This window comes from Triticum aestivum, chromosome 1D (assembly GCF_018294505.1).
Source record: "Triticum aestivum cultivar Chinese Spring chromosome 1D, IWGSC CS RefSeq v2.1, whole genome shotgun sequence".
NCBI lineage: Eukaryota > Viridiplantae > Streptophyta > Magnoliopsida > Poales > Poaceae > Triticum > Triticum aestivum.
The window spans coordinates 7874591-7945990 of record NC_057796.1 but is presented as its reverse complement, the minus strand read 5'-3'; the positions used below and the strand labels follow the sequence as shown (position 1 = coordinate 7945990).

The 71400-nt window shown below is 43.9% G+C and overlaps 3 protein-coding genes and 2 pseudogenes across 7 annotated transcripts; 3 read left to right on the top strand and 2 right to left on the bottom strand.

The window, feature by feature from the left end:
* Window positions 1-10751: 10751 nt before the first annotated feature.
* On the bottom strand, window positions 10752-12107 carry LOC123179858 (acetylserotonin O-methyltransferase 1). The gene is made up of 2 exons (XM_044591754.1): window positions 11298-12107; window positions 10752-11219 (listed from the first exon to the last, which is right to left on the bottom strand). The coding sequence occupies exons 1-2, from the start codon at window positions 12105-12107 to the stop codon at window positions 10914-10916; spliced, it is 1116 nt and encodes a 371-aa protein (XP_044447689.1). The 3' UTR covers window positions 10752-10913.
* Window positions 12108-16183: 4076 nt separating this feature from the next.
* On the bottom strand, window positions 16184-20099 carry LOC123179857 (serine/arginine-rich splicing factor SR45). Of its 3 annotated transcripts, XM_044591753.1 has the most exons (11): window positions 19812-20099; window positions 19513-19733; window positions 19086-19132; window positions 18912-18992; window positions 18651-18819; window positions 18310-18529; window positions 18166-18231; window positions 17120-17236; window positions 16871-16943; window positions 16751-16788; window positions 16184-16567 (listed from the first exon to the last, which is right to left on the bottom strand). In XM_044591753.1, the coding sequence occupies exons 1-11, from the start codon at window positions 19934-19936 to the stop codon at window positions 16492-16494; spliced, it is 1233 nt and encodes a 410-aa protein (XP_044447688.1). In that variant the 5' UTR covers window positions 19937-20099; the 3' UTR covers window positions 16184-16491. The 3 variants fall into 3 exon arrangements, with proteins under 3 accessions (XP_044447688.1, XP_044447687.1, XP_044447686.1); XM_044591752.1 differs by having other exon boundaries at window positions 16726-16788; window positions 19513-20048; XM_044591751.1 differs by having other exon boundaries at window positions 19513-20048.
* A 23112-nt stretch (window positions 20100-43211) lies between these two features.
* LOC123179856 (phosphatidate cytidylyltransferase 1) lies at window positions 43212-49776 on the top strand. Of its 3 annotated transcripts, none has more exons than XM_044591750.1 (12): window positions 43212-43363; window positions 44090-44184; window positions 45176-45429; window positions 45563-45714; window positions 46212-46353; window positions 47034-47190; window positions 47356-47403; window positions 47503-47589; window positions 48826-48954; window positions 49049-49105; window positions 49250-49333; window positions 49438-49776. In XM_044591750.1, exons 2-12 carry the CDS (start codon window positions 44104-44106, stop codon window positions 49540-49542), a joined length of 1296 nt encoding a protein of 431 aa, XP_044447685.1. In that variant the 5' UTR covers window positions 43212-43363; window positions 44090-44103; the 3' UTR covers window positions 49543-49776. The 3 variants fall into 3 exon arrangements, with proteins under 3 accessions (XP_044447685.1, XP_044447683.1, XP_044447684.1); XM_044591748.1 differs by lacking the exon at window positions 43212-43363 and adding an exon at window positions 43753-43993; XM_044591749.1 differs by lacking the exon at window positions 43212-43363 and adding an exon at window positions 43799-43990.
* Window positions 49777-50907: 1131 nt separating this feature from the next.
* LOC123156786 (probable glutathione S-transferase GSTU6) lies at window positions 50908-51702 on the top strand (annotated as a pseudogene).
* A 2045-nt stretch (window positions 51703-53747) lies between these two features.
* Window positions 53748-55997, top strand: LOC123156777 (disease resistance protein RPM1-like; annotated as a pseudogene).
* Window positions 55998-71400: the final 15403 nt, after the last annotated feature.

Below are 71400 nucleotides of genomic sequence, written 5' to 3'. Positions count from 1 at the left end.
CTGGTGCGGATGTGCTTGCTCAGCTGAAAGCTCTTAAGCCTGCCGGTGAAGGGAAAGGCAAAGGCAAAGCCACAGGCGAAGACGAGGGCGGGGCAAAGGAAAAGGTAAAGGGAAAAAATGTTTTGAAGGATATGGTGAGACGCACAACTGGACTCACATTACCCCTTCGCACAGCTTCCCTATTTTAAGGATCTCAAACTTCCATACAACATCGACGTGATGCACACTGAAAAGAATGTTGCGGAGTCCCTTTTTCGCATGATCCTCAACATTCCTGATAAGACAAAGGATAATGTTAATGCTAGAGTCGATCAACAGAATATTTGTGATAGACCACGTCTACACATGCAGCCTCCCACAGGCAGTCGAAAATCTTGGTTCAAGCCAGATGTTGACTTCGTACTTAAAAAGGATCATAAGATGGAGGCATTCAAGTGGCTGAAACACGTCGTGAAGTTCATTGATGGTTATTCGTCGAATGTAAGTCAGGGGGTCAATCTTTCAACGGGCAGAGTGACCAGGCTCAAGAGTCATGACTATCATGTATGGATTGAGCGGATTATGCCGGTGATGGTTCGGGGCTATGTTCCCGAGCGTGTTTGGCGTGTGCTTGTGGAGTTAAGCCATTTCTTCCGCACACTTTGTGCTAAAGAAGTATGTCCAGAGAAGATAAAAGAAATGCATAAGAAGGCGCCGGAGTTGATATGCAAGCTAGAGAAGATCTTCCCGCCAGGCTTCTTTACTCCGATGACACATCTCATTTTGCACCTCGCGAACGAGGTATTGTTGGGGGGCCCTGTGCAGAATCGTTGGCAGTACGGCCCTGAGAGACAGAACAAGCATCTGAGACAGAAATGTGGAAACAAAGCTAAGATTGACACTTCCATAGCTGAGGCAGTTATCCTAGAGGAGGTGGCAGACCTCAGGACAGCCTACTATCTGGACCATGTTCCCACGTTGCACAATAAGGTGTCTCGATACAATACAGAAGAACCCAAGTATAAACCCAAGTTGCCTCTATTCATCGGGCAAGGTGGCAGGGCTGGATGCTCGACACCTTATCTCATGCCACGAGATGAGTGGGAGGATGTCATGTTCTATATCTTGCACAACATCAAGGAAGCTGAGGATGAGTGGATGAGGTGATACCTTTGCACCATTCTTTTAGTCAATTCGTTATGTTCACTTTGCCTAGTTCTTATACCGCTTTTCTTATTGTAGTCGATTCGTTGAAGAAGAGTGGACGGGATGCTGCCTCCTACTGAAGCGGAGGCACTTGCTCTTCTCCGAAAGGGTGCTGATGGAAGGAAAAATTTCGTTGCGTGGTTCATGGAGAAAGTAATTTTTCACACTTCCCTATTACCTATTTCAATTAAACTCATGCACCCTATAATTTCAATTAAACTTGTAGGGAAATGATCCGAACGATTCAATGGATGAAGAATTGAGATGGGTTTCCATGGGTTTTGACCCTGCCGTCATGACATGCCAAAAGTATGATGTGAATGGGTATCGCTTCCATACAGAGGAGCACCAGAACAGTCGGCCTGATCCCAAAACCATAAATACCGGAGTCTTCACTGAAGGAGATAATAAAGTAGATTACTACGGAAGGGTAGGAAAAATATACAAGCTTACATTCAAACATGGTCGCGAACCCCTAAGTCTCACTATGTTCAAATGCCGATGGTTCGACCCCAAAAAGGGTCTGAGGCATATGCCTTCTGTTGGTTTAGTTGAAGTTAAACCATCAACCATCTATGCCGGAGCTGATCTCTTTATCGCCGCTACCCAGGCCACACAAGTATATTATCTGCCTTACCCATGCCAGAAAGGGTACCTAAAGGGTTGGGAAGTTGTGTTCAAGGTGTCGCCACATGGTAAGCTACCGGACCCGAACGATGATGATTAATACAACATAAACCCCATGACATACGAGGGAGTGTTCTTTCAAGAGGAACATGATGACGTGGTCCGAAACAACGAGGATGATGACTTGGGTTATGTTGACCTGGACCCAAACAACGACGACGCACGGATTGATGGTGAGGCAGTTGTGAATCAAAGAGACATAATTATGCTTGAAAAGTTAAATGAAGACGCTGACGATGAGGAAGAGCCTCCACCTCCGTCAGACAAAGAAGATATGCGTGATAGTGATGATGAGACCAGTCGACAAATAGATTACAATAGTGATGATTCATATGGGTTCTAGAAAATGTAAGTTCTTTTAATGATCATTACAATAGTATGCTTAATGTGCTTCTGTTATTAATGTTTTTCCTGTATGCTTGTTTATTTGATATCCTTACTAATTGTTTATTCTCTTCTCAATGCAGGTTTGCTAATCATGGGCAAGTCCAGCGGCGCCAGTTTCCTCAGTAAATTCAAAGGACTTACTTGGAGTGGATGAGCCCACAAGGTTCCCTCCCGACTACGCGAGGATGACACCTCACAGGGAGGTGGAGGGGTCGGGGGAGGAGACCCTAGAGGAGGAGGGGGTGGGGGAGAGCCCCTAGAGGAGGAGGTGGTGGGGGAGAGGCAGCCGGGGCAAAAAACTCCGGGTCGTGTCCGAAATAGGAGGGTCTTCTTCGATGCCCTCCTATACAGAGGCACCTTCTGAGTCTGAGGAGGAGGAGTATGTTCCTGATGGCGAGGAGGAGGAGGGCGAGGAGGAGGAGGCCGAGGAGGAGGAGGCCGAGGAGGAGGGTGAGGAGGAGGGCGAGAAGGGTGGTGGAGGGGAGGTTGACCCCGAGTTGTGGGGTGACTTGCCACCGGGTGCTCCGCAGGGGTGGCTGCGTGGTAATGCCGGACTACCTACACCACCTTCTATCGAGGCGCACAAGTGGCTCATTGAACCTGCGGGGACAGAGTAAGTGCCTCTCAATCATATTTTCAACACATGACAACATTTTCTTATTGTACACATGGCAATCCTTTGATTCCTTTGCAATAACTGGATCCTTCGCGGAAAGGGCCGTAAACCGAACGGCCTTATCACTGTCTTGTTGAAGGAGTTTTGGCCTGGCCTATTCTGCCCGCGGCCAGACAGGGACCCGCAGCTGCGGGTTTTGGCCACGAGCTGGGCCCACTACGAGGCTTGCAGCAACGCGGAGTACGGGACGGCCGCTAAGGCCGTGATCACCAAATTTTGGGTAAGTTCTCTTCTGAATCACTTGTCTTCAGTTTTGTTCATAGTTTATCATTGAATCATTCAACTCATGCCTTGTTTGCTTCTGGTTTATGCATGATTGCAGGAACTCTATAGAGTTCTTGACGAGCACAAGGCCAGAGCCGACGTGGTCTTGCTTGCTTCTGCGAAGAAGAAAGCTCGTCAGTTGCAGTACGAGGTGCGCTGGGTTGCCGTCTCGCAGTACTACCACTACTACCTGCACCAAAAGATGACCAAAACTCAAGCGCAGAAGCAACGACTTACCTTGAACAGGGAGCAGTTCATGATGGTAACTATTACTAACTTTTCATTGTTTCAAGCAGTCAACTATATGTTTCGTGCTCACATGTCATGCTTCCAAAATTTGCATAGGTTGTTCCTCGTTGGTGCTATAGAAGGCATGACGGATGGGCGAGTTTGGTGGATAGGTGGCTCGGCGACGATGCAGAGTTTGCTGCCAAGAGCATCAAGGCCCGGGCTAACCGTGGAAAAGACGGGACACACGGCCAAGGAAACAGGAACCACTGGGGCTTCAAGGCCATGAAGGTATATCTATATGCATGATGCATTTTTGTTCTTCTTTACCGTCATGTTCTTATGTATGGCTAACTTCTCTTTGACGTTGCAGGAGGACAAGTTGAAGAGGCCGCTCTCAGACATTGAGTCGTGGAAGCTGGCCCGCGAGCGGAGTGATCCCAAGGACGGCGAGTGCCAGTACTACGGCAAGACCGAGGAGCACCTGGAGTCTTACACTCAGAACTATCAGAAGTTGCATCCGGATGTTCCTGTTCCTGAGGTCGCCCGGTCTCAGATCGACGACACGGCGGTGGTGGCCATCCAGGGGAAGTCACATGGCCGGTATCCGTGTTTCGATGGCTTGATCACTCCTTCGATCTCGTACACACGGCTTCGGGCTACCAACCCGAGCCAGTTAGAGAGTACGGGGCGTTCACAGACTCCCTTAGCCCGCCAGCATTCTATAAGTACTTCCCCTTTATCTTTTTCTCTCTAGCATTCTCAGTTTATTTTCAGCATTGCTCACTTAGAAACAACCTAAATTATGTAGGCATATAAGGCCTTTGTCGAGCATAGGAATCTCGAGGTGCGAGAGTACTTGCAACGAGTGAAGGCAAACGATGATTACAACCGTCAGATGATGACGGTTAGTTTTGCCCTCTTAAAAACAAGCTAAATTTTTGCACTTTCATTCCTTCTGACCTTCTAGTTTACTTGTTTAACTAACATCCAGGCTATGTTGGCGTCTTGGACTAACCGCACGGATCCACCACAAATGGGACCCCCACCACCACCTGCGAGAGAACCCCCACACGTGCCCACGTTCAATGAATGGGTGGCACTAGGTAGTGATAGTCCGGTTAGTACATTTGCCTAACTTCTGACAAACTAGTTCTCGTTCATTCAACACTACCATATCATATTTATCGTTAGAATCTTCTCTCAAACATGTAGGGGACCGGTGGCTCGACTCCTGCTCCGTCGACCCTAGTCACTCCGATCTGGCAGAGTGATGGTGGTCGCGGTGGCGGTTTTGGCGGAGGTGGTCTTGGCGGTGGTGGTTTTGGCGGATGTGGTCTTGGTGGTGGTGGTTTTGGCGGAGGTGGTCTTGCTTGATGTCGATGATGATACCCGTGCATGTGGCCGTCGTGCCATACCTTTCATGTTCCTACTTTTATGATGTTCCATGTCTTGCACTACTTTTATATTCATGAACTTTCGCCGGTGATGATCTTTAGATGATGAACTTGACTATGTTTAAATGATGATGATGAACTTGAGTATGTTTAGATGATGAACTGTCATATTTCTGCATAATCCCATATTATTCTGCTTTGAAATGTTGTCAAATGAATTGAAAAAAGAGAAAACAGGGAAAAAAAAACTATGCCTACGGCAAAGCCGTCGGCATAGATAAGCTCAGGACTTCCCAGGGCGCCACGTGGCAGGGCTATGCCTACGGCAAAGCCGTCGGCATAGATTTCCATCTATGCCGACGGCTTTGCCGTAGGCATAGCCCTGCCGCCAGGAGGCACCAGGGGACGACACGTGGCACGGCTATGCCTACGGCAAAGCCGTCGGCATAGATTCCATCTATGCTACGGCTTTGCCGTAGGCATAGCCCTGCCACCAGGAGGCACCACGGAATGCCACGTGGCAGAGGTATGCCGACGGCCAAGCTTCCCGTGAATCGTCAGCGCTTTTGACGGCTCCGTTGCTGTCAGGCGAAAAACACTGCCGACGACTAAACTATGCCGACGGCTGACGGCTATACTACGCTGACGGTCTAACAAGACTACGCTGACGTGATCTACGCCGACGGGCCTATGCCGACGGCAGCCGTAGGCATAGATCTATGTCGACGGCAAAGGACCTATGCCGACGGCCCTGGGCCGTAGGCATAGGCCGCGAGTCCAGTAGTGTTTGGGGTGGCTGAAGTGTCTTGTTATGGCACTAGCGTTGAACTGTGTGCCATCGCACATGCCAGAAAAACAAAGCCGTGATGTGTGCCTGAAAGTGAAACATGTGCGCTGGCCATGCTTAGGGATAAGTCCACTAGTATGCTATGTTGAGCTCATGTCAATATAAAATGAAAAAGAAAAGATGAATCCACAAAAACTGTTGGCAGCAATTCATCCCATACTTCACTGCAATTTTTAGTCCAACGAACATCAATTAGAGAGAATAAGAAAGAAACTAAACTTGTTTTTCCTAAGAAAACAGCTTAGCAGCTAATGGTACAAAGTGCACAGTTGGTAGTTAGATGATAATTGCCTGCATTTGCTGAGATCTAACTATATAACTGAAACAATGTCAAGATGTGCACCTTTGGTTCAAGCGCAATGTTGGACCACTGGGACTGAACCTTTTTCTCCACAAATGTGTTTGAGAAACCAGGTGGGGCAAGTGGCCTCACTGTGGGAGCTGGTAGAATTGAAGATGTTTAACTGGTACCTTCTTGATAAATCGATGAGACTAAGGCCAGGGCTCCAATGACACTGCCTTGCTTCAGGATGACACTGCACTCACGTAAATAATAAGAAATTAAGAAAATGAACTCATTAGTCATTAGAGATGAGTAAAAACTGTGAGCAAAAATCCATTAGTTACTTCATTAGACTTTAAAATTCTAAAACCAGAACTATACTTATCAGTCCAAGGTTTAAATAAACAAATAAAAAGGTCAACTAACTACCTATAGACAAAAAAAATTATATAACATCATAATATGAGATGGTACAGAGTTTTATGGTGAACAGAGTTTGTGACAGACAGCCGGTGTACATCTATGTAATACAGCTATTTTCTTTAAATAATACATTTTTTTAATTAATTTTCATAAATATTACGCTGGATAAAAAAATTCAAAAATAATACACCGTCGGCCCGCTGCAGGCCGACTGGGCCTAGTCGGCCCACAGCAGGCCGATTGGACTCCAGTCGGCTTACAGCTGGCCGACTAGCCCCTGTCGGCCCACTGTGGGCTGATTGGGTCCTGTCGGCCAGCTGTAGGCCGACTGGAGCTAATTGGCTCGCTGTGGGCTAATTGTTTTTTGCAAAAAAAGTAGGCATAAAAAATATATGTTTAAAAAAATATTAATTATGTACTTAAAAAATGTTAAACGTGTATAAAAAAATTTTCCTGATGTATACAAAAAATGTACAATATATATGCAAAAAAGTTGACATGAAAAATATGTTTTAAAAAGTGTTAAGCATGTATTTAAAAATTGTTAAATGTGTGTATAAAAAATGTTCCTTATTTATACAAAAAATATAGAATGTGTTAGAAAAAAAGTTGGCACCAAAAAAATATGTTTGAAAAAAAAAGTTAATCATGTATTTGAAAAAAATGTTCCTTATCTATACAAAAAATATAGAATGTGTATGAAAAAAAGTTGACACCAAAAAAATCTGTTTGAAAAAAATGTTAATCATGTACTTGAAAAAATGTTCAACGAGTACACAAAAATGTTTCATATATTGGAATGAAAGGTTAAACGTGTATAAAAAAGTTCCAGCTCCGGATCCGGTATGGGAGCATCATGGACCTAAGTATGATTGGTTGCTCTTTTTGTATGGAACTGGAACATTTTTTTCAAACATATTTTTTTGGTGTCAACTTTTTTTCATACACATTCTATATTTTTTGAATAGATAAGAAACATTTTTTATACACACATTTAACAATTTTTAATCATGTGTGAAAAAATGTCAATTTTCAAACATATTTTTTTGGTGTCAACTTTTTTTCATACACATTCTATATTTTTTGTATAAATAAGGAACATTTTTTCTACACACATTTAACAACTTTAAATACATGCTTAACACTTTTTAAAACATATTTTTTATGTCAACTTTTTTGCATATATATTGTACATTTTTAGTATACATCAGGAACATTTTTTTATACACGTTTAACATTTTTTAATTACATAATTAACATTTTTTAAACATATTTTTTTATGCCTACTTTTTTTGCAAAAACAATTAGCCCACAGCGAGCTAATTAGGACCCAATCAGCCCACAGTGGGCCGACAGGGGCCAGTCAATCGGCCTGCTGTGGGCCGACTAGGCCTAGTCGGCCTGCAGCGGGCCGACGGTGTATTATTTTTGAAAAAAAAATTACCCAGCGTAATATTTATGAAAATTAATTTAAAAAATGTATTATTTAAAAAATTTAGCTGTAATACATATTCAAATGTGATACTGTATACAAAAAAACTAGAGTTTCAATAAATGGCAGTGGGTTTTGGTCCAACTCATACTTCAACAAACACTCAAAAGGCAATTAATTCTGCTTCCAATGAGACAAAATAAGATCAAAAAATTATCAGCAAATTGAATAGTCTTTGTAATTTACAGAAACTTCATTTTCAGACTGAGTTTCCAGCAGCGTATTAGCATGCCAAAGGAAGTAGGCAAGCAACAGAAACTCATGTCAAATAAGGACACTGTCTTGTTTCAGGATGACACTGCACTCATGTCAGTTAAGGGATTAAGAAAAACGCATCCAGAACTAGAATTCATTCCATACCTCTTTACACCGTGAAATTCTATAACCAGAATAAGGTTGACGGGTTAGGCATTTCTAGGCACCTAACCGCCTGCAGAACAAATTTTTATATGTAATATGAGATGGTAATCTTAGAACGTAACCGTAATTAATTTGCTCAGTGATACACTGCTATGGTGAATAGAGTTTGTGAGAGACAGCGTGCCCATCTGATATGTATTCAAATAGTGCGATACTGTATACAAAACTAGATTTCAATCAATGACATAGTGTTCTGTTCCAACTCGTGCTATCAATAACAGTCAAAAGGCAATTAATTCCGCCTCCGGTGGGACGAATACAACAAGTTTAACAGGAGCACAAATCAGCTACACAATTTCGTCACGGAATCACTGAATACAGTTTTAATTTACAGCAACATCATTCCAGATTGAGTTTCTAGCAGCATATGGTCATGCTCTCAATCTCTCATGAACAAAGTTCACCATGCAAAAGAAAGTAGCTAGGCAACAGAAACTACCACTAACTGGTTGGCAGACATACTCATTGCACACAGCATAATGTGGAATAAGACGACATGTGTTTTCCCCTTAAGGATTGTGCGCTGGCAAGCACGCCGACTCATAGTTCCTTTTCTTCTTTGGAGCTAGGAAATCATCATGTCACAGAAATCAAGAACCTGACCCACAGCTGATCTTCTTGTCTTCGATGCAAATCAGGAAACAGGTCATGTAGAGAAGTAGTAACAAGAAAGAACAGCCCAGATTTTCACTGAGAAACTGATGTAACAACTGCAACACCTCTAATGTACTTGCCTCCTCCCTAGAGAGCAAAATGTGTCTGATAAAAATTGCAAAAGATTCAGTTAGTCAGCCAGTCAGGGGAGAATCTTTGCAGACGCTACTTAATAGCACAATCGACTCAGCTTATTAATTTAGGATAATTGGTATGAAAGACATACATAAGGTAATAAGTATGGAAAAAACGAAAGCTAACCTTGTGAATAGCGATGATCGCCTAGTCCTCTCCCAAAGTCCTTCATCAGTCGGACTGTAACATTCCTTATGTGGTTAATCTTCATTACATCTTCATTGCATTCATCTGAATCTTTATCAGGGGAGAATTTTTGTAACTCTTATCACCAAGTTCTTAGGAATTGCTAATTATTAAAGATAATGGACTTAAGATAACATTGTCTTATCAACAACTGCACATGCCCTAAAATTACATTTAAGGGGAGCTTTTTTAGGGACTTGTTCGAGATTCTCTAAAAATGTCTTATTATACATCCATTGAAATTTTACAAAATTTAAAATGTATGATGTGAACATCACATCTGAAACCCATAAATACTAACTCAAAATAAAAACAACATAGTCTAGAAATTTAAATGTGAATTCTATTTTCAGTATAATGTTGTTGTGATCGGGACAATATGAGATTTACAGGGTGCAGATGGTGTAATATCGCAGTAGTGTCATCATCCTCAAAAGAAATTATTCATCAAAAAGAATCATATTGGTTGTTTCGGGGCAGCACAATTTACTCAATTGAAGGTCCAAATCCTCTCCATTGTAAAAATAATAACAACAAGTTATGATTTAAATAATCTCTATGAGTATGGTCATCTTATTTTACCTTGTTGATCAAAATCGTCCCAGGTTTCTCCATATATTCCTTTTTTACTGGGACAGAAAAAACTGTTGCCGCCCTCGCCAATGTGGTTAGTGATTTGATCGTGAAAGCAATAATTGGATAGAAAAATAGTAGAATGATGAGTGTTTGTGCCGACCTCACCAATCATCTTGTCGTGATAGATACCTTTCTCTATTTTTGTGATCTACAGTGTTCATCAGATTTCTTTAACTGCGGGCAATAGATGTTTTTGTTAATAATAATGATTATAATAAAAAGATAAATTCGTGTCCATGAGGATTTGTACCCGCTGGCGGGATTGTACATCCACTTTTCTTACGTGCTAACTTCTTTGTAAATTGATGAAATACACATCTAATAATGGTGTAGTTACTCTAAAAATTCCTCTAAACTAGCCATCTAGTATTTTCTCTCTTTTATTCATACTTGGTTCCTACTTATAACATGGAAAAGATTACAATATGCACTATGTCATGCTTGCAGCTGGAATTCAGCCAGTAGATTTCTCAATTAAGCAATTCTTGTAAAGTAATATATTTTGTCTAAGGGTGATATCAATAGTGTTGTGTCCATTATTTTCCTCGCAGAAAAGTACTCTATCCATTTTGAACCGGAAGTATGTGCTTTTTATTTGACAACTATACAGTGCGGTGATTTTTTTATGAGAAGTTAAGTACCCGGTGAAAATCAATTACACTTAAAAAGGTTTTTATTTTTTCTCAAAAGAAAAAGGTATGATAGAGATGTTATAACATGTGAAAATTGAATTTAAAATTAATTTTGATTTTGGGACTAAGAAAGGAAGTTACGCATGAATATCGACATGTAAATATGTTAGTGGCATACGCGTCTATCATTTAAAAGGATGGTGATTTTGCAACGTACTGTTTGACTGCAAATCATGCACTTTATTTCTTTTTTGCGAGACAGAGGAAGAGTTGGTCAAGCTAGCACTCATTTTACTTAATTGATAATGATAAGATTATAAAGGTACCACTTACATACAACAATGCATCCAAATCCATAACATGAAGTATGAAGATTTATATTTAAGGGTAGACTTCAATAATTGAGCGAATTCCCGTCACGGGTGTAATCTTGTAGTCGCTGAACCCAGCTTCAAAGAAAATCTTCCTCCACTCATGCTCCTCTCGCTGGATCCCGTCGATATGCATTATGAAGACATCGAACAAAACCTCCGCCTCATTGGACACGGTTTCCTGCTGCAGCCCTTGAGATCCGACCACCATATCCATGATTATCACCTTCCCTCCAGCGTCCCTTGTCGGGATTGCTTTCTTGCACTGGCGCAGTATCTTGATGCAATCTTCGTCTGGCCAATCATGCAAAACCCACTGAAACAAAAATATATATATATATTTAAACCCATAATGTTGTTATAGTGAAATGGACTATGCAGGTTGTATGTTTACCTTGAGTAGAACGGTGTCCGCCGGCGGGATGTACTCAAACATGTCGCCGGGGACGAAGGTTAAATTAGCATGGGCAGGAGCCCCAGCGACGACGCGAGGGAGGTCCAGCACGGTACACTTGACGTGTGGGAATGCCTTGGCAACGACCGCAGCAGCAGTGCCATGGGCGCCACCGACATCGACCAGTGAGCTGCCTAGGGATCCGAAGACGCTGCTGCACTCTTTTAGGAGGATCTCCATACTGAGGCAGCTGTCTGCGGCCATGCCGGCATTGAACACGCGACCCTCGCCGGCGTCCTTTGCTATCATCTCCCACCGTGTACAACCATGCGCCATCTCGAAGAGAGACGATGAGGCGGCGCTGTTTTCGTCGGTGAACCACTCGCGTATGCTAAAGAGAGCAGCGATGGCGACCGGGTTGACAAACACGCCAACCATTGGAGACAGGTCACGGCGGCGCGAGCTCTCGCCACCAGCACCAACAAGGAGGCGAGAGACCCGGGTGAGCTTGTACACGGTGTCGCCTCTAGCCTTGACGTCGGCGGAGAAGATGCCCGAGGTGGTGAGCACGCGCATGAGCCTCCGGAGGTGGGAGAACTTCGTCGGGTGGATCCCTGTATGGGCGGCAAGATCAGACAAGGTGGCAGCACCTCCCCTAAGGTGGATGGCGTCGGCGATGCGCAGATCGGTGGCGGCACCGAGCGCCATGGACTTGACATAGACGAAGGAGTGGTGGTAGAGCTCGAGCTGAGCTTGGAGCAACTCATCGCTGCTCATGGCGAGCTCATCTTCCTGGACGTGGGACGACATGGTGTGTTGAATGCTAGGCTTTGTTGGGTTCCGTTCTCATATAGAGGTGAACGGTTGAGCTGTTACTCTCCGACGGCTAGCCGTGACGTAACATAATGCACGGAAAGTCATTGGATGTGATATGATGTGACTTGCAATCAGGCGTTGAAAAGCAAGATGATGATTGCTCTCCCGCAATTTAATATAACAGATTTCCTAAATCACCCACGTGTAAATAAAGAAATATCCTTCAACTCCAGTGATAGTGTAGAATGTTAGGATAATCAAGACTTGACCGTGCATGCACATGGTTGTGTGGATAAGCTAGCTGTGTGTTACATGGATAAGCTAGCTATGTGCAGCGCCGGCCCATAGATATACGGGCCCAGGGGCAAGACAGCAATAAGGGGCCCTTGTTTACTCAAAAGCTCAAAATATTTTCTATTTCAAACGCAAAGTAATATCCAGTACATAGCATAGCCTGATGATCTTAATTTGGACTCTCAAACTGACACTACAATTTCTTTATCGATCAAGTGAACTACACCATGATAGTAATGAAATGATATAGTTCGACAAAAGTTTGCTTTCCACAAAAGCCTGCATTTCCTAAATTTGAATGTAGGCTTCATTTGGTTTTGCAAAACAAAAATTCGTGTCAAAATTGGTTGCTACTTAGATCTTTTGTGTAATCAGGGGATCTTTAGAAGAACTACTAGTTGTGATTTGTGAAAATTTTGTCAAGTGATCCTTTTAGGGATTTTACCTCTTCATCTATTTGTTTTTTTCTCTTCCTTTTGTTCCTACCGGATAAATACTTTCTAGAGGAGATGTCACTAAACCAGAACAAGCAGCATAAAATGATTAAAACAGGAACAAAAGCACCTGAATGTGGATGTAGGTGGCCAGATCAGCAGATCCGCAGCAGGTTGCAGTCAACAGTTCTCCTAATCTCCTGAATCCCGAGTACTCACAGTTAGATCCACTGAAGTCTGAAGAGAAGAAGATAAGAAGAAGAGATGTGGAGTCGTCGGAGGGCACAGCTGTTTATGGGGAGGAACGGGATTATGGGGAAGATGAAAAGAAGAACAGACCGTCTTCAAATCTCCAACATCTAGCTAATGGGGAACAAGCAGAACGTTGAGGAAGGAAGGAGAGCTGATTGGGAAGTCGACTTGCGCCTTTAGTCTCCATTAATGGCCGGCGGCGATCTTGGAACTGGAGACGCACAGAAACGGCGGCGCTGTCGTGGGAGTCTGGAATTTGGGGAAGAGGAGTCGAGGAGCACCGGAACGATCGACGGGCCCTCGTTACTCTCGCTGTTTTTCTGGCCTTCCTACCACATAGGAAATAATACCTGGGCTGGGGCCCTTGCCTTCCGGGGTCCCAGGGCGGGCGCCCCGTTTGCCCGGCCTATGGGCCGAGCCTGCCGTGGTCGTCATGCTAGGGAACCCCTACTCGTGCACTTGTGTCTGTGGCGCAGTTTTTGCCAGCACGAGTAGGGGTTCCCTAGCATGACGACCACGGACCAGTGGTATATCAATCCTTTTTCTGTATCCTCTCAGCTCTGTCTCCTTTAGGGATTAAGGAATGTCAAATTCGCTGTGACCACTGCTTTTTGTTGGATTCATGCGCCTTTCCTCTTTAATTGATTGTATCTCAGTCCTTCCGTTGGCTTGTTGATGATTCTTCCAATTTGGAACTTATATAAGTTGCTAGGATTTGATTTGATGTAAAGTGGCGGGTGGGACTATTAATTCGAATCTGAAATTTTAGCACAAACTATGTTTGCTGCAGCGGGAAGGGAGAGGAGGGCAGGTCGTGAGTCCCAACGTTTTTAGCGGCCATAATAACGCAGTTGCAAACAACGTATGGAACCGGACGAGCGAGGCGAAGCTGTGGGGGGCGATGCGAGCGCAGGCGTGCGACCCCTTTTTCCCCAACGACGAACCGTTATACTTATGGACGTGACTGCGGGTTAATTACCAAAAAATAAAGGGACTTTTATGTAAAAATATTGACGGCGTACGACAAGAGACATTAGCTGCTTTATTATTCTTATTATTAGGGAAAGAAAGATAGTCTTCTAGTAAAAAAATTGAACTAAGGGGGAATCCTCAAGGACCCAAACATCCATTAGATAAACACTAGAGTACATCTTAAATAAGGGCCCTAAAGAACAAAAAAATTATAGACCAATTCGGTCATTTTACAAAAATACCTCGTATCACACAGCAAGAGTGCACCGTCTGTCCTTGTAACATGTTTTTGCCCTGCTTTATATTAATAAAGCCACATAGACAAACGATACAATAGTATTGAGAAAAATCCTCATAAGCTGATCAAACATGCATAAAGAGACGACAGAACTAGTGAAGAATGCTAAAAAACGCAAAACCATACACAACTAAACGCCTCAAGCGTGGCACCGAGGTGTAGGGGGCGGACGACGCCGGCGGCGGCCACCGCCGCGCCTGACCGGCCTTCCATGGACGAGCTGGGGCTGCACGGGAGAGACGAAGGAGCTTTGTGTAAAAAAGATAGAGCGGAGTGGCACTGGCAGGCGTCTTTTTGTAAAAGTGCCACGGCCGGCCTCGCGCATGCGTTCGATGCCGATCGGACGGCCGAAATTGATAGATGATCAAATTTATTATTTACACGATATTATGTGCAAAACCTTTCATTGAAATTTTAAAATATCGAAAATGTGTTGAATAATGTGAACATTACATTTGAATATCATAAATACTAATTCAAAACAAAAAATATAAACTTAGACATTTGAATGTGAAATCTAATTTTTAATATATACTATTGTTGCCATCCGGACAACAAGGCAAGATTTGCGGGGTGTAGATGGTCGCGGCAGTTTCACGATCCTCCAAAGAAATTATTTATCGAATAATGTGAATATCGCATCCGAATTCATAAATACTAATTCAAGGCCAAAAGGCGATATTGTAAAGTTAGGAATTTAAACGTGCAATTTATGTTCAATACAGTGTTGTTGTGATCGAGACAATACGAGATTTGCAGTGCGCAGATGGTGCAATATGGTAGCATCGTGTTCCTCCAAAGAAATTATTCATGACAAAATTATTTTATTGCTTGGTTCGGGACTGATATTTTACATTACCATAGTCTGCTGCGCCAATTATTATTTACAAAATATGATATCTTATTATTCATCCATTAAACTTTTAAACAATTAAATATTTGATAGAATGGATTAATATGGAAAATTCTTGTACAAGAATTAGCATGCCAGAACTTATAAGTGTTAATTAGTAATACAAACAAAAAAATATCGCAACTTAGATATTAAATGTGTAATTTATTTTTTATATAATAATTTTGTCCACATCAGGACAACACCGGAAGTCCTATTCTACTCCCGAGCTCAAATGCTCCTGCATGAACAGTAAAATCAAAAAAATAGTAAAAAATCAAAAAATTCTAAATTTTTTTATAAACTTCGACAAATGTTTTGTATGCATGCAAAATTTCAGTACGAATCGACATTCGTGCAAGGCGTGGCAAAAAAATTATCAGCACTCCAAAATGTTTCCAAAACTAGCATTTTTGGAACATCAATTTTGTTTGTTTTTTTTGCCCGCCTTCCACGAATGTCGTTTCGTGCTGAATTTTTTAATGCATACCAAACATTTGTCAAAGTTTATCACCAAAAAAATTAGAATTTTTGAATTTTTTTACTATTTTTTTCAATTTTACTGTTCATGCATGAGCATTTGAGCTCAGGAGTAGATACTCCATGTCCAGACAACACGATATACTCAGTGGAACAACCATCATCTCGAGGTCTGAATCATCTCCACTGTAAAAAATAGTACTTTACCAACAAATTATGATCTAAATAATCTCCATGCATATGGTCGATTCAATTTACCTTGTTGATTGAAATCGTCACATGTTTCTCTACTTTTTTTCGTTTTATACTGGGACACAGAAAAAAAAATATTGTTTATCTCATGTAGAATGGAACGGCCGATACCTTTTATTTGGCGGGGGGCTGGCCGATACGAATGTCGAAAATAACAGACGTTTAACTTGACAAACATAGAGAACATAAGCACAAATGAATCCACAAACAACGTTCTTTTGGTGGGCACGGCAATTTCATAAAATTAAATTGACCAACATAAATATCGAGGTCTCATGGATCGAAAATTCACAACGAGAAAACCGATTAATGTGCTCTAATCCACTACAGAACGAAAGCCAACTCTTCGAAGATCTCAGACAGAGACTCGCATGCTCGTTCCAACGATATCTGACCCGATCTGAAGCTTGATGACAGCAGCAGAGGCAAACCAGATCATCAGAGATAAAAGGACGACGAGACAAAGAAGATTTTACCTACCAGGGGTTCAACATGTCGGGAGTTCTAACGGCGGATAGGGGAGGACGAACCACTACTATTGCTGAAGCTAGAGGCACTTCTCCGTCTCCCTCTAAAGGACCTGTGCCAAATGAAAGAAAAGAAAAAATAACTCCTTTCTGTTAGATATAAATAACTTGGTTTCGAACAGGAAAAAATAACGTCTAGTTTCCTTTTGTTGTATTTGAGACAGATTCTTAAGCAGGTTGCTAAAATAAAAGAAAAATTGGCACCACTTACGACTTGGAAAGGCAAAGGTGACTACCTTTGAGGGCTGCGACTTCTCAGTACCCTTCCGGCTCCCTGTACAAGAGAAATAATCACCCCTCTTTCCCTTTTTTCCTCTAAAGAAAAAAAAACAAGACAGCAATAGTTACGAGTTTACCCTTCTTGGCGGCGTTGGTGATTCAGAAAATGACGAGGATGACCGCCCACGCCTCACAGGAGCGGCTCGACCCCTGGTTCCATAGAGTGGTTTGTTAACACAAGGGCATATTTCTTTACACTGCTCAGGAGATAGCGCTGAAGTGACAGGCTGACTGTAAGTTTCCTTTTGTCTCGTAAGAGATGCACAAACCACTGATCCAAAATGATACAAAAATAAGATATGAACCTAGGTCAACAACACCATTACCTGACAGGAGAAATTGATCTGGAAAGGGAGCGAATTGGTCGACGAATGGGAGATCTACTACGACGATAAGGAGGTGGCAGCCTTCTGGGAGGACTTCTCATCCGCATTGGAGGTGTCCTGCAGAATGAAAGAATGGTTAACAGAGATAAAATGCAAGCAATACTTTGCATAAATAGCTTTTTCTTATATAACTACTCAAAAAGATAACCACTCAGATTTACTACATAGGACCCAGTTTATCGTCCCAATGGTTCACGCAAGTTAAGACAGAGTAACTATCCAAGAATAATTAGCAGGCTCCGTCTTCTAATTTGGAACTAGAGCTGCATGGTATTAGCTACTTCTTATATAATGAGATAAGCTACAGACTAAGATTCATGAAAATAAGGCTCAAATAACAGCTAGTTGTTCAGATGAATACAGAATATGTTAAAAGCTTATACTATGCCTCTTAAGGGCATTTTGGCTGGTATGTTGATACTGAGTGTTCAGAAATAATTGTAGTGCACTATGTTTTGGGCACTAAGCATATCCATTACTGGTTTTTCCTTTTTATGGCTAAATAATCACAGATGAAATGAGTTTGGGGAAAACTGTCGAGATATTGGCTTTGCATTTTTGCCATCGTAGCGCATTTTCCCTAGACTGTCAACTGTTCTGTCTCTTGAAAGTTTAAACAGATTAGAAATAGATCGGATAAGTAAGCAGACCAGGGATAGGATGGAGCACATTTATGAGGTTACAAGTGAAAGTTCTACACACAAGGGATTATGGATCCAATGTGACATTTGTGATGTTTGGCAACACGCTGAATGTATTGGTTAACTTTGATGCTGCCCAAGCAAGACATAACCTTGATGATGATGATGTGTTGTCAAACAGTGAAAAAGGCACCCATGAAGTCAAAATGTAGAAGGCAGAAGAGAGCCAAATATTGTATTTTTGTAGGGACAGAAGAAAACGACATGTGTGTGGTGTGCAGCTTAAACTACTATCTTTCATGGCCGTCACCGATATTAGCACAGTGGCACTCTGAAATGACTTACATCCTTCTAGGAGCGAACGGAGAACGTCTTCGGACTGGACTAACATAACCTCTTCTGGGTGAAAAGCTGCAATCAAAAGAAACATTTCAGCACTTCCCAATCACCATGGCAATGACAAAGAGAATGCATCTAGGCATTACTCACCGCCTTGGTGATCTGAACCTTCGAGGGGGTGGAGAGGGAGACCGTCTTCGAACTGGATATCCTGGTCTCAGGCTAGGAGGTGTTCTGCCACGCCTGAATGGAGGAGGATCTTTCCAGGGGTGAATTGGTGGTGAATCAGGGCGCCGCCTAGGTGAGTCAACCCTTCCGCCTGGAGCAGGTCGCCTTTGTGGAGACTGAGCTGGTTTCCTTTGAGTAGATGCTGCTCACAGGTAAGTATTTAAGGTTCAAACAGCAACTATATTATGCTCAATGTAAACATGAAGCCTGGTTTAGGGGACGAACAAAAAGCAGCTTGTGGTATTGGAGGACAGGGAGCTTACATTCCCTGGGTCGCTGCTGAGTGGCCTTCTCAGCATTAGGAACAAGTGTATCAGTCTCAGGCACATCTCTTTTGGGGGGATGGGGAAGAGCCTTCGGCAAAGAAACAGCAGCTTTTTGGCCCGGTGCAGGTGCGAATTTCACTTTAACAACATTCCCATCAATTTGAGCCTGTGCAAATTAACAAGTTTGAATATTCAAACCATCTCTTTTCCTGAACTATAGATGAAATATGGTTGAGCAGGGCAGAGTTTGATTCATACACCATCCATGTAAAGAAGCGCCTTCTCGGCATCAGCTCTCATCTTGAACTCAACGTATCCGTACCCACGAGGCAGATTGACCTGAATCAAAGCCAACAGATACAGTGATGACATAATTAACAACGATTAAAGCATTTCCCCCTAAAGTCATGACTTCTGAGCTCATCTGCTTACCGCCTTATCCATGGACAGCTCCACATTGACGACTTCGCCATAGTTCTCTGCAGCACAGCATAGTGGTGGCAATCAGCTAAAGGCGGTGGCAACGGCTCAACAGCAGCGATGCATTCAGAGAACGTGCAGTATCCATAAGCACTAAGAACTGAAGTTGACCATAGTTCTCCGCAGCACAATGGTAATAATCGGCACAATGCAGCGATATATATTCAGAGAACGAAACACACTAAGAACTGAACTTCAAGCAGTAAATCGAATCACACAGAGTCACACAATGGTGGGTAGTCAGCTAAAGGGGACGGCAAATAGCACGCTGTCAGCAGCACCAATGTATTCAGAGTACTAAGGACTGAACTTCAAGCAGTAATCGAATCACGCGCGCAGACGGAGAGAGGGGGGAGAGGAAAGGAGTGGCTCTGCTGACCGAAGATCTCCCTGAGATGGCCCTCGGTGACATTGCGGGAGAGGCGGCTGACGAGGAGGACGAGCGACGACTCGTCGGGGACCGGAGCAGGGGAGGGCTTCCTCGGTGCCGGAGGGGGAGGCGAGGGTTTCTTGGGCGGCGGCGAAGGAGAGGTCGACCGGCCTCCCTTGGCCCCCTCTCGCGGCGGCGGCGGCGAGCGGCCCCTCCGCGCGGCGGACGAGCTGCGAGGAAACAGAGCAAGCAATGAGAGACCGACGGGGGGGGCGGGTGGGGGAGTTCCGGCGGCGCGGCTGGCTGACCTGCGGCGGCCGCGGTCGGGAGGGGAGCGGCTGCGGGACGGGGAGGAGACCGAGGAGAAGGAGGAGAGGGAGCGGGAGGACGGGGAGGAGGAGAGCGAGGGGGAGCGGGAGCGGCGGCCCGCCATCGCCTCGCGTCGCCCGCCGCCGGAGATGTCGCCGGTGTCGTCGCTCAGTCTATCTGTGTCTCTTTTTTTTCTTTGAAACAGTTGGAAGGAAGGTCATGGCTTTGATGATGGCCTACCTGATTTTATTTATTTATTTGTGAGCTCCTTCTCCTGCTTGGTTCATTGGTTGCCATGTCAATTTTCATCAGGAGAGAAAAATGTCAATGTTTGTACTTGTGTGTAAGTAAGAAAATTTTGTTTATGGATCTGGTGTGGGTGCCTGCTGAGGATTAGCCAACCTATTTTTTTAGAAGCTACGGATTGGCATAGCACTCTGAGAGGTTGTAGTCACTTGTTTTTTCTTTTCATCAACCCCTTTCATCTTTTGAACCAGGCTCACTTTAGCTAGAGTGCATCCAACTTTTGGAAGGAAAAACGATATCTTATATGCCTATGTTTATTTTCAAATAGGAGGTCTCGAAAACTTTGTATAAGTCTAAAAAAAACATTCTTTAGAGCATCTACAGTCGGACCCCCTATTCCCCGAAAACCTTCGTCCGGTCAAAAAAAGATGACCCAACCGGACCCCCTCACTTTATCTGAGGATCTTTGTGAACATATTGTAGGGCACGAGTGATTCCATCTATAATATTGAATCCCTTGCTCCAGTCCAGCTCCTTGACTTTCACCGCATCCACCACTCGAACGATAAAGATTGACTTTGTTTGGAGATGGAAGCTCCGTTGCTCGAATTGTTGCAGTTCAGCTTTGAGAATTTGGCAACACCGTATCCTCGTGAGATATTTGCTTCATGAATAACGATAAAAAAATAGACGGCATGGATGGGGGCATATGCCCCTCCCCTCCTCAGTGCACTTCACCACGTTGTATTTATTCAATAGTTATTTATATTTGAGTGGATTTATAATCATTATTTGCATCATGCAATCACATATAGATGGTGTATTGAGAGTCACCTGGCCGCAAGTTCTATGATGGTCACTTCATTTGACGATGCATTTCTTGCATTACCTACTAGATTTTGGTTCAGAGTTGGTATTGTTCTCCTGGGTGCAAAAGGATGGTCTGGTCATAGATGGAGATGCACATCGTTACTTGTGAGCATGAAGATTACTGTTGACATCAAAGGCCTATTGGCCGGCTTTTTCTGAACGCATAATAGCCCGATGTGGATGCACTTCAACAACTTGTTAATACTACAACAGTTCCTCAATGATGGATCTATCAACTCCATGGCTTTATCCCTCGTCCACTACTCCAAATTCCGCAACAAATCGTTCAGATTTGGTGTGAAAAACTAGCGGCACTATCTCTAACATAACAGTGATTAGACATTAAACTTTGTGAGCAATATATGAGCTTACGAAGCTTAGAAAATCAACATCTTGATCAGAGCCGTAGAATCCGGAGTTTCATCTTCCAGTAATGGTCTCTAAAATCAAAACTCCCAGGCTAAATACATCGAACCTGGTCGAATATTGACAACGCAGCACGTACTCTGGCGACATATACCCACTGAAACAAGAGTGTGATGTTTTATTGTGAAAGTTCAGGACATACGTGGTTTAACATATACCAATGAATAACCTTCTAGGGGCTTACTACACTTGCTATGTTCCATCAATGCGATGAGTAACAAATATGTGATTGACCCCCTCCAAATATCTTTGCTAAGCCGAAGTCAGAAATATCTGTTGGAGATATTCTGTTCATGAATAACGATAAAAAATAGATGGCATGGATGGGGGCATATGCCCCCCCCCCTCCTCGGTGCATATCGCCACGTTGTGTTTGTTCAGTAGTTATTTATATTCGAGTAGATTATAAGCATTATTTGCATTATGTAATCACATATAGATAGTGTATTGAGACTCATATGGCCGCAAGTTCTATGATGGTCACTTCATTGGCGGACATGAGGCACCCGCCAAGCGCAGTCAACACGATGAACCACCCACGACTCAGCGAGAGTGAGCTCGGAGACAGGGTGACGGAGGATTGGGATGGTCGTGTCCTTCCCAGCCGCGCCTTCGCCCCAGCAATCACGTTGTAGTCGCAGTGGGGAAGCATGCGCCCATGGTAGCTGAAAATTGCAGCGCCATGAGCACACCCAGAAGCAACAATGTTGTCTTCCGATGCATTTCTTTCGCTTGATGGTGGACTGCTGTAGTGCGCGTGGAGGAAGGAGGTGGCACACGATTCTCAATTTATAGGGCGGATGTCAGCTGCTTAGCCGAGTGGCATCATTGGCTATCCCTAAAAAAGCCAATTGGCTAGTACCCCAACGGAACCGGATCTTCAATCCATATGATTAAGGCTAAAATGACGTGAATTGATTTGCAATTTACATATTTAGTGTGTACGTCTATAGTAGTTACATACAAACAAATTGATGGTAAAAAAAATTATTTTTTGATTATTTATATCTACAGTAAATACCAACACTAAGATATTATCTCTTGCAGAAATACGAAGACATGGGAGGGGGGCCGGTGGCCGATGATTAGGTTTGACTACAATATGATGGTGTAGTGCCCACTAACTAAACAAAATAAAAACTATATTACCATTGTTCTACCACAAAGTCTACAACATAGTGCTTGGTGAACCAGTCCAGCATAATTAGTATTCAACCCTAATATAGTACTAGTGGATCACGCGAGCTTCGCCGCACCGGGGAGAGGTCACATTTGTTGTTCGCTGAGGTTGCGTTACTGTTTGCTGGCAATCTCTCGTTGTTTCTTGATCTGGGTGCGTGGTGGGGCTGGAGTACCAGATTTTGCAGATAAATGACCTATTTTAAGAGATTGGCAAAGGGCCTTTGTATTTTGTTGGTTTTTTACTCTTTGTGTCACATTCGCCTGGGTATCTGCAATCTCTCGTTGTTTCTTGATCTGGGTGCGTGGTGGGGCTGGAGTACCAGATTTTGCAGATAAATGACCTATTTTAAGAGATTGGCAAAGGGCCTTTGTATTTTGTTGGTTTTTTACTCTTTGTGTCACATTCGCCTGGCTGGCTAAAAGATTATAGCAGGATAAAGATTAGAATCAACATATTCGATATTCTACAATCTATGACTTGCATGTTCTTTGTGGGCGAGATGTTTTCGATGCATAAATGGTCGGCGGGGCCATAATATTTTTTCAGTGGGAACTGAAACCACTAATGTTAATATTTTTTTTGAAAGGAAATGTTATGTATTTTTCTAGCCAGTTGTGCATTGTCCAATCTCATGAAATGATTTTATTTTAGCCAAGTAATGGTATGGTTAACAAGCATATCCAAATTATTGATATTTCATTTGTCTAACATATCCCATTTTTCTTGCTATAATTCCCGCAACAACGTGCAGGGTATCATCTAGTTATTAATAAAAGCAAGATGCAATTATTCTATTTTTTCATCTGTTCACCACTGAAAATAACTTTTTTATCCGAGGTGGCACTAATTTTTTGTGCGCACGTCTATTGGAAACAGAAAAATGTTTTATTCAGAATTGCATACATGGGCCACTTGCACTGTGGCCCAGCGAAGTCAGCCCATTTACTTTTCTACTCACTCAGCTGGAAGACCTATTTGCCGCACAGGGCGGCCCATAATCTCAGCTTTGCGCAGGGCGCCCCAGGTTGGGCTGGCCCGTTTTCCTTTTGTTCTGTCTTCTGTTTCTATTTTTCTTTTTCTGTTCCTTTTTCGTTTTTTTCCTGTACTTTTCCATTCCAATTTTATTTTATTTTTACTATTTTTCATAAATTCAAATTTTCTAAAAATATTCAGAATTTCGAATATATCCAAATTTTCAAAAAATGCTTAGAACTCCAAAATTTGGTTCCCATTCAAAAAAATGTTCGGAACTTTAACGATTATTTATTGTTTAGACATTTGTTCAAATTTCAAACATATCCAAATTTTCAAAAAATGTTTAGAACTTCAAATTTTGTTCCCGTTCAAAAAATATTTGGAACTTTAACTTTTTGCTCTTGTTCCGATATTTGTTCAAAATTTCGAAAAATATATTTTTAAAATGCTTGTCATTTCCCAAAAAGTTCGATATTTTCAAAAAAATGTTCCAAATTAGGTAAATAATATGATTCAGTGAAATGTTCAGAAATTCATGGAAAAAGTATTTTAAATAATCCCAAATTACTTCTTTGTACACAACTGTACCAATTTATATACGTGTGCAAAACTACATCTAGTAATAAGCTGGATGAAGGATGGATGATTGGTATGTGAGCTAGCTGGAAAAGGACCCTGAATTTCTCAAGATGTAAAAAAAAAGTTGTGCTTTCCAAAATTGTTCGAGTTTGAAAAAAAGGTTGGGTGCTAAAAAATGTTCAAAATTTGAAAATATTCATGTTTTAGTGAAATATTCACAAATTAAAAAGAATGTTCGTGTTTACAAAATAAATATTTTCTAAAATTGCTCTGAATGTTCAAAACATGTTATTGTTTTTAAAAAATTGTTCACAAATTAAAAAAATGTTCGTGTTTATATAATAGGTTCATATTTTCAAAAAATATTTGTGAATTTTTAAAAATGTTCTCGTTTCAGATTTTGTTTGTGCTTTTCCAAATATGTACGTTATTTTCAAATAACTATTCTCATTTTGTAAAGCTGATCAGAATTCAAAATTTGTTCATGTTCCCAAGAATATTCGTCCATTCGTAATAATAATAATTTTAAAGTTTCAAAAAAATCAAAAAATGTTTTGGATCTGACGTTGCAATATGTTCTTAAATATTTACACTGACTATTGGTTAGCAGGATGTGTTTGTTCGAGTGGCTGGCAGCAATTGATCGGGTCTTTTAGATCGTGAGTTGGATCCTTGAATGCATTTTTTATTTATTTTTACTTGTGCCTTAGACACACATGTCATTTTGGTGTCTGGGTCTTTCACAGTCTACGCAACTTAGCCGGCCTAACTACCTAGGAAATATGTCAGAAATATTTTAAATAGTCTCAAATTGCTCCTTTACATACAATTGTATCAATTTATATACGTATGTGAAACTACATGTAGTAAGCTGGATGAAGGATGGATGAATTAAGCTGGACGAAAAATGGATGGATTGGTTACATGAGCTAACTGGAAAAGGATCCTGAATTTCTTTAAAAAAAGGAATTAACTCTAGTACGTGAGTTAGATGGATGGATTGCTACGTGAACTAGCTACAAAGAACTGTGAGCTAGATGCATGGAAAAGAGAAGACCCAACTCACTTCCATATTATGGAACTTCACATGTTAAATCCCGTCGATCAATGAACGGAAAAATAGTAGAGTAGAATTAACTCCGGTTGTACTATATTTGTGGCTTGTACATGGAAAAGAGAAGACCCGCCTCATTTCCATTATGAAACTTCATAACTTAAAATCCCTCCAAATGAATGAAAAAATAGATTGAATAATCTGCGGGTCTTTTCTGGCTTGTGATGACCCGCTATTTTCCGCTGCGTGTGAAGTAATCAATCCGCTATTTTGCGGGCGAACCCCATCCAAGATTACATAAACTTAACAAATCACGTGGCCTCAACGATGGCTCGTCAAAGTTCAAATCCTTCTCCTTGCGTGGAAGAAATAATAAAAGGATTCAGACCCTAGTTCCGGTACACCGTGCGGACAAATCAATATATTCTCACGAATTCGGGCTAACAGTCTCCAACCATCAAATAGACACTTGATTGTAGGAGGGAAATATCCGAGGTTTTGAAAATCAGTGCAAGAAAGACAAGTTACCTAAATAGTAGTTTCTACACAAGAAGTTTAACCTCATGAGTTTTTGTTTTCTCTTTTATGAAATAATGCCATTGTTTCCCCGCAAAAAAAGAAAAAAAAAGAAATAATGCCATTGTGTGGCACCTAAAGTTCTTAATCTATGAAAGAGCCAGCTATTATCTCGGGGTAGGTCTCGTCGAGCGCTTCCTCGCCGGTGCTGAACCGACCAACTGGATCCGAGGCTGCGTATTCGATGGTTGCGTTGTCAGGTCGGCCGGCGGCGGCAAAGAATGCCGGAGCCACGGCGGCGCTGAGGTTCTCGGCGTTCGGAACGATGACGTTGGTCACGGTGATAACATTCTCGCGAGGTTGTAGATCGGTGTGTAACTAATGCATTACTTATATAGTGGTTTCTGAAGTGATATAAATTAGTCTAGAGCACATTTTGCGCTAGAGGAAATTTGACAAAAATGACACACCATCGCGTCACTGGCTTGTAGGGCTAGCGGCTACACTTGTTTGACACAGAGTGTGCCGTTTGCGCCAAGGGTATGAAAAAAATGCGTATCACTTTGTCGAATATTTCTTCATTATGCAACTAGTTTTACATACAACCCATATCCTCGCTCTTTTATCTTCCTATTTTTCTAAAAGGTGCTAGATATTGATATTGGGAATCCTTTATAACAGAGTTAATTGCACGTTGGTACCACACTTGCGCACCTACTCACGAATCAGTACCACTACTCGTGCATGTCGCAGTTCAGTACCAACTCAGGGCCTAAGTGGTGCATAACGGACTGACAGCTGTATAAGCGCGTATTGACCACGTATTCGACAGGTCGGGCCCACATGTCAGGTGACACGCTGGCCGAATCGGCGCGTGGACGGGTCGCTGACTAGGACGAGGCCGACGCGGTCGGTTATACTCCATGGGCTCGGTCGGTTACATGGGCTCGGTCGGACTCGCCTCACTCTCGCTCGACCTCACTCTCACTCTGGCTCTCCCTCCTCTCTCCGATTCGCCGCCGCCACCTCAACCGGCTCATCGTCGCGCCATGGAGGACGAGAGCAGCCAGGACTCAAGCGTGCAATACATGAACCTCTCCGACGACGAAGCCATGCATTACCGGGTGAGTTGTAGAGCTAGGGTTAGGGTTGGGTTATCAGATTTGGGATTTGGGGGGATTTGATTTGATTTGGGGATTTTGTTTTCCTTTTGTTCCTGTAGATCCCTGCTAGCATTGAAGACCAAGACTACAGTGGCATTGAGACAGCACCCAGAGTTCTTCGCCATCAGTATGGCGTGGCGGCTGAGAGGCGTGTAGCATTCGAAGCATTTAACACGGGCAGGAGGTTCTTAGTCTGTCCTATGAGTGTAAGATTCTGTCCAAACTCTGTGTTAATTGTATTGTTTAATCTAGCCATGTGCATAGAATTGTTCAGTCCAGAGCATAGAATTCACGTTCTTTAATCTAGCCATGTGCTGATGCACATTGTTTAATGAGTACTCTTGTACCATAGCTGTGATGGTCATTTTGTAGCTGTGATGGTCATTTTGTAGTTGTGTTTGGCCTGCCTGGCCACACCACCACCAACCTGGAATTGTATTGTTTAATGGGTAGCTGTGAGGGTCATTTTGTAGCCATTTAGTACTACTGATGCTAATCAGTGGATTAGAAAAATGTGTTGATGCTTGCCATGTATATTTAATTTGGCCAGTAATTTTATAATTGGTCAATAGCTTAGTTTGCAGTGCAGATAATCATTGTTTAGCTCACAAGAGTACTCACTTTGCAAATTATTTGATTGTTTAAGGTCAGAGAGATTCAATGTCAGAAGCTCAAAATTCAGTTAGTGTTTAGTGTCAGAGGTTCATTCTTTAGTTGGCTATATTATTAAAGTTGTTTCTCAAAGCTGCTTAAAGTTCATTTTTTAATTCAGTGGCTAGTCATTTAGGGTCCTACATTGTTTAAAGATGCTCAAAGTTCATTGTTTAAAGCTAGTTGCTCAAAGTTTATTGCTTAAATAATTTACCTAGGAGATTGATTTTGCACATGCTATGGTTGTTTATATTGCAGGAAGATGACAACTGTGGTATTGTTCTCTGGGTTGACCTAGAGTGGCCTCCTACATTGCAGAATGCCTTGTTGAAGCTATGGGAAATGTATCATGACAGCAAGAGTGGTAGGAGGAAGGATAACCTGGAGAGTTCACTCACTATTCACCATTTGACTGAAGAAAAAAATAATCTAGAGGCCAACTATGACAAATTGGTTGAAGATGTGCGCCAACTGTTCAATGCTCAAGAGGATAGGATGGTAGATTTCAGCTATTTGCAGGCTAAGATGCAGAATGTGCATGTTTCTGATTCAGTTGTATCTGACATGAAGATAGAGATGGGGAAGAAAGATGCAAAGATCTTCAAGCTGCAGGAGAAGTATAAAGTACTGATGAACCTGACACAATCTCAAGGCACTTGCATCAGGAACCTGAAGTTTAATCATCTAAAAGAGAACGAAGTGCTTAGTACATCCACCAGGAACCTGCAATTCCAGGTTGATGAACTCAAAAAATCTGAGGAAAAGCTCACCCAGGAGAACACCCAGCTGCTCCTTCACATGGGAGATCTCAAGAAGGGGCATGACAAGCTCACAGCAAGGAGGGATCAGCTAAAGATTCAGATTGCTGAACTGTTGAAGTCAGAGGAGAAGAACAAGCAGAAATTGAAGGGGATCCTGGACATCTTGTCAGAATGAAGATGTAGAGGAAGAGCAAGAGCAAGATCCAGATCAACATGAAGAAGAAGAATGCTGGCTTTGCTGACCTTTTGTGAAGTATGGTGTTGTTGTGAACTAAGTTATGTACTATGGATGTGTAGTTGTTGTGAACCACTATGTTGTTGCTTTAAGTTGTTGTGAACCACTATGGTGTTGTGGTGAACCACTATGTTGTTGCTGTGAACCACTATCTTAACTCTTAGTTGCTGTGAACCACTATGTTAATCAATATGTTGTTGTTGTGAACCAGTTTGTTGTGAACCAGTATGTTAACTCTTAGTTGCTGCTTGTCTTAGTTGCTTGAACTCTTTTATGAACCCCCTAAACCAAAGTTGCTTGAACTCTATGGCATTTAGGCTCCATCGACGTCGAGAACCCCCTAAACCAAAGTGGTTAGGCATTTAGGCTCCGTCGACGTCGAGAACCCCCTAAACCAAAGTGGTTAGGCATTTAGGCTCCGTCGACGTCGAGAACCCCCTAAACCAAAGTGGTTAGGCATTTAGGCTCCGTCGACGTCGAGAACCCCCTAAACCAAACTGGTTAGGCATTTAGGCTCCGTCGACGTCGAGAACCCCCTAAACCAAAGTGGTTAGGCATTTAGGCTCCGTCGACGTCGAGAACCCCCTAAACCAAAGTGGTTAGGCATTTAGGCTCCGTCGACGTCGAGAACCCCCTAAACGAAAGTGGTTAGGCATTTAGGCTCCGTCGACGTCGAGAACCCCCTAAACCAAAGTGGTTAGGCATTTAGGCTCCGTCGACGTCGAGAACCCCCTAAACCAAAGTGGTTAGGCATTTAGGCTCCGTCGACGTCGAGAACCCCCTAAACCAAAGTGGTTAGGCATTTAGGCTCCGTCGACGTCGAGAACCCCCTAAACCAAAGTGGTTAGGCATTTAGGCTCCGTCGACGTCGAGAACCCCCTAAACCAAAGTGGTTAGGCATTTAGGCTCCGTCGACGTCGAGAACCCCCTAAACCAAACTGGTTAGGCATTTAGGCTCCGTCGACGTCGAGAACCCCCTAAACCAAAGTGGTTAGGCATTTAGGCTCCGTCGACGTCGAGAACCCCCTAAACCAAAGTGGTTAGGCATTTAGGCTCCGTCGACGTCGAGAACCCCCTAAACCAAAGTGGTTAGGCATTTAGGCTCCGTCGACGTCGAGAACCCCCTAAACCAAACTGGTTAGGCATTTAGGCTCCGTCGACGTCGAGAACCCCCTAAACCAAAGTGGTTAGGCATTTAGGCTCCGTCGACGTCGAGAACCCCCTAAACCAAAGTGGTTAGGCATTTAGGCTAGTCATCAAATCTCATCATCAAACATTGACAAGGCCAACAAAACTAATCATCAAATCATTATCAAACCTTAACACTGCCAATAACACTAATCATCAAATCTCATAATCAAACCTTAACATTGCCAATAACACTAATCACCAAATTGATAGCATAACATTGCCCATAACACTAAGATAGTTGATAGCAATTCAGTACACTCAAACATAATCATCCAACCAGTTTGACTTGTTGGTTCAGTACAATCAAACCTAAGCATCCAACCATGGTTCAGGACACAAAACATTGATCAGTACCATAGTTTTGAGAAACAACAACTCATTACACTCATCTGTTACCACTAGGAGAAAACCAGGTCATCCAACTAGTGTGACTTCTTGGGGCAGAAGATGTAGAAGGAGTTGCATATCTTGGGGCAGTGAATGGCCTTGCACCACTAGTTGATGGCTGTGAACTTTCACCAGACCTTGCTTCAGATCTTGCACCAGTCCTTGCACCAGACCTTGCTCCAGATCTTGCACCAGTCCTTGTAGGTGGAGGCCGTGATCTTGGTGCAAGCTGGGATCTTGCAGGTGGAGGCTGCTGCTGTGATCTTGCAGGTGGGGGCTGTGATCTTGCAGGTGTATGTTGCTGCTGTGACCTCTTGGTCTTGCAAAAAGAAGTGAGATTGGTATTAGTAGACAACATTAAAATATTAACAAATGCACTAGTCAACTAATACAAAAGAAGTGAGATTTGGTATTACCACATGCTTGTTTTTCCTCATAGCCAAATCTGGTTTCAATTGTTTCAGGCAGTTGGTGTATCTATGGCCTTGGAGACCACAATTAGAGCATGTTATTGTGGCCATTCTACTGCTGTCCTTTGGCTTTGGCACTTCAAACTTGCCCTTGATCCTCTTCTCTTGCTTTCTTCCTCTCCTAACATGAAATTCTGGTGGCTCTATGTCTGGTCCAGGTGTCCTTATCCAGTCATGTTCACCAGGAACAGGAAAGATCATAGGTTCATATGCTGCCACATAAAATGGTTTTCTGAAGAATTTACAAACAAAGTCCTCTGGAAACCTCTTGGCCTTGTTAATTGCTGAAATTGCATGGTTGCATGGTAGGCCACTGAGGTCCCATTTTCTGCAACCACATGTATGATTATCCAAGTTCATAGGGTGTGTTTGCTGCCCACTGGTCACTTGCCATAAATTAACACCAGCTTGAATGGGTTTGCAGTATCTAGCCCTCTCCTTTTCCAGCTCTAGCTTCTCAGCATAGTGTGGTGTGATCTCCCAGAAAGCTGCCTTTCCTCTCTCTCTCTCTCTTCTCATGCCACCTCACCATTTGCTTGTCCTTAATACCATCAACCATAGTCCTAATAGGCTTTTTCCTAAAATCAAGGATATACTTGTTGAACACCTCAGATAGGTTGTTAACAACCAAATCTGTCTTGCAGTTAGTGTCAAAAGCATGCCTTGCCCATGTTTTCTTAGGAATTGCATTAAGCCAGATCCAAGCATCCTCACACTCATTTCTCAAATCATTCATAGCAATATTAAACTTATATTCATTGTAAGCATAACTGGCATTATCCATGCATTTCTTTAGATCTTCCCCCCTAAAACCAGCACTCTGGAAATTTGCATATAAGTGTCTTAGACAATATCTCTGGTGGCAGTTTGGAAATACTCTATTCACTGCATTGAGTAGCTGTAACGCCCACGATGCGGCTATATCTCCCACGTGTTGAGGCACGACTTAGAGGCATAACCGCATAGTGGTTTTGTCGCAAGAAGGGTCATCTTCACACAATCCCATGTAATGAACAAGAATGGGATAAAGAGTTGGCTTACAATCGCCACTTCACACAATACATAAATATGTCTCATACATCATCCAAAATACAAACATATAGACCGACTACGGTCAAGATCCAGATGAAAATAAGACAACCCCAAATGCTAGATCCCCGATCGTCCCAACTGGGCTCCACTACTGATCATCAGGAAAAGACACATAGTAACGACCACGTTGAAAGAACATGCGGTTCCCCCATGTTTGGTTTTGGTAATTGATGACAATCTCTATGGACTAATGGTTGCCTTGAGCTATATTTGAAGGATTTGTCCATAGGCATTTCTTGAAGTCCATGTGTTGGTTTCAAGGAGTTTATGTGGTGACCAAGGTGTTATTAAGGAATTATCCACAGATTGGTCATGTGAGAGTAGAGCTTATTGCAAGCATGTCTTGAAGAAGAAGATTGTGTGATCATTCATGTTTACCTTCAAGACATCATCCAAATGAAGAGAGTTGGAAAGAGTCAAGGTTGATCAAGACTAAGTCAAGAGTGAATCAAGTTGATCAACACACAAAGCGCACAAGATGTACCGAGAGGGATCAAGCGATCCCATGGTGTGGTAAGCATTGTCGATTACGCTTTGTGTACTAACCCATGATCTTCGTGAGAGTTCTTTGTGGGGTTAGGTTGCGGTGTGCAAGTTCAAGTGAAGCATCATGAAGAGATCAAATGCTTGAAGCTTGCCGTCCATTGTGGTGACAATGGACTTGTGAAGATGTGCGGAAGAGTGACTCACCCATAGTGGAGTATGGGGGAGCAATCAACTAGTCTTCATCGAGCCAACACAACCAAGAAAGGTGGTCCAACTTGAGGGAGTCAAGATCGTCATCATCTAGCTCAAGTGGACCATGTGCAAGGCAAAGGTTTGCTCTTGATAGGTTTTCTATTTTACCGGTCTCATGATGGTAGTTGGGAGATCGGGTTATAGGATCGATTGTCGTACTATCAAGGGGGGCTCTCGATGAGTAGCTTGATCGTATCATGCATAGAGAGCTCAAACCATTGCATCCTTGCATCATCTTTGTTGGTTCTTGTTTGGTTCTTCTCTTTGTGAGTTTTGGAGCTTATGGTCATCTTGATGACAAGCTCGAGTTCATCGAAAACGGAGTTCACTCGCATCTTCTATGATGTTTTCGATGTTGGAGGTTATGCCGGTTCTTCTCGGTTGGAGGTTTCACTCCTCTATTTTTTGTTGGAGGTTATGTCGCTGTTTTGATGCTACTCGTCTTTCTCAATCCAACAAGCTTGAGTTTGCTCAATTCGGAGCTCATATGCAGAAGTTATGGCAGTTTTGGTTTCCTAGCGGTAGTACCGCGGCCAGAGCGGCAGTACCGCTTATCGCCCCAAGCGGTAGTACCGCTGTCCAAAGCGGTAGTACCGCCTATGGCCATAAGCGGTAGTACGGCTACGGTTCCGCGCTGGTACCGCCTCGATTTTGGGTCTTGCATTATTCGTGTCGAGTTTTGCAGTAGTTGCACGGCAGTAAGGCACGGCAGTTCCGCCTATAAGCGGTAGTACCGCCCCGATGGGAGGTAGTACCGCCTGTAAGCGGTAGTACCGCTCCGGTCGGGCGGTAGTACCGCTACTGCATTTTTGGTCCCGTGTTCTGCTCCTCCAGCGGTAGTACCGCTGGGGTGCGCGGTAGTACCGCTTATAAGCGGTACTAGCGCCCCAAGGTTCATGTTTGGTTGCTCCTTTTCCCTGCTTCTTCCGCCAGAGCGGTAGTACCGCTCGTGGAGCGGTAGTACCGCTCGTGTGCGGGCTGAGCACATAACGGTTGGATTTTTCCCCTTCTATAAAAGGGGGTCTTCTTCCCCAATGAACCTTATCCATTGAGCTCGTGTTCTTCCCCCATTGTTGACCTTCTTCGAGCTTGCTAACTCTCAATCCCTCCATGGATTCTTGCTAGTTTTGAGGGAAAAGAGAGAGGAGATCTAGATCCACATTTCCACCAATCACTTTCTCCTCTTTGTGAGGGGAACCCCTTGGATCTAGATCTTGGAGTTCTTGGTGTTCTCCTTCTTGTTCTTCCTCTCATTTTCCTCCCTAGCATTAGTTGCTTCGGTGGGATTTGAGAGAGAAGGACTTGGGCACTCCGTGTGCCCTTGCCATTGCATTCGGTGCATCGGTTTGAGTTCTCCACGGTGATACGTGGAAGTTACAAGTTGAGAAGCTTATTACTCTTGGGTGCTTGGTGCCCTTGAGCTTGTTCTTCTTGGGTGCTTGGGTGCCCTAGACGGTTGGTGGTGTTCGGAGCTCAATCATTGTGGTGTAAAGCTCCGGGCAAGCGTCGGGGTCTCCAATTAGGTTGTGGAGATCGCCCCGAGCAATTTGTCGGGTTCCGGTGACCGCCCCCAAGGGTTGCCAAAGTGTACAGGTTCGGTGACCGCCCCCAAGGGTTGCCATTTGTACGGGTTCGGTGACCGCCCTCAAGGGTCCCTTAGTGGAATCACGACATCTTGCATTGTGCGAGGGCGTGAGGAGATTACGGTGGCCCTAGTGGCTTCTTGGGGAGCATTGTGCCTCCACACCGCTCCAAACGGAAATTAGCATCCGCAAGGGTGTGAACTTCGGGATACATCGTCGTCTCCGCGTGTCTCGGTTATCTCTTACCTGAACCCTTTACTTATGCACTTTACTTTGTGATAGCCATATTGTTTCTTATCGTATATCTTGCTATCACTTAGTTGTTTATCTTGCTTAGCATAAGTTGTTGGTGCACATAAGTGAGCCTAGTTGTTGTAGGTTTTGTGCTTGTCAAATTAACCGCTAGGTTTATTCCGCATTTGTTCAAGCCCAAACCATAATTATTTTAAAGCGCCTATTCACCCCCCCCTCTAGGCGACATCCACGATCTATCACACGTTCCTCGTCGAACTCCCACTTGAGATCGACCCCATCATCTGCACTGGCATCGTCGGCACCTGCAACTGTTTTGGTAGAATCTGTGAGTCACGGGGACTCAGCAATCTCACACCCGCGAGATCAAGACTATATAAGCTTATAGGAAAAGATGGAGTAATGAGGTGGAGCTGCAGCGGCAATAAGCATATATGGTGGCTAACATACGCAAAAGAGAGCGAGAAGAGAAGCAATGGAACGGTCGTCTTCTAGCAATGACCAAGAGGTGATCCTGAACACCTACTTACGTCATACATAACTCAGACCGTGTTCACTTCCCGGACTCCGCCGAGAAGAGACCATCACGGCTACACACGCAGTTGATGTATTTTAACTGGGTCAAGTGACAAGTTCTCTACAACCGGACATTAACAAATTCCCATCTGCCTCATAACCGCGGGCACGGCTTTCGAAAGATAATACCCTGCAGGGGTGTCCCAACTTAGCCCATCATAAGCTCTCACGGTCAACGAAGGATAAACCTTCTCCCGGGAAGACCCGATCAGTCTCGGAATCCCAGTTTACAAGACATTTCGACAATGGTAAAACAAGACCAGCAAAGCCGCCCGAATGTGCCGACAAATCCCGATAGGAGCTGCACATATCTCATTCTCAGGGCACACCGGGTGAACACTACGTACAGCTAAAAACAATCCTCGGGTCTCCCCAAGGTGGCGCTGCAAGTGGCTCTAGTTTGGACCAGCACTCAGAGGAACACTGGCCCGGGGGTTTAAATAAAGATGACCCTCGGGCTCGCGAAAACCCGGGGGAAAAGGCTTAGGCAGCAAATGGTAAAACCAAAGTTGGGCCTTGCTGGAGGAGTTTTATTCAAGGCGAACTGTCAAGGGGGTCCCATAAATCACCCGACCGCGTAAGGAACGCAAACTCAAGGAACATAATTCTGGTATATCAGTAACTAGGGCGGCAAGAGTGGAACAAAACACCAGGCATAAGGCCGAGCCTTCCTCCCTTTACCAAATATATAGATGCATTAATTAAATAAGAGATATTGTGATATCCCAACATATCCATGTTCCAACATGGAACAAACTTCAAATTCACCTACAAATAGCAACGCTATAAGAGGGGCTGAGCAAAAGCGGTAACTTAGCCAAACAACGGTTTGCTAGGAAAGGATGGTTAGGGGATGACATGGCAATATGGGAGACATGATATAGCAAGTGATAGGTAGCGCAGCATGGCAATAGAGCGAACGACTAGCATAGCAAAGATAGAAGTGATTTCGAGGGGTGGTCATCTTGCCTGCAATGTTCTCAGAGTTGTCGAGAGCTTGATCCTCGTAAGCGTACTCAACAGGTTCCTCGTTCACGAACTCGTCTCCCGGCTCTACCCAAGACAAGAACACAAACAAACGGAACCACAATCAACCACGAGAAATGCACAAGCAACATGATGCAAAACATGTATGATATGCAAGATATGATATGCGATGCATATGCGTGCTCCGGAAGGAAAATTATGAACAAGGCAGTAACTTGGCAAACCAAGCATGCCAATGGAAAGATGAGATGATTTCGGTCGAAATCGATATAAATATCACCGGAATCGGATGCACAGTTTGCAAATGGCAAGCAAAACAAGAATGACGCGAATCTGCGATAAGCAGCATAATAGCACTTAAAATGCATCAAGCAACAATGCTACAGCACTCCAAAATAGCAACAAAGCATATGGCAGTAATCTACAGGAGATGCTGAAAAAAGATGAACACTGAGCTACGGCTAGATCACAACATATCAAGCTCAAACAAGCATGGCAAAAGTGCAAAAGATAACAGGATCACAGACTTGGTGAAATTACTGGACATGCAGAAAAATGCATCAGGTAGCAATGTTCAGAGCACGAAATCAACATGCTACAGGGGCTTAACATGGCAAAACTTGGCATGGTAGTATTCTACTAAAAGCATATGACAAAAGTCACTTACTGACCATAAGCCAAAAAGGACCAGAAGATATGATGGCAAGCATGTGAACATAGCAAGTTTCGTTAACAGGTTTCAGACTTAGCAGAAAACAGAGCATGACAGAAATAATAATATGAAGGCGTGTTGGTGAGCTTGATGCACTCACTACAGAGCAATGCATGACAAAACAAGCACACCTACAGCAAGATGGCATGTTTATGAAGCTAACCATGACAAGAGCAAGTAAAAAGCATGCATGGATCAACTACAATAAGCTTGGCAAAATTGCATATCATGTTAAGAATCTGCCAGAAATATTTTATAGAAAAAGTAGAGCAAGATTGAGTCATGCTATGGTACTCCATAATTGCAAACAAGGGCAGGAATGGATCAATTACAACTATAGCTACAAAACATCCTTACTGAACATCTCCAAAATATGCATAGATCTCTCTATAGCATCAAGTTTACATGGCATCAAGATGACCTCTAATGAACATGGTGCAATTGAACAAAATGTAGAGCATCGCGAGACGAACAATTTGACATATTACACGCGCGAATCAGAGCTACATGCAAGGAGTTATGCAACGAGGAACAGGGCAATATGCTGTGAAAACTTGAGGACTTAGCAGTTTCGGGGGGGGGGAAGAGAAAGTCAACGCCCGAGATTTTTACCAGATCCGATCAGACCAGCTCGAGGGAGCTCGTCTCCGGCAATGGGAGGAGAGGGGCGACGCGGCCGGCGGTCGGAGGAGATGGAGGAGAGGCGCGGGGCGGCGCGGGTGGCGGCGCACGACGGCGGCGGGGCACGGCGCGGCGGGCGGCGCCGGCGACGGCCGTAGGCGAGAGCGGCGGTGGCACGGCGGCCGGCGGCGGCGGAGGGAGTCGGCGGGCGGCGCTTGAGCGGCAGCGCGGCGTGACCGGCGGGCGGCGGGGCGAGCCGCGGGAGGGCGCGGGCGTCGGGCAGCGGAGCTGCGGGCTGGGAGGGCCGCGATCGGGCCCCGACGGGCCGGCGCGGTACGGGCGGCGGCGGGACACGTGGCGGCCCCGGATTGGCTGCGGGCGCGGTGGCGATTTCGTCCGGCGGCGCTGGACGCGTCCGCCCGCAGAGAGGAGATTTTTAGGGTTTCGGGGACTGCGAATGTTATTTCGGGATGCTCACATATTTATAGGTAGAGGGAGCTAGGAGGCTCCAAATGAGGTGCGGTTTTCGCCCACACGATCTTGATCGAACGACCTAGAGCATGGAAAAGAGTTTGGTGGGTTTTGGGCTGGTTTTTAGGGGTTTTTTGCTGGACACACAAATGAACTTTGCGGATGCCCGGTTAACTGTTGGAGTACCAAACGACCTCCAAATGGAACGAAACTTGACCGGTGGTCTCCGGGTGGTGTAATAAGGCCACTTGACAAGCCTCGGTCCATTCCGAGAAAGTTTGACACCCGCACACGAAAGAAAACGAAAGGGGTGCACCGGGGGAGATAGGAGCGCCGGATTGCAAAACGGACAACGGGGAAAATGTTCGGATGCATGAGACGAACACGTATGCAAATGCAATGCACATGATGACATGATATGAAAATGCATGACATGAACAAAATACAAAACGAAAGACAAAACCCGACCACGGAGGGAATATCATAGCACATAGCCGAAAATGGCAAGAGTCGGAGTTACAAATATGGAAAGTTACATCCGGGGTGTTACAGTAGCCCCTGTTGAAATTACAACAACAAACTAAGCTACTGACTACAGATATAGTTGAAAAAAACCCTAAGCTACTGAAATCACACAGCAAACTAAGTACTTACCTTCTGTCTATCTGACATGATACTATAAGGACCAAATTGGCCAACTTCTCCCCCTAGACATATCTTGAGTTGGTGCAGAAACCAGCACCAATTTGTTGTATCCTCCTGACCAACAATGGCAAATGCAATTGGATAAATGTTGTTATTGCCATCTCTGCCAGTGGCAGCAAGGATCTGTGCACCTGTGGTCAGCTTAATAAAGCATCCATCAACACCTGTTTTGCAAAAAAAAGAACCAATTAAGTCAGTACATAGCAAAAAAACTATAGCAAAGGTGTAATCATGTACATAGCAATGGACTAAAGCAAAGAAACAACTAACTAACCAATGAAAGGTCTGCATCCATTGAGAAATCCCTCCCTTGCTCCATTTAAGCACAAAAACATTGCATGAAACCTTAGCCCTGGATGTGGTATTTTTTTGTTGCTTTAGGAACTAGAGTTGTAACTACAACCCTACTTCCAAGGTTTGTCTGCATGATGGTTGCTGCATAGTCCCTTAACCTGGGATAATGCTTCTTGTGCTCTCCTAAGACAGCTTCCACAGCTAAGTTTTTGGCCCTATAGGCCATGTGCTTAGGAACCTCAACACCATACTTCTCATTGCAGGCATCAATCAGAGTTTGTATGCTAGTGGTTGGATCAGACCTGAACAATGACTCATATGTCCTTGCAAGCCACTTTGCACTAACCCTGGAAGACTCTGTAGTGCTAGGGCAAGTGTGCTCCAGGTTCATTTTTCTATAGCAAAAGTCTTTTCACCTTTGATCACAACAGCAACAATGTGGAACTGACAGTGCTCATTTCTGCAACATGCAATGATCCTTTGGTCAGAGTTTCTATGATATCTGAAATCTCTTGCCTGTGAAATGTGCAAGCTCAACAGAGCATCTCTGAATTGCTGCTGATTTGTGAAGCACATGTACTTACATAATTGCTCGTGTGGGTGCTCCATTTTTTCATTGAACCATATCCTAGGTTTTCTTTTCTGTGCCCTACTCTTCTTGCTTTTCTTTAGGACAAATTGCAGTGGCTCATGCCCATCATCTTCACTATCCATCAGCCAACCAGTTTCTTCTTCATCTGATGAAGGAATGAAATCTTTCTTCACCTCCTTTAAAACACTAGAATGTGTTCTAGTGGTGGGGCACCTCCTAATTGGCAGCTTCTGTCTCTTCTTTGGAGGTTCTACCTGCAACTGTTGAGCTAACTCCACATTCAAGCTCTCCTCCCTCTCTTCATCCCCACTCTCTTCCTCCTCCGTCTCAAACAGATCCTCAACCTCAGTGTCACCCTCATAATGCAGTTGTTCCTCCTCTTCTGACTCATCATCTGAATATTCATCTTGATCATCTGCTAGTTGTTCCTCATCTGCTTGTCTCTTTCCATCTATTATCTCTGTGTCTTGAGAAATCCTGTACTTCTCCAAGTAGTTGTCACTGTCATATGCCCCTTCTGAATTATCACTACTATAATATCCCTCCTCCAACAAAACTTCATCCTCCGACCCATCATAGAATTCAGCTTTTGTTTACCTAGATTTTTGCTCTCTTGTGTGCAAAAACCACTAGCTTCAACATTGGTACTACTACTGCCCTGACTATTAAAAACAACCCCTTGGTCATCAACAGCAAGCACAGCTGGCTCACTGAGATCATACACAACTGGTGGTGCATAAAGAATGGTCTGTAGTTCAGCATTTCTCTGAATTGCAGCACTGTCAGTGGCTGTTGCTCTAACTAACAGATTCAAAACTAAAGTATGCTCATGCTCCTTCTTAATTTGCTGCAATTTAATGTTTGTGTCAATCAAGTCTAGGCCATGCTCTCTCTGCTCTCCTATGCATGTGTTCTCCATGTGATACAGTTCATCAGAGAATGTAAATCCTTGTGTATGCAACAGTGCATACAGATTGAGAAAAGTGACATCAGAACTGCATATCTTCCTATCCAAATTATGTAGGGCATCAAAGTGAATCCTAACATCCCAGATAGCCTCCTCCACACTATAAGTGCCAGCAAATTTGGACATTTTCATTAACACTAACCCTAGCCCCCAAATTGGAAGAAAGAACAGAGGAGAGGGAGGAGGACTTACAGCACCCCACCATATCCATGGGTCCAGTGATGGCTCGTGAAAGGGTTGGCGACCCAGATCTCTGCCATCCGCAGGCGCTGCTCCATGGTCAGCGGGGCCTCCTCCATTTCTTCCTCGCCGCTCGAGTAGTACGACGAACTGTCGCCGTCGCCCTCGGCCAATCCTGGGTGGGCATCGGCCCCGAGGCCAGGAAGATCTCCGTACCCGCCCACACCGCCACCGCTGCTCGAGCCGCCGCCTACACCGCCGCCGCCCGGGTTCGCCATCGCCATTGACACAGAGGAGCACGGGGAGGAGAGGGAGAGGGGAACGAGAGTTAGGGTTCGAACCGGCGGCTCGGTTCGACCTAGCCCGTTAGGTCGGCCTCGTCCTAGTCAGCGACCCGTCCACGCGCCGATTCGGCCAGCGTGTCACCTGACATGTGGGCCCGACCTGTCGGATACGCGGTCAATACGCGCTTATACGGCTGTCAGTCCGTTATGCACCACTTAGGCCCTGAGTTGGTACTGAACTGCGACATGCACGAGTAGTGGTACTGATTCGTGAGTAGGTGCGCAAGTGTGGTACCAACGTGCAATTAACTCTTTATAACACTATGCTCCCTAGCTTTAAAGAGCCCACATCAGTTGAGGTCTTCAATTAGAATTGGACCATCCCATTTTGACAGGGTCAACAATTTATCTAAGCTCTCTCATTCAATTCTTTTATACAATGCATTATGCTTCCTACTTTTTAAGGCCTCATAATTAATTGAGACCTTCAATTTAAAATCGGGTCACCTATTTTTGACCGGGTCAACAATGTCTCAAGGAGCTCTGCCATTTAATTCTTTTTTAATTTCATATCTTCTCTAGTTTTGAAGCTCTTTCATTGAATCAAGGTATTCAATTTAGGATTTGGTTTATGATTTTGTCCGGGCCAACGATTCTTCAAATCAATCAGCAGCATGCAACCAGCCTATAAAAACATATCAATCCCGCGCACCCTCCCACCACCTAGAAAGAAAGAAGCGCCACAATGCGATACTGTAGCACAAGTATAATACATGCACACCCACCGACACAGAAATCCCTCCACATAAGTATACGTTGGCTCGCGGATAACACAAAACCACATCACGAAAAGTCCACCAAATCACCGCAATATAAATAAAAACAAAACATCACTCCAGACCTTATACTTTGAAAAAGGGCGAGTGTTTTTTTCCTTAAGTAACCCAGCAACACCGATGGCACAAACAAAAGCGCGCCCAGCCCTTCTAGTGGTATATCATGCGGGGGCCTGCAAGTTGCAACGGATAGCACGTTCATAGAAAATACGATCATTTGTGACATAGGAAGAACAACAAGATTTGAATTAATAGTGCTAGGAGTTTATGCACATTATAGAGTTTGTCATGTACCTTATCCTTACCTTTTATAGGTCACAAGAACGGCATGCATTTTTGAGGGGAAGTGCCACCAGAGCCCATGCATTTTTGAGAAGATGAACCGTCTTCTCCTAAGGAGATGATGTGCGCGTTCTCTGCAAATGGAATGCATCCACGGTGAACTTTTCTAACATCAAGCCCTCGTTTGCTATGATTTTCCGGTGAAAGAACTCTGAACTGCTCGCGCGCGTCTCGGGAGCAACTAGTTAATGAGCGCTTCTTTCGGAGCATCCCGTATATCACTTGGGGGGTAGGTTCAGAGCGCGTCACTTCAGCCGCCGGTATGTGTCGTGCTCTGGACGCTCCCTTCGGATTTTTTTTTCCGCACGCGTATTCGGCTTTTTAGATGGTTTGTTCGGCTTTCCGGTTTCCACCGCTCTTGCTTAGCTTCTTGACCAAAAAAGAAATATTTTAAAAAAATTGCATGAAAAACGTGTATTTTTTTCTTTCACGAGAGGCGCGGATTTGCTTTCGTGGTAGGCACGGCCGTGCCTCTCAGAAACGTCTTTCCGAAAAGGAAAAACAAGTGAACCCGGTTCGTTTTTCTGTCCGGCTTTTGTGTGAAAAAACAGTTCGTCAAAACCTATCAACATGAGATCTAGTTTTGAAGATCTCGAGCGAGGAATTGCAACGGTGAAAACGGTCCGAGATTTGAACGCATGGTTCAAGAGATAAAACGTTCCGAGTAAACAAACGAGTCTACGAGAGAAGGGAAACCCGCCATGGTCGCGACAAGCGGCGCCACTGTATGCAGTATGTTACTCACTGTTGGCAACAAGGGGGGCGCTTGTGGCGGCGGCGTGGTCTGGATCTGGGACCTCCAGATCCGGGTCAACAGGGCGTGTCCGAGGCTTGGCTGGCCGCCTGCTGGCTGCTTGGTGTGGTTGGGCTGGCCGCCTGGTGTCAGGTTTGTGTTGTGGTTCTCCGGTGCTAGTCGCTGGTCCGAGCGGATCTTCTTGGGCGCTATGTACGCAGCTGACGGAGTATCGAGACGGTGGCTTTCCTGGGTCCGACTGAGTCTCGCTATCCATTAGCCGTCTCCTCTTAGGCATTCATGGATGGTTAGTGCGTCGACAAGGAAAGCTCGTTTGCAGTTGTTCTTGGTGGCGTTCGGTGCCGGTCGAGACGCGGCTAGATGATATGCTCAGGATAGGCTCCCTTTGGGTTGTGTCTGTATCTGTTGTAGTATGCGTGAGTGTGGAGTTTCAACTGCACCCGCTGTTCGCAGCAAGTTGTAGTCTCTTGTATTCGATTTTCTGCCTTCTATAAAAACATGGTACGCCTAGGCGTACTCTCGAAAGAAAAATCTTTGCATAGAGTGGTCCTTAAATTAATAATAATTAGTGATTTGAGACATAAAGCAAAGCAAAATGGGAAGAGACATAAAGCAAAGCAAAGTGGGAAGAGGAATAAAAATCCCACCCCCGCACGCACGCGCACACGCGGCCGCACGACAATCAAATCCCCCCCACTCAAACCCAGAGCCCCCAGCTCGGCTCGCCGCCGCCGCCGCCCGGCCGAGCTAGGGTTCCGGCGAGCCCGCCCGCCCGCCCGCCCGCTCGAGGGGGCCGCGTCAGGGGCTCCCTCCCCGCTCCTCGCCGAGGGGAACCCGCTTCCCTCCCCTCCCCTCCCGGTGAGTTCAGTTCAGCACCCCCGCCCAGCCCCCTACGTTCCAAGTTCCGCGGGGAGAGGGGATCCCTTCCCTTCCCTTCCCAGGCCGCGACCCGGCGCTGCTGCTGCCCGGAGCTCACCGCTGTGTTCCGGAGCTCTTTCTTAATTCGGAAGCGGGGAATATGTGATCCCGAATGCTTGTTGCATAGATTCTGCCTTTCTGGGGGAGGTGCTTAGATTGCTCAAGTCCGTTGGCTGGTTGATTGATTGACGGCTTGGAGTTAGCTGTAGGTCAGCGGTTGCCGTCAGCAACCAATCGGCGAGTGACCCCGACAGCGATGTGTCCCTCCCTTGCTTATTGCGTGGAGCTTGTTTATTGCGTGGGGGCAACGACTGGTCCTCCCTATGCGCTCGCTCGCTTGCCGTGCCGTGCCGCGCCACGCCAAGGATGCTGGGGATGGTTGGTTGGCTGGCTGGTCCACCGCTGCCCACAAATGCTGGTTTTAATACTTCCCTGTGGCCCTCACCGGCTTATTGTCCGGGTTGCGAGTTCCGCGGATCATCTGTGCTCTGCAATTACCGGTCTGTCTGTTCCGCGGATCATCTGTTTGTAAAGCTGTCAGTGGTTGAGCCAGCTTGGTGATTGACAGCGGTGTGCTCCTCTGTGTTTTACTGCTTGCTGTGAGAATTCACTTTTGCGGTCGAATCTGATCTAACACGACTTGCTGTTGTGACGTCGTATTTACAGGCTCGACAGCAGCGATGGAAAAGGAGACGAGCAGCTCCAGCGACGTTTCTGCTTCTCATGTAGGTCGTGTTAGGAATCGAAGGCGCGCCAATGAGGTTGGTTATTTATCTTTTGGAATCTTGTTCCTCTGGCTCGGGCTTGCTTTCCGTGTCATTTAGCAAATGGACAAACACTATAGTTTCTCAGGCAGCGTGTTGCATCCACGGCTTTCTGCTGGTCTTTATTTTTCAAGAGAAGAGAAAGTTGTTGATCCTTTTCTTTTCCAAATTTATTCTTTAATAATCAGATGGGTATGCTACAAACATCTTCCAGCTACGTTTAGAAAACCAACCCCCACTCATGTAAAAATGTGCTTGTACTATGCAGAAAGAAAGAAAAATAATCTTGTACTGCTGTTATTTTGTTTATTGCTCGTTTATTTACCGTTGTTAATGGAGTACTTGTTGAGTACTAACATGGGAGTATGCTGCAATGATAGAGCATCCAACTGTTTTGACTACCATGATTTTTTTTGTAGCTAATATTATATATTTTCTTGGAATCTTCCTCCTTACAACTCTGGCTTGCTTTCCATGGTGTTCGCAAATGGACAAACTCTATAGTTTCTCAGCGCTGTGATGGTCCGTATTATCAAGAGAAGTGAAAGTTGTTGATCGTTTTTTTCTTCCAAATTTAGTCATTAATGAGATGGCTATGCGACGAACATCTTCCAGCTACATTTTGAGAAAATACCTCCACCTAAGGTGCTTGTACTATGCAGAAAGAAACATAACCCTGTACTGCCGTCGTATGATAGAAAAAGCATGAAGCCGAGCAGGCACAAAGTTGTACCAAAATGTTACCAATTGTTCACTTATTTCAGGCTTAATGGAGTATTTGTTGAATATGCTAACTTGGGAGCATGCTGGAAAGATAGAGCATCCACCTGTCATATGCTGACAACCACTCGTTTCATTTTGTTTTGTGATTAATGGAGTATTTGTTGAGTATACTAACATGGGAGCATGCTCCGAAGATAGAGAATCCACCTGTTTTATGTCGACAACCACAATTCTTTTTTTCAGCTAATATTTTATTTTTCTTCAGGTTACGACAGATGGGAATAAAGCCAACGGACAGACTTTGCTTGTCAGTGATCGGAACAAGTATAAGTCGATGCTTATCCGTACATATTCTACTGTGTGGATGATTGGCGGCTTTGCATTCCTAGTTTATATGGGTCATCTTTATATCTGGGCCATGGTGGTTGTCATTCAAATATTCATGGCGACAGAGCTTTTTAATCTACTCAGAAAATCCAGTGAAGAGAAGCAACTGCCAGGGTTCAGGCTCCTGAATTGGTAGGTGCCTAGTCATTCTGATTCTACTATTGTTTTGAACGGAAAATTGTCAGTAACTTGGATGACGTAGCTGCCACGATTGTAATGCTTTTCAAAAAAGTATATATAATTTTGTCTTATCATTTCTTTGCAGGCACTTCTTTTTCACAGCAATGTTGTTTACATATGGACGCTTTCTTAGTCGGGAGCTTGTTAACACAGTATCTTCAGATCACTTGTTGTATAAGCTCGTCAGCGGCCTAATAAAGTATCAGATGTTTATTTGCTATTTTCTTTATATTTCAGGTAAGTTACAGTATGTTTTGCAATGCGGAAATAATGTCAACTAGTAATTATTCACTTCAAAATTTCATAGTGTTAAGAATATTTCAGAACGTGCTAATATGTGTAAAGACCTTATCCAAAAGATAGTAGCTCATCACTCATGACATTTATGCTCTGCTTGGCACTTTGGTTATTATTTGATTATAGGTTTTCTAGTCGATGTAAATGACAGTGCACCTGTGGCATTAGCAATTATTCATGCAAACAGAGTGGAAATATTTTGTTGTCTATTTGACCTATTTTGGATGGGTGTTAAGAGTTTGAGAATGTTACGAACTAAAAGTTTATATAATGAACACAATGTGTTACGCAAAAGCTGCTTTTCTTTGACTTTTGCAATTTGTTTGGTCGCATGAGTTTTGCATAGACATTCCTCCCTCTGGTAACCTGCCTGTCTTGTCTTGCTAACGTCTATTTCATATCTTCCATAAAAGTAATGTATAATTCCGATGATCCAGGATTTGTATGGTTTATTTTGACACTGAAGAAAAAGACATACAAATACCAGTTCAAACAGTATGCCTGGACACACATGATCCTTTTAACGGTTTTTGCGCAATCTTCTTTCACGGTTGCAAATATATTCGAAGGAATGTTCTGGTAAGCCATTTATTTATCTTGTTAGCGTTCTTTTCTTTACAGTTTTCACTTGCTGACTTGAGTAAAACGTTTATCCATTTTTAACCAGTGTTGACGGTTGGCATGTATTTATTCGGTATAGTTTAAACATCCAAGTTTCTTGGTTTAAAAAGCACCTGAAGTTATTGAAGTATCTTCAAGATGCCTAATTTCTTGTACAGCCATTAAAAATATTTTTGCCATGAAGTCCTGAACCTGTTCAACATACTAGGAATTTCTCAGATTGCCACCCAATGTGCTTCCTTCACAGAAGCTGTAGCCTACAGTTCTTACTTCGGTTACAGTGGTAATATTACCCATTTGTGATTTTGTTCTAGTAGGAGTCTGACCTACCACTGTAAGAACATCCAGGTCCTCACCAGAAAGAGGAGAAAAGAAAAGAAAAGAAAAGAAAAGAAAAGAAAAACTTAGGAGTGCTGGTTGCAACAGCTATATTCAAACTGTTAAATGTCTATGCATGTTGCTGTTTGGTATCTGTGCCTTTCTATATCTTTTTTTTATTTTATCCGACTTGAGTTAAGCTACATTATGACAATAGCACATTGATAAGTAATATGCATGTTAGTTAAGCGAGTAACTGTTGATATTTTAGCCTGTGCATTTGACAAACTCCATACATCTTTAATATTATGCTTCTACAGGTTTCTTCTACCTGCTTCGCTCATTGTGATCAATGACATTGCTGCCTATTTATTTGGGTTCTTTCTCGGGAGAACACCATTGATCAAGCTATCTCCAAAGAAAACATGGGAAGGCTTTATTGGTGCATCAGTGACAACCATCATCTCTGCTTTCCTGGTGAGATGAAAGCCCTGGTTTATGCACTTGAGAGATTACTAGTACCTTCAAGGGGTTGAATCTGTAAATAATAATTTACGTTACACATTTGATGCACAAAATGATTTCGGATGCTTCATTTGTAATTCTTTATAATAGCATTATTCACTTTCACTTCTTTTGCAGTTAGCAAATGTAATGGGTCGCTTCCAGTGGTTTACATGCCCAAGAAAGGTAACTTATTATTTCTTTCAGAATGTGACTATTAGTTGGATTAGCAAATTGGTGTACTGTTGATTTTATTCTTAGTTTGTATTTTGGTAATATTTTCAGGACCTGTCAACAGGGTGGCTTCAGTGTGATCCTGGCCCTATGTTTAAGCCAGAGCATTATTATCTGGGAGATTGGGTACCACATTGGGTAAGAAGAAGGATATCCTTTTCAATTTGTTAGTTTGAATACTATTTTCTCTACTATATAGGCTGGCATAAGCATAAGGTTCAAATTTATAAGCCCCCTCCCCTCACAACCGTTGCCCGAGTCCAAAAAACAAACCTCGACTCCAAAACTGTTTGGTTGACAACTCTCAATCTTCAGCAAGACAAGGCACATCATCCCCCTTGAGTCAATTTACTCTAGCTTCATCCTTCGTGGCTAGTGTGGCGTTTTGACATGCAAGTGGTTTTGTACGGCATGTCAACCAATCAGCAGAATGAGCAAATAACCAAAAACGATGGTGGGACTACGTGGTGTCTCGAAACTTCTTTCCTCTGTTTCTTTTGTTCTCCATGGCTCTTCCTTCCTGCTGCCCTTTCGCAGCAGCCAACAGGCAGTGGTGTTGACTCCATTCCCTAGCTATGGAACCTGAACAGAAGCAGCAGAGATAGAAGGATCAGCAGCAGCCAATCATATGCAGAGCACGGCAGAAGCGGCGGCAAGAAAGAATCTTGAGCTGGAGAAGGTCTTGCATCCAGATGGTGTTTAGTCTCTCAGGAGTTAGGGAGTTCTCTGCGGTAGTAGTTGGTGTCCATGAGATGTTAGTCCCAGTCTTGTGTCAGTTGAAGATTAGAAGTGATATTACCAGTATTCTATAGTATGGACTCCTCTTGATAATTGGAAAGGGTCAATGCTGTGTTTGAGAATCAAGAAAAAGTATGTCACGTGTATTTGCTATTTCTCAGTCCATATAGGCCTCAGCTGTATCTGTCTTCCTCCCAACAGTAATTATCCTGATGTGAACCAAGGTTAATAACAGGGCACTTGTTGTGGCTGCTGATGTGTCTGAGAAGCAGCATTTATATCAGGGAAGTTTAACATGTAGGTGCCATGTTTATTAAAACCACGGGGCTTTTGGGTAAGGTCAAATCTAGTGCTTGAATGACCAATGAAGATGTTTATCCCATATTGTTCCTTGGAAGGGTCAAGACAAGCATAATCACGTCATTTACATGTGACCAAGTGCTCATCTGAACCAACAGACTATTCTTTTCCCGTATCCACCAAATCCCCCCTGTTTGATGAATTAATGCTACTTCATCATGATAATTGATCTATTTACTTTACCTAGTTGTTTCCTTATTGGTTTTGTACCATCTTTACGAAGTTTATGGATCTTTTAGTCATGAACTTTATCTGATTACTTGTGTCTCTTGACAGTTTCCATGGAAAGATGTGTTCCTAATGCCCGTGCAGTGGCATGCTTTAGCCCTTGGTTTATTTGCATCGATAATTGCACCATTTGGTGGATTTTTCGCAAGTGGCTTCAAGAGGGCTTTCAAAATAAAGGTGCGTACTGCTGCATTACCATTGCTGTCTCTGGGAATACTAAGTATGGAAATTATACAGTTTTTACTTCCATTAACATCTTCATATTTTATAGGATTTTGGTGACAGCATACCTGGGCATGGTGGAATCACTGACCGAATGGACTGTCAAGTAAGCCCAAACATTTACATACTGAGAAGACTTGATTATGCAAAGTTGAATGAACTTGTTTATTATTCGATAATATTTATCATACATTCCTAGCCTTTGCAGTTTAGCTGAAAATAATATTTGTTCTCGTACATTTTCCCCCAGATGGTTATGGCAGTTTTTGCATACATATACCACCAGTCGTTCATCTCACCCCACAATTTCTCCGTTGACGCAATCTTGGATCAGGTCTGTATCTATAGCACCTTGTTTTTTTTTAATCTTACCATTACCCTGTTCATCGTGGTTCTCATCCATTCATGGCCTACTATATTTCTTTTGCAAACACACAGATCTTAAGAAACCTGACGTACGAGGAGCAGAGAAACTTGTATGAGCAACTTGGGGAGATGTTGGGCAACTTATGCAAAGCTGATAAACTCGCTGCTTGCTTATGAAAAGCACACAACACAAGACAGTAGGCTGGCTGTGTATGTATCTATTTGAGCGCTCGCTTGGTTCGCCGCCATGAATGTAGCTCTAGATTCACCGTGTACAGCATCGTCGTCGTAGCTCCTCTGTACCCTTGTGATGGGAGTGATGGTGTCCTTGTCGAAAACATTGTACAGAATGGATGTATGGACTGTTTGATAGGGCTAACTAATTTAAGTAGGTGCTTGATTTGCTGTGAACTTGTGTTGCTTTTATTCTCCCACTGCTATTGATTTATTAATTTGCGCATTGTGCTCGTTTTTCGTAATCGGAGATGGAAAGCTTATATTCCTGTAAACCATCACTTTGTTTGTTGGACCATATCGAATATTTGGAGAGCTGCATACAAAATATTTGAAGTCTGCATGTTTCTGTTGCCCCTCTCATCTATGTACAACAACAGTATAAACTACTCTCTGATTCATTCAAAAATATTTGAAGTTCAAGGTTTGTCCTAAGTCAAACATTAAGTTTGACTAGTATGTGGCGTGGCAAATTGTTTGATGTTACATCTTTTTGCATGTCTTATGTTGCACGGTATGTTCATAATACAGCCATTTGCATCGACAGCGAAATTGCAAATTTATATTGCAGAGATATTTGGGAAGCGATGGATGCACTGTTTGTAGGATGCCTATTATGCATTAGACTTGTTCAGACTAGTATATGATTACAGAGTGCGTAGTGCATGCTTGAGGTTTGTGTGACTAAGTACTACTCCCCACGTTCCAAAATATAAGTCTTTTTTAGAGATTTTAATATGGACGGATGTATATATACGTAATTTAGAGTGTAGATTCACTAATTTTGCTCTATATCTAGTCTATCGAAATCTCTAAAACGACTTATATTAAGGAAGGGAGGGAGTACGTTGTAGTAATTATATGAGATGGTTTACGTATCCCTAAAAAAAAGAGATGGTTTACGATCCTTCCGCAAGACTATTCTTAAGTTAGTTCAGGATGACCGGCTGGGGATGTCCAGGACTCTGCTAATCCGTTTACTTCTCCAAGACATGACTAATGTTTAGAGAAGCTTGACAAGAAAGTTAACTAATCGGCAAGCAACAACCCACTAATGTTGGTAAACATTGTACAAAAAGTCCATTCAATGTCTGGATATCTTAAACTAAGTTATTGTGGAGGATCATTAGCCTCGACGTTAGCACTGGCCTCATGGATGACGCATTCTTGCCTTCCATACTCCATCACCCAAGCTCTTCATAAGTCACTCCTCTCACTATAGCAAGGAACCAAGCAAAACACAGTAAACATCAGTACAATCAAAGTTTAAATCTGCAGCTCACGCCCATAGCGCGTTGCGGAGGAGAAATGGCTGACGAAGATGAGCTGAAGCTGTTGAGTACGTGGGCGAGCCCCTGGGCTTCTATGGTGAAACTCGCGCTCCACCTCAAGGGCTTGAGCTACGAGAACATCGAGCAGGACCTCAACTGCAAGAGTGACCTCCTCCTCGCGTTCAACCCAGTGCACAAGAAGGTGCCCCATCCACAACGGCAAGCCAATCTGTGAGTCGGTCGTCATAATTGAGTACATCGACGAGGCCTATGGCAGCACCAGCCCCTCCCTCCTACCCACTGACCCCTACGAGCGTGCCATTGCTCGGTTTTGGGTAGACTACATTGACCACAAGGTGCTTAAAGTGTCTGATTTGTGTTATCGATTTTACATATGATACGTGGTGAGTTGATCAATGATGCTATTTGTGCGTGTGCATGTAGCTAGTCATCCCGTGGAAAGTGGCGTTCACAGCCAACACTGAGGAGGATAAGATTGAAGCGATAAAGCAAATATTAGTGGGGGTGAATGTGCTAGAGGGGGACTCTCAAGGAATGCTCCAACGGGAAGCCCTTCTTCGGTGGTGATAACGTTGGATACGTGGATATAGCACTGGGCGGTTTGTTGGTGTTTCTGCAAGGAACTGAAGAACTATGTGGTGCCAAGCTCTTTGGCACCGCGAATACCCCACTTCTGCTTGCTTGGGTGGAGCGCTTCACCGCACTGGATGCTGCCAAGGTGGCTCTGCCGGACGTCAATAAATTGGTTGTGTTTGCAAGGATAAGGCGGGCCCGGATTGCTGCTACTATAAATATATCTGTCAAGAACTGAGCCAAGCAGTTTTGTCCATTGAATAATATATGTTGTATTATTATATACTTATGTCTGTTGAACAATATATGTTGTAGAGTTATGCATTATCTCTCGTTGGTGTCACTGTCACAAATGTCATGTATGCAATATTGTACGGTATAAGGAACTTGGAATGTTCCTTGGTTATAATATATATCTTTTTACAAGATTTCTTTTTTTCTTCAACGGAGATGGAATTTGGAAGGAGAGCATGTCCATCTTTGTTGGCGATGACTATGAGTGAAGTCACAAAGGGAGCTGTGAAAGAAAACACCTTCAACATCAACTTTCACGATCTGGTAGTTTAGATCTTGAGATTCAACAAAAATGCACCTTGATATATAACTCCCTCTGCAGGGTTTTACAATATCTTGACATAAGGAGCCGAAGGATGACTATTCCAAGTGTATTGTCATCTCCACCGTACATGACATTCTCGTTCTAGTGAACCAGATGACTATTCTGAGTGTGTTACCTGTCCATCTCCTTCAAGGGGCCGAGAAGGCGGCTATTGATTGTGTTACCATCGGCCGCCTACTCGGCTCCTCAAAGAATCCGCCCCAAAATCTCCTAGCTTGACGGGGATTAAAAAATTGGGGAATAAAAGCCTAGCATGACAAGAGAGATTGTAGATTCAAACACCTCCAACACCAACTTTCATGACCTGGTACACTAGTAGGAAACGGGCCATCAGTCCCGGTTCCTAAGGGCCTTTAGTCCCGGTTCTGCAACCAGGACTAAAGGCCCCCTACTATTAGTCCCGGTTGCGTTACGAACCGGGACTAAAGGGGCTTCACGTGGTCGGTGTGGGGCGCCAAGGCAGGAGTACCTTTAGTCTCGGTTGGTAACACCGACCGGGACTAAAAGACAGCCACGCGTCAGCAGCTGCCAGGCGCTGTTTTTTTTTGAAAGGAGGGGTTTAGGGGTTTCATATTGTGTTTCCCCCTTTTCTTTTTGTGTTTACCATTCAATTCTTTTTATATTTAGGGTTTTTATTTTTATTTTATGTTTTTCATTCAACTAGACGCTAGCTACTACATATAGCAATGAATGGACCAATCAACGACGTCGTCATGAATATAGAGAGAAGTGACCACCTCTCTTTCTCCGTGCTTTTGGTCGAACAACAAGTTTTCGTATATCTATTCGACACTACTACACATAGTACATGTTCATGCATATATACAAAATAACATCTCTAACGATCCCTAGCTAATATCTAATTACCAACTCTCAATTCCACTTCCCGATGGTATACTCCGGTTTTAGCTATGATCTCTTCAAAGAAGAATCCTGCAAATTCCTCTTGAATTGCTTGTATGCGAGGCTTTGGTAGGAGTTCGTCCCACTTTCGTTTCATCTAATTTAAAGAAGGGGGTCAATATATATGAATGAAGCTACAGTACAGGTTGGTTCTCTTCTCCCCTTCTTCCCTTCTTCCTCGTTGGCGCTGCCGCGCTGCCCTGTGTCCAGGTCGGGCCGGTGGGCGCCCGGAGTTCCCCGCCGCGCCGTCCCGTGACTGCGCCACCACCCACCCTGGCGTGGACACAGATATAGAGAGGATAGTGAGAGTGAGAGAGGAGGGCCAGCAATAGCAGCAAAGTCCTCGCTCTGCGCCTCTGCCTGCCCGGATCTGGCGGAGGCGGAGGCTGCAAGCCCGGTGCTGTGTGCGCTTGCCCTGTGATTTCAGATTTGGCTGCTGCTGCTGAGAGGATAATGATAAGGAGGATAATGATGTTTCTACTGATTTTGCAGCTTCTTTCTTCATCACAGCCAAATGAGCCAAGTTGTGAAAACATTGTGTTTGGGTAGAGACAGAGACAGAGACACAGAAAGATATATGTTTGTTAGTTATATGTAACCAATAAGATTTGGTGAATGGGCTGGAGTTATCAAAGAAATAAAGGGGGTGTTTTTTTTCTTCTGATAATGGTTCTCAAGTAAGTATTCATTGAGTGAGATTTGGTGGCTTGGTTGGAGTTCCTCTCAACGACAGTCATCTGAGGAAAAAAACCTCAACAACCATGGCGGAGGCTGGTGTCGCGCAGCTGCTGGTCACGCTGGGCGCTGCGCTGGCAAAAGAGGCGACACACTCTGGCGGAGCGCTGCTTGGTAAGGAAGCATCTGCCCTCAGGGGCCTCTTCCGTAAGATCCACCAGTCCAAGGCGGAGCTGGAGAGCATGCAGGCCTACCTGCACGAGGCGGAGCGGTTCAAGGACACCAAAAAGATCACCGCTATCTTTGTGGGCAAGGTCAGGGGCCTCGCCTTCCAGATCGAAGACGTCGTCGACGAGTTCACATACAAGCCGGAGGACTGCAAGCACGGTGGGTTCACAGGCAAGATGAAGAAGAGGCTCAAGCATATCAAGACCTGGCGCCGCCTGGCTGCCAAGCTCCAAGAAATCCAAGACAACCTGAAACATGCCAAGCAGAGGAAGAAGGATTACACAGCCATAGGCAGATCATACTGGACGACTGAAACACAGCCGGATGCATGAAGTCATACGCCTTCTTGCCCTCAACAAAGCCAAGGAGGAATGCTTTGGTAAAGTTTATAATGGCTCTGCTACTGGGGCATTCTCTGTAGAGGGTGTACGTCGCATATCGGTCCAGGGAGAAAACCTTGAACAACTGAGCCGATCTGGTGCAACACATCTCCGTGCACTCCATGTATTTGGGAGGTATATCGATATTGACTTTCTGAAGCCTATTCTAACTGCTTCGAATCTGCTGTCGACATTGGATCTTAAAGGTACTCGTATCAGAATGCTGCCCAATGAGGTATTCGACTTGTTTAATCTACGTTATTTGGGTCTTAGACATACCGAGATCGAAAGCCTTCCTGAAGCAGTGGTGAGGTTACAAAATTTGGAAGTCTTGGATGCTTTTGGCACTAAGCTGACATATTTGCCAAACAATGTTGTTAAACTTCAGAAGTCAAGACACCTATATGCGTGGACGTCCGGCATAAGTGTAGGTGGGGTCAAGGTGCCTAATGGCATGCAGCACTTGGTAGGACTATGGGCTCTTCAGGGCGTCAACGCCACTCCAGAGTTTCTGCGTGAAGTTAGAGTTCTTACGGAGCTAAGAACATTCGGTGTGTGTAAAGTAAGAAGCCAACACTCTGCTGACTTGAGCAATGCTATCACCAAAATGAGCCATCTTGTTCATCTCAAAATTCTTGCTGCAGCTGAGAATGAGGTTCTGCGGTTTGAAGGGCTATATTTACCTCCAACCCTTTCATGGCTTTGTTTAGGAGGGCAACTAGGAAAAACATTTATGCCTGAGCTTTTCTCTTCATGGTCACACCTTAATAGCCTTACTCGCTTGACTCTGGCATTCTCCAATATTGACGAGGAAACCTTTTCCTGTCTACGCGTGTTATGTGGTCTACGCTTTCTCGAGCTAATTAAGGCCTTTGAAGGGAAGAGGTTGCATTTTACCGCAGGGTCATTTCCAAAATTTAGGTATCTATTCATATGGGTTGCGGCACAGCTCAACCAGGTTCAAATAGAGGAGGGCGCGATGCAAAACCTTGTCGAGCTATCATTCACAGAGTGTCCTGAGCTAAATTTTCTTCCTAATGGCATCGAACACCTTGCAGCCCTTGAGAAATTAATTGTGAAAGACACGTCAGAAGAACTGATAGAGAAACTCCGGCAGAAGAGAGATTCTGATGAATGCACCAAACATGTAATGAAGATTAGCCACATAAGGAATGTTACAGTTGGACTGAGGCAGAAAGGACTTTGGGAAAGGATTAGGTGATTGTTGCTGCTCCAAGGTTAGGGTTTGGTGTTTCTTCTTTCACTCTTTTGTTGCATGCACATACAATTTTTTCTACGAACATTGCCATATGTTATTACAAGTAATGTTAATTTGTTACGAGTCTGTCAACTAAATCTAACATGCTTTTTCTGCATGTTCATGCATATTGTCACCTGACTCCATAGGACGGAACAGGCAGGGTCGATCATAGAAACAAGTTACTGATCATGCAGTTTCCACTGTGTGGATGTTCATTAGTTTAAAGTTTGTTGAAGAAAAGGGATGTGTAATTTCAATCTTTCATTCTTGACTAGTTATCCTAAGTTAAGAGGCTGAGTCAGAGACTACTCTGTTAAGTAGCTTTTGTAAAGATAAAGAGATTCATTCACTCCCTTTACTGACTGACTCAATTTGCTATTATTACTAGATTCTGCACTGCAATGCAAGCTCTGTTGTCTCCTTGTTACCACTCTTATGGTTTTTCTACTGTCCTCTATCGAAGATGAGTTGTAAGAAGGTCAGCCGCACAGCCGAATTCTTGAAGGCGGATGTAAGGTCAGCTGCAAAGAAGAAAAAGAACTACGAGTCAGCGTACTTGGTGGAGCGCAATCATGAAGGGGGGAACATGAGATGCTCCGCAACAATGCATGTCATTTTCTTCCACATTATGCTGTATGAAATGGGTATTCTGCTGATCTAGTTAAGTAGCTTCTTCCTTAATCATGTCTGCATACAGACACACACATACGCACAGTATATATGCGACCGATTGTTCAGGAGTAGTAATGCTTATTCGCTGATCCTTCTTACAAGCTTTTAAGTTTGTGTACAGCCGTTGGCACTTGTAATCATTCTTGAGCACTACAAGTATGTATTTCTCTCACTTGGGTTGGGGACTCTTCCCTGAAAACTCAATTTTGGGAGGTGTATGAGATCTGCCAGCAACAACATTGTGCGGTTGCTGAGGTGTGGGATGGTAACACACTCAAACTCACCTTTAATAGATGTGTTAGTGAGAGCTTTATGGACAGATGGTATAATCTCCTTCAGGTCATCTCTACTAAGAACTTATCCACTGAGGAGGACCAACCTATCTGGTTATTGGAGCCGTCTGGAATTTACTCAGTCAGATCTTGCTATAACATGATCAACTGGGGGGTAGTGAGTACCCCAATATGGAAAAGTTTCTGGAAAATTGTGGTGCCTAACAGATATTTGGTCTTTGTGTGGTTAGCTTTCAATAATAAAATCCTCACTTGAGATAACTTGAACAAGAGGAGGGTAGTAGAATATTTAAGTTGTTTATTTTGCAATGAAAATGAATCTGTTCACCACTTGTTCTTTGAATGCGTGGTAGCCAAACAAGTTTGGATGGATGTTGCTGATACTTTTGGTTTCAGTTTCCCTAAGAATATGCTTGAATTATCTTCCTTCTGAAACATGAATAACAAGAAAACTGTTGTTAATATTGCCTGTGTTGCCACCATTTGGGGCATTTGGACCATGCGTAACGATATGTGTTTTCAGGGCGTACCATGGACAAGCACTCGTGCAATTTTGGGGAGGATCAGTTCTTATATACATCAATGGAAGATCCTATACGACGGCAATCAATCTACGCTGCTTCGTCGCTGCCTCCAACATCTGGACCATCGAAGAGGCGAGCTGCTAAGGATCGCCTGGGATGGGAACTGAGGGCTTGCTCAAAGAGGACCCGGGGCGACAGTATGCTGAAAGCCCACTCAGGATGATTTCTCGTGCGGGAGATGGGTTCACTATCTGTAATGCCTGTTTGTTGAACTCCGATGATGCCCTGCGTGGCGATGATCTTTCCATAGTAGCTGGTTTAGGTGTGGTTGAAACTTGAGCGCTTTTGCGAGCCAGACGTTTTTCTGGTTTGCCATCTTTGATAAACCCGTGCACTGTAAACGGTCGCTGTGACTTGCTTTGCCCCGTTTTTTAATAAAAAAGTGGGGTGGGGGGAAACCCCTTTTCATAAAAAAAAAGTATGTATTTCTCACTATTCAGCAGGCATGGTGAACTTTGTTCATGAGAGTATGGTCATATGCTTATGGAAACCCAATCTGAAATTATGTTTCTGTAAATTATTGACTGCATTCGACGAATTCGCAATGACATCAGGGAGCTGAGCTGTCCTCTGTCATTGAATTTTTTGGGGGTTCTTATTTGTCGCAATGCAATTGGACGGAATGTATGTAAGTTAGCTTCCCAGGGATGTTGGTGGAGTGTTCATCCATAATGCAAAATTCCTCTGTTTTTTCTGAGAAAAGGAACACGAAGTTGTCTAAACAACTATTTGTTTTCTACAACAAGGAATAGAAGTGCTCTTTTTCTCATGTCCCATCACAGGGGAAAAATCCTTCTGAGGAATCTGCCGAGTGGTTCAGACATATATTTCTACCAAAATTTGTGTATAAGAGTTACAAAATTTCTCCCCTGATAAATATTCAGATGAATGCAATGAAGATGTAATGAAGATTAACCACATAAGGAATGTTACAGTCCGACTGATAAAGGACTTTGGGAGAGGACTAGGTGATCATCGCTATTCACAAGGTTAGCTTTTGTTTTTTCCATACTTATTACCCTATGTATGTCTTTCATACTAATTATCCAAAATTAATAAGCTGAGTCGATTGTGCTATTAAGTAGCGTCTGCAAAGATTCTCCCGACTGGCTGACTAACTGAATCTTTTGCAATTTTATCCGACACATTTTGCTCTCTAGGGAGGAGGCAAGTACATTAGAGGTGTTGCAGTTGTTACATCAGTTTCTCAGTGAAAATCTGGGCTGTTCTTTCTTGTTACTACTTCTCTACATTGTTAGATGTGTATAGTTCCTTTCTGTACATCCCCATTGTATAAGGGGCTTTTCTATACTTTACCACACATGTATATGTTTTGGCCTTTGGCCCTTCAGTAAAGCTAGTTGCTGTTTCTCTAATATGATATCAGATGTTAGGTTCAGTAGAGCCCTGGCCTTAGTCTCATCGATTTATCAAGAAGATACAGTTAAACATCTTCAACTCTACACTACTAGGGAAAACCCTAGCAGTAGCGCGGGTATTTTGCATATCAGTAGCGCGGGAGGACACGCTACTGATAAGGCGCTACAGCTATTCCTTAGCAGTATCGCGTCTACATGCGCTGCTGCTAAGACATATAGCAGCAGCGTTTGTCCACTCCAGCGCTACTGCTAATATAGCTAGTAGTAGCGTGTTTACTCTCCATCGCTACTACTATTCTTTTTCTCATTTTTTTAATTTTTAGTGTATTTATATGCCGTTATACAAATTTTGGTACAATACCAATTATGAGGTTGTTATATCAATATGTCCATAACATTGTGTCAAATGAAGGTGGATTAGGTTCAAGTGGAGGCAACATGTGGTGCATGTCAAAAGTATACTACTAATCCAAACTTGATCTAGTTTGGACTAGTAGTACTTTCGATGTGCACCACATGTTGCCTCCACTAGAATCTAATCCGCCAACACAAGCTATTTAATCATCATCATAGTCATTACCACCAACAGTAGCTATTTAATCATCATAGTCATAGTGTAGCACACATCATCATCTTCAAAATCATTCTAGCTAGCTAATCACCACCAACACTAGCTGCGGTAGCTATCTAATCACCACCAACACTAGCTAATAATAATAATCATAGTCATTACCACCAACACTAGCTATTTAAACATCATAACTCATTTCTAGCTAGCTAATCACTCCTGCTGCTCTCTCTCAGGTAAAATAACATAAAACATGTGTAGCACTGCTGCTTCATCAAGTTGGAGCATGTAGATAAACCTGTCTCCTAATCGTGGGCTGCGCTTCTGATTGCTGCCCCTAATACTTCTCTGCGATCGTTCACAATTTTGCTCCAGTCTTTCACTATTAAGCATTCCTCCCTATTAGAAATCCTGAATGCATTAAAGTGCATTGTAGGATATCTTAGCCGTAAGCTAACAATTCTCGTGGGACCTTTAGTCTCGATCCAATGAGGCACAACATTCATCGGGAGTTCCTGTTGAAGAACATCGTATACTAACATACTTAGCAATGAAGTTTAGCTTAAAAAATAATATATGCAAAAGATGCACTGAGGACAAATAGTAAAAATCTTACCATCTTTCCTAAATAGATGTTACCATAGTTCAGTACGAACACTATTGGTCGCACGTTTTGAGTGCTAAGATTTTTAAGTCCAGGAAAATAATTTGTCTTGCCAGTATGAAGATCCTCAAGCCATGAAACATAATGACCTATCTCCTTGCAGTTTAGTTCAGCCCCGGGACTGTGGACGGTCATGTCTACCAAGCGTCGGACTGTTTGCTTGAATGGAAATAAGCTGTCAATAGAAATTAATTGTCAACTATTTTTGAATAAACAATATCGAAGACATAAATATGGTTGATAAACTAACATAATGATATAACTGGAGGCATCTGCACATCGACCCAGATGTCGATATTACCTTCAATACCATCTTCGGGACGAATATCAAAGGTGATAACTATATCAGGCTTAAATGCATAAGCCTTGCATAGTGCTTGCCAAGTTTTGCATTCAAAATAGGTGTAGGTGTCTGCGTTGTATAATTTTTCGTGGAAAGTATAACCATGCTCGTTCTTCAAGTTAACTCTTTTTACCTCCGTAGTAGTTTGCATAGGACTGAAACTTATCTTATCCAAGACAAAAACTCTTGCATGGCAGGGGATACGCTAGTAGAATAGTAAAAAAATTAAATTATAAGTTGAAGCAAATGAAGCAGATGTCATGCTTAATTACGAAAAAAGACTTGTTGTTGTGACTTACTGTATCCACTTCGAAGTTCTCGTCCAGCTTGATGCTGAAGCGCCTATCATCATCTAGGTAGATTCTGTCGCACAGGCCGCGCTCGTCTTCGCAGTATTCGCAAATACCGAAATCCTTTTCGTCGTCCTATGTTCATAGTTGAAACATTAATTGAAAATCGATCGAATGCAACTACCAGGATACTCAACACACAAATTCAGGGCACTCGATATTTCCTACATATTTTGGCATAAGTCATGCCAAAATTCACGAAAAAATCCGGCATGACCTTTGCTAAAATAGGACATATCGAGCGCATGAAATTTGCCAGAACGGAAATGAATCAACACTCCGGCAAAACATAGGCCACTCGGAGGTGTAACCTGCAAACATGGCCGGCCACTTGGGCAACCACATATCCTATTTGAGCAACACAAGATATACATTTCAAAATATCTTATAGGACTCATATTGACATGAGCATTCAATAAGCAAAACCAAATCGTAAAATAAATAAGTATTCAAATTAGCATGCATTCAATAAGCAAAAGTAAATCATGTCATGCATCCATACATCGTCGAATATTATCACTAATACATCCCGAATAGTATCATACATATAACATCACTAATACAACTAAAACCCTAGCGCACGACGGATATCGGCGCGGGCGGTGGACACCCACAGAGAAGGAACCATCACAGGATCATAGCTCCAGTGAGAACGCTGGAGAACTTGCCAGGTATTGGAGAACCTGTGCCCCAACGCAAACAAGTAGCGATGGATGTGCGCGTCCTCCTCACCGACACGGTGATGCACCACCTCCGCAGAGTCCTGGAGCCTCTGGACCGTCACTGGCCCACGCGACCGCCACCAAAGAAGGTTCGGGTCAATGACGGACTGACTCCACACCAACCTGCCTTCCCCGGTAGGTAGCGCCTCCCAGTACCACCCCGGCGGAGCCCAGTCTCGGACATGGCCCATCTGGTGACGCAGGTGCCCTCCGCCGACTCGACGACGAGGATGCGGAATAGGCATCGTCGACGTCGATGCGGGAATAATTGCTTTAACTAAAACAGTAAACTAGTTCTATTAATTTTCGTACTAAAAATAAAATAGTTGTATTAACTCAACTAGTTCAATTAAGCACTTATTATAAATAAAAATAAACTATTTTTTACAAAAAACAAACTAGTTCAACTAGTTATATTAATTTTCTTACAAAAAACAAACACTTACTACTCCCTCCGTCCCAAAATTCTTGTCTTAGATTTGTCTAAATATGGATGTATCTAGTCATAGTTTAGTGTTAGGTACATCCGTATCTAGACAAATATTAGACAAGAATTTTGGGACGGAGGGAGTAAAAAATAGTAAAAATACTAGTTAGATGAAGTCTAAAATTTAACCCTAACTAATTTGATTAACTCTAAAATTTAATGAACCCTAACTAATTTGATGAACTCTAAAATTTAACCCGAACTAATTTGATGAACTCTGAAATTTAACCCTAACTAATTTGATGAACTCTAAAACTAATTCTATTTAACAACTACTACCATAATTAGCATCTAATTTGATGAACCCTAACTAATTAGATGAACTTTGAAATTTAACCCTAAGAACCCTAGCTAGGCAGAGGTAGGGGAGGAGGAGGAGGAGGGCGTGCTCACCTCGGGCGCCGGCGGAGTTAGGAGAGGGGCACGCGGCGTCGAGGTCGGGGACGGGGTCGGGGTCGGGGTGGCGGGCGCACGGCGGAGGGCGGCGATGTAGGGGGGCGCCGAGGTCGGGGTCGGGGGCGGCGTCGACGGCGTGCAGAGGGCAACGGGAGAGCGCGCGGCGGCCGGGCGATGACGGCGGCGACAGCAGACGCACGCGTGTTGGATTTGGGGGAAGTGGGCGTTGGGGAAGAAGAACAGTTGGTTAAATGGAAAGTAGCAGCAGCGTGTTCCACGGAAATCGCTACTGCTACATTAGCTATAGCGCCTGTCCATAAAGCCCGCTGCTGCTACGCATTTCTCCTTTATTTTTATTTTTCATTTATTTTCATTCACATTTTCTTTTTTTCCGTCCCTTTTTCTATTTCTTTCATTTTCATTTACTTTTCTATATGTTTTTCATTTTATTTTCCTTTCCTTAGCAGTAGCGCTTCGTGCGCGAAACACGCTGCTACAACAATCTTAGCAGCAGCGCGCTTTCCTTAGGCACGCTCCTACTATAGGTAGCCTGGTGAGAATAGTAAGGGGAATTGTAGTAGTAGCGCCTCTACAGTTAGACGCGCTACTGCTATGATCTTACCTGCAGCGCGTTTGGATAACATGCGCTAGTGGTAAATTGTAGTAGCGTTTCTTTTTGTCTCGCGCTACTGGTAAGTTTCTGTGTATAAGGTTTTCCCTAGTAGTGCTACCAGCTCCCACAGTGAGGCCACTTGCCCCACCTGGTTTCTCAAACACATTTGTGGAGAAAAAGGTTCAGTCCCAGTGGTCCAACATTGCGCTTGAACCAAAGGTGCACATCTTGACATTGTTTCAGTTATATAGTTAGATGTCAGCAAATCCAGGCAATTATCATCTAAGTACCAACTGTGCACTCTGTACCATTAGCTGCTAAGCTGTTTTCTTAGGAAAAACAAGTTTAGTTGCTTTCATATTCTCTCTGATCGATGTTTGTTGGTGTAAAACTTGCAGTGAAGTATGGGATGAATTGCTGCCGACAGTTTTTGTGGATTCATCTTTTCTTATTCAGTATATATTGACATGAGCTCAACATAGCATACTAGTGGACTTATCCCTAAGCCTGGCCAGCGCACATGTTTCACTTTCAGGCACACATCCCAGCTTTGTTTTTCTGGCATGTGCGATGGCACACAGTTCAACGCTAGTGCCATAACAAGACACTTCAGCCACCCCAAAGAAAGCACGTTGCAAAGCACAAATAGTTTTTAATACATTTTTAGGATTTACAGAACGTTCAGTAATGGGTAGGAAAGCATTCAGCGGGAGTCAAATTAGCAATAAGGGCGACCCTAGGTAAATTTGAGGAAAGGAAGAAATGGAGTACTGCAGAACTTGCACAATTTCTTTCGCGAGCGCTGGGGAGGTTTGCATGGGGACAAAGGTTGTATTCTCGAAACTAATGGCTAGACGGCGAAGTTTTGAAGGACTAGCTTTAGCTGGGTGTCAGCTTCAATTAAAGCATGTGCAATAATTGACCTGTCATTGGCATATAGTAGGGTTGTCGGAGGGAGAGGTGTGTGAAGATGGAGTGTGTGTGTGCGCGCGCGCGCGCGCCATATGATGAATCATTTGTTGTAGTAGGTCAGTAACTATAATGAAGAGGTAGGAGGAGAGTGGGTCGCCTTGGCGCAGTCCATTTTTACAGCTAATCCAAGTTCCTGGGACACCTTTAACAATATAGTGAGAATGTCATTGATCCAGGAGCAGAATCTGTCCGAGAATGCCCGACGCTTTAGGATGGCTATCAAGGAGGACCAAGAGAGTGAGTCAAACGCTTTTCGGAAGTATAGTTTTAGGACCATGGTAGGTACTTATTATGGCAGGAGGAGACTTGGTTGGCAGCAAAGACGGAATTTTTGGCAATATTGCAGCCAGTGATGAACCCAGTTTGGTTTCGTGGATGAGGAGGGGGATGAGAGGCTTCAGTCTGTTAGTGAAGACATTTGCCACCCCTTTTTATAGGACTGTTTTTAAGAGAAATGGGCCGGTAAGAATTGGGTGTTGCCGCGGAGTCCTTTTTGGGCAAAAAACAATGAAGGCCCTATTAATTCTTTCAGTCTGTGCATGAAGGTTGTAGAACTCATCAAAGAAACAGGATGCACGAATTTCTTGCAAAGCTAAACATGCTTGGATGGAGATATAGTAAGTTATGATGCTTGTTAATTCGTGAGTATTAAGTACTGGTCCGTCCAAGGTACAACGATTCCATTCAAATATCTCTATATCTTACATTAATTGATTATGGGATGCCTTGGTGCTAGCCTCACAGATGATGCATTGTTGCCTTCCATACCCCATCACCCAACCTCTATATACGTCGCCCCGCTCGCTCTTGCAAGAAACCAAGCAATACGGAGCTAACAACGCAATTCAAGTTCGAATCTACAACACACCCTTAGTGCACACGGGAAAAATGAGTGGCGGCGAATGGACCGAAACTACGGGGGACATGGGCTCAAGCAGGACGTTGACAACAACTACACAGAGAAAAAGCAAGTATGGAGCCCTGGTATACTAAGCAAAACTAAAGTCATCGTAAGCTTATATGGTGTGCAGTTAGCAAAATCCAATGAGGAAACAATGTCCTTTGGCCCTCACATATGTGGTACTTCCCTCGGCAAATGTTGATGGCTCATGCATTAGCTATAGGTGAGGTCGCAATTCAACAAGGACTGTGGGTAGACGGCTCACTAGATTTTTACTCAACAATTCCGTTTTGACTTGAATTTTAGAAGAAATATAAGGGAAGTGTCTGTTGACAAAAAAACACCGCATACTGTACTAGTGATGGACTAGCCCATACATTGTTATGGAAGATATTTTGTAATGATCCGTTGAGCTTTGCAGGAGCAAGATTAAATCGCTAATGTATTACAATATAGTTTAATTGGAAAATCAATACATACATTTGTTCATATGAAACATAAAGTTACTGAGTAGTACAATTTTTTTGTAACAACAAATACAACAAAGGTTGACACTGATAGTTACCTATCTTATTCGACTTAACATCGTCATGGTTATGTGTACACATTTAACTGCTCAAGTATTGCGGTTGTTATGTACGCACAATACACATGTTGCATTTCCGAATGACTTTGCCCCTGCTTGACCTCGATTGTAACCCAAACTCATTGATGCAGCTGAAGCAACACTTTCCATGTCAAGGAAAGTCTGGCTATGTTTTCATTCCAATGATGCATCTCCCTACATCCATCCTAAACTAAATGATCACTTATGATAAATTGAATTGTTCATTTACATACATTTTAAAAATAAAATAAAATACATGTTTCAATTCTAAACTCACTAGTAGAAAAGGGGCTTTTACCCCGGTTCGTAAAGGCCTTTTGTCCCGGTTCTCAAACTGGGACTAAAGGGTCGTTAGTAATGCCCTAACCCTTTAGTCCCGGTTCTTACACGAACCGTGACAGAACGTCCTCCACGGACCAATAGGCATCCACGCGTCAGCATTTGAGGGGCTGGGGTTTTTGTTTTTTTGAAAGGGGGGGGGGGTTGGGGGGTTAATTTAGGTGTTTCATATATTGTGTTAGCTAGCTAATTAATAGAGAGAAGTGTCCTCTCTTATCTCCGTGCTTGGTCGACGCTACGTACTATATACGTATGGAGAGGACTAGACACGCTAGCTAGTAAGCAAATGAAGGAAGCAGAAGATCGTCATGAACATATGCATATAGAGAGAAGTGATATCGACCACCTCTCCTTGTCCGAGAGATTGGTCGAACAACAATGTCTCGTATATCTATCTGACACTACCGGCTACATATATACAATAATTATCTCTTACAATATAATCTCCTAATTAAATTGTAAGAACACATGGTCCACATAGTATTCTCCGTTTTCAGCGATCACGTGGTCAAGGAAGAATGCCGCCAATTCCTCTTGAATTGCTCGCATACGATCTTCTGCTAGGAGTTCATCCCGCATCCGAAAGATCTAATTTGAAGAAGGGGGTCAATATATATATATATATATATATATATATATATATATATATATATATATATATATATATATGAATAAATGAAACTCGACACAAATGATGGTAATAAAATAAAATTATGAATATTATTGCTTACGCACTTCATATTGTTCGTCAGAGTAGCCCCGCTCACATGTCGTGTGGCGGATAGACTCGCAAACGTAGTATCCACATAAATCATTCCCTTGTTCCTGCCACAACCACTTTGCAAGAAATAGAGGTCAATCTAACTGATAGGGAAGCATGCTAAATGGTATTGATGAAACTAGCGCTTGAATCACTAGGAGATGTGCGGAGCTACTATAGTACTTACTTTCGGGTGTCTAAATTGCAGCTTATTCGGCAGTCCCGGAGCTTTTGTGGTGAATTTTCTCCAAACCCTGCCAGACAAAGAAAACAATTACTTGATATTAGGAAATGAACAAAGTTGCTGATATGGTGGATAATGATCGATTTAATTTACTTCTCGAGCATTTGAGTCATGTCCGCATAGTCCTAGGGATCTTTTCGTCTCGAGTCTAAGACGGTTACTACTCCCTGCTCAAGCTTAATCTCTAGGAGAATATAGTGGAAGCTGCGCATGCATGCATAAGTCATCAATTACATTACCATAACCTGGACTAATAAGGGAAACTGAATATGCACAAGATAGTAACACTCACTTGAAGTTGTAAGGAAAAAGTATTATAGCTTTGTTTTGATTTAATACCAACGATCGTAGCAAGTTGGCCTCGGCTTCTTTGGCATGTTTTTAAACCGTATATGCATCTATGAGATTTGTGTTAATGAACCCAATATCACCGATTTGTCTTTTCTTCAATTCGGCGATCTTCAATCTGCATAATATAGTGAGGATAATTATAAATACATGCAATGAAAGAGCTGACCTATATAGAGAGACTTAATGACAGAAGTAGTACTACTTACAGACAATAGCAAGTGATCGTTGATTTATCGAGGGCCTTTTGATTGAAAAACTGGAATAACTCCTCAAATGGAACATTCAGCAGTTCAATTCCAACGAGGTCATGCTCCGGTTTAACTCTCAGCGTCAAAGTATTCATCCCATCAGACTCTCTGCAGGTTTTCATGTACCAATCATGTAATCTTCGCATCATCGTTGTTAGAATAGTTCCATCTTTGACGAGAGGCTTCCCGTAATGGTATTTGTGTTCGTCCACCTCCATGATTTCATAATGTACATCGTCGGGCAGGTAATCTCCAACATTGGTATAACCGGGCACCATCCTCGGATCATTAGCGGGCACCTTGAGCGGGGGGCACGATTGGTTCGCTTGTTCGCCGAGCTGGGCAATTTTTTTCCCAGCTCGTCGTTCTTTTAACCTTTGATTACTGACAGTACTTCCCGAACGCTCCGCTTCGGCATATGTCTTTGCAAGAATGCGCTCATAGTTGCCTCTCGGCGGAGACTTTGGTGGTTTTGTCAGGGCAGCCAGAGTGCGCTTTGCTTTCACCGGATCTACCTTCTCCTCCGGAGGTGGATGTTTCTTTGCTTTCACCCCTTCAAAGAAGTTCGGCACTTCGGCTCGCACGATCTCCGCGGTTTCCTCCTTGGTCCTCTCGTATGGTAACTTCTCTGGAGTCTTCAGAGAAGGACCGAATCTGTATTGCCTCCCGCCTCTGGCAGCTATACTACTAGACGCCGGCAGAGCAAACGGAGCGGCTGCGGCTGTCTTCTTTCCTTGCTTACGAGGCGGAGGAGAAGGACTACGACGCGCCGGAGCGCCGGCGGGTCTCTTCCGCCCTTGCTGACGAGGCGGAGAAGGAGGAGGCTGGCTGCTCTGGCACGCCGGCGCAGGCGGAGAAGGAGGCGGAGTGCCGCCACGCGCCGGAGAAGGAGGCTGAGTGCCCTGATCACTCGCCGGAGGAGGAGGCGGAGTGCCGCCACGTGCCGGAGAAGGAGGCTCAGTGCCCTGATCACTCGCCGGAGGAGGAGGCGGCGGAGTGCCCTTACTCACCGGAGGCGTCCAGTTCGGAAGGTTAATGAGCTCCTTCCGCCATAGGCACGGAGTCTTCAGAGCTAAACCCAGCCGAGTCTCCCCTTCACCGGTAGGGTGGTCAAGCTGGAGGTCCTCAAATCCCTCCGTTATTTCATCCACCATCACCCTAGCATATCCTTCTGGAATCGGCCGACAGTGGTAGGTTGCGCTGGGTTCAGGAGGTAAAACAGAGCCAACAGCCGCCTTGACTTTGAAGTTCTGCCATTGCGCATAAGGTGGCAATGTTGAGACTCCGTGATAGCATCCACGGGGTAGCTAGCAGGAGCCGTCAAGACATGCTCCGGCTGAAGCAGCTCGGTGGAAGCCACACTGCTTCTCCGCTGAGATGGCGGGGTAGCTTCGGGGGTAGTTTCGGCATGTCGATTGCCGTCTCGTTCCTCTAGCGCTAGAACCCTTTCGTGCAGCTTCTGAATTTGGATCTGCTCCATTTTTTCCCTCCTCTCCTGGCTTTTGTAACCGCCTGCGTCCGGAAAACCAGCCTTCCACGGAACGGAGCCTGGCGTGCCTCGTGTCCGTCCAGGGTGCTCAGGATTCCCGAGGGCCATTGTGAGCTCGTCGTCCTCTCTGTCTGGAACGAACGTCCCTTCCTACGCTGCATCGATATATTGCTGAATCTTCTTGACTGGTATTCTCAAAAGCTCGTTCGTCCAAACGCACCTCCCTGATACAGGGTCCAATTTTCCGCCAGCCCCGAAGAACCAAGTCCGGCAACGGTCTGGCCAGTTCATTGTCTGTGGTTCGATCCCTTTTTCAAGCAGATCATTCTCAGCCTTGGCCCACTTAGGCCGGGCTTTGAGGTAGCCACCTGACCCCGTGCGATGGTGAAGCTTCTTCTTCGCAGCATTCTGCTTGTTTGCGCTGACATCTTCTTACTCTTTTCCGATGTCTTGTGGGCCACAAATGCGGGCCAGTGATCTCTGATCTTCTCATACCGGCCGATGAATTCTGGTGTCTCTTCTTTGTCGACAAATGTTTTCAGCTCATTCTTCCACCTCCTGAATAGGTCTGCCATCTTCTTAAGAGCATGAGACTTGATTAATTGCTCTTTAACTGGCTTCTCCGGATCCTTCTCTGGCGGTAGGATGAAATTTTCCTTCAGCTCAGTCCAATGATCATCTTTCTGCATATCATTGACATAAGACACCTCAGGATCTTCCTTCTTAGGCTTATACCATTGGTGGATGCTGATCGGGATCTTGTCCCTAACAAGAACCCCGCACGGAGTAGCAAATGCTTCCTTTGTCCAGATGGGTTCAATCGGTTGGCCGTCGCGCGTGATTGCGTGATCTCAAACCTTTCATCCGAGCGCAACTTTCTCTTCGGGCCTCGTCTCTTTACCGAAGTTGTGCTTGATCCAGAGGGCTAGAAAAAAGAAGAAAGACGAGAGTTAATTAATATGTGTACATACCAAAACAATGAATGCATCAATTAGCTAGTCAGCACAGGCTTAACTAATATATTTACCTGGCCGGACTCTATTCGGTCACCGGAGCCGTCACCACGGGCTCCTTCTTGCACCAGCATTGGGTCACCGGAGCCATCATAATCATGTCTTTCCTCCTCCACTCTTCGATCACCGTAGCCTGCTTCTTCACCCTGTTCTTCCAGACCATCATTGTCGTTCAAATACGACAAGATATCACCTCCGGCTAAGATTATGTCCCCCAACACCTCTTCTGCTTGCTCGTCGCGTCCGTGCTCCATTGTTTCTGCAAATATTACAACATGGCAATTATTACACAAACATGACAGCAGGTGGATATATTAGTGCAAACGTAGACCTAGCTTATTCCGGGTTTGGGGTGGCCTCGGCAACGCTTCAAGGGTAGGGGCGCGGCGGGAGGGGGTAGGAGACCGACATCGTTTTTTTCTAGGGTTTGGGTGTTCTTGAGAGTTTTGGTCGAGCGAGAGGGCCCGGGGGTGCTCCCATGGTATAATTTATCACGGTCGAAGTTATCCGGGAGGGGGAGGCAACTGGCGATGAAAACTAAAACTTTTCACAAGTGTTTGTTATATAGTCCGACGTCCCCCCCTCATGTCGAAGTTATCGGGGAGGGCCTGGGTAGATCGACAACGACGACGCTCTTTTTCTAGGGTTTGGGTGACCTCGATAGTTGGTCGGGCAAGCGGACCGCCTCTCTCTCATGCATGTCCGACGTCCCCCCTCATGTCAAAGTTATCGTGGACGGGGTAAATTTTACAAAGTTTTCATACAATCAAAGAACTCTATATATATCATCATCATCTATCATCACAATCAAAGAACTCTATATATCATCATCATCATCATATCATTTACAGAAAAATTCTAAAGAAAAAATAATCTATATATCACAATATCAATATTTTCTATATACATACATCCATACATACATACATACACATACATATACATCTACATTAATTATATATATATGAACAAAAAAAAACTAATTCTATGAACATAAAAAGGTCTATGAACAAAAAAAACATCACATCAATATTTTCATTGTTCATATGAATCTATCTTCTTGCACCATCATATGTTCAAATAGAAAATTTAGAAAAAAGTAAAGGTTTTGCCTAATGCATTGTTCATATGAATATACAAACATTTGCATATTCTACAATAATTAATATCACCGAAAAAATCTATGAACAGAAAAAAATCCTAACTTTTCTAAAAATCTATCTTTTGCATATATACATGAACATACATATACACAGAGAACATATATACATACATATATACAGAAAAAATCCTAACTTTTCTAAAAATCTATGAACAGAAAGTAAAGGGAGGAAGGGGGCAGTGCCGGCCCTGACCAAGGCGACGGCGGCGTGTCGGGGCAGGGGCAGAGGCGACGGCGGCGTGGTTGGGGCAGGGCGAGGCAGAGGCGACGGCGGCGTGCTCGGGGAAGGGGCGGCCAGGGGCGACGGCGTGGTCGAGGGCAGGGCGGCGCGACGACGGGCGCGGGCGACGGCGTGGTCAGGGGCAGTGGCGGCGCGACGACGGGCGCGGGCAACGGCGACGACGACGACGGGCGCGGGCGATGGCGACGAGGAGCAGGGCGTCGGGGAAGGGGCGGCCAGGGGCGACGGCGTGGTCGAGGGCAGGGCGGCGCGACGACGGGCGCGGGCGACGGCGTGGTCAGGGGCAGTGGCGGCGCGACGACGAGCGCGGGCAACGGCGATGACGACGACGGGCGCGGGCGATGGCGACGAGGAGCAGGGCGTCGGGGGACAGGGCGGCGTCGGCGGCGGGGAGAATGAGAAACTGCTGAAATTTTCCTAAGTGCTTCTTATATAGCCAGAGCATTGGTCCCGGTTCGTGGCACCAACCGGG

Coding starts and splice junctions, on each gene's coding strand:
- LOC123179857 (XM_044591751.1), bottom strand. CDS start 19,936: ATGGCGGGCCGCCGCTCCCGCTCCCCCTCGCTCTCCTCCTCCCCGTCC. Junction 17,237..18,165: donor CCGTTCGCTCCTAGAAGGAT/GTAAGTCATTTC, acceptor TTCATTCTGCAG/GACACCTCCAATGCGGATGA. Junction 16,789..16,870: donor CACCAACGCCGCCAAGAAGG/GTAAACTCGTAA, acceptor TCTCTTGTACAG/GGAGCCGGAAGGGTACTGAG.
- LOC123179856 (XM_044591750.1), top strand. CDS start 44,104: ATGGAAAAGGAGACGAGCAGCTCCAGCGACGTTTCTGCTTCTCATGTA. Junction 44,185..45,175: donor ATCGAAGGCGCGCCAATGAG/GTTGGTTATTTA, acceptor ATTTTTCTTCAG/GTTACGACAGATGGGAATAA. Junction 46,354..47,033: donor ATATTCGAAGGAATGTTCTG/GTAAGCCATTTA, acceptor ATGCTTCTACAG/GTTTCTTCTACCTGCTTCGC.
- LOC123179858 (XM_044591754.1), bottom strand. CDS start 12,107: ATGTCGTCCCACGTCCAGGAAGATGAGCTCGCCATGAGCAGCGATGAG. Junction 11,220..11,297: donor CGGACACCGTTCTACTCAAG/GTAAACATACAA, acceptor TTTTTGTTTCAG/TGGGTTTTGCATGATTGGCC.